Source organism: Lacerta agilis, chromosome 8, assembly GCF_009819535.1.
Source record: "Lacerta agilis isolate rLacAgi1 chromosome 8, rLacAgi1.pri, whole genome shotgun sequence".
NCBI lineage: Eukaryota > Metazoa > Chordata > Lepidosauria > Squamata > Lacertidae > Lacerta > Lacerta agilis.
In genome coordinates this window covers 69,257,181-69,317,771 of record NC_046319.1, presented here as the reverse complement: position 1 = coordinate 69,317,771, position 60,591 = coordinate 69,257,181, and the positions used below count along the sequence as shown (strand labels likewise).

Here is a 60,591-nt window from a genome sequence, read left to right as displayed (position 1 = left end):
GGGTTGCATGCCAAGAGCAGGTGAAGCCACCCCACACTTGAGCATGCACACTTTCAGATGATCAATTCGATAATTAGGGAAAGGGAAGGTTTCATCAACCACCACCGCGTTGGGCTTTTTCCACCTCCTACTTTCTCTATTTGCTGTCACCACCAAAAGCAAAGGATTCTTTTCAGGGGCAAGCAGAACAGATTGCTTCAGGAACCAAATCAGTCCCCTGAGAAGGTGGCCGGGGGGTGGGGTGGGTTGGTAGCTGGCTCTGTTCTACAGTGGTGAAAGGAAGGGTATGGAGAGATTTTAGCTCCATGATAGAGCACGCACTTGGCAGGCCAAAGGTCCTGGGATCGCCAGTTGAAATGGGCAGGGAACCTCTGGCCCGTGTTCCAGTCTTGTTCTTGCTAGGGGGTCCCATTTGTCTTTTCAGAATGGGGAGATGAGCACTGCAATGCTCAGTGGTGGGAGAGCACAGCAGGTCCATGCGTTTAAAAGTGCCAGAAAGATCTTGTGCAGGCAAAGGCGCGGCTTCCTCCTCCCGTCCAAGCTGCTTCGGATGTCATCTGTCACTAGAGGGAATCGCTTCACCCTGAACAACACGGTGGCCAGTTAAATAAAGACAGGAATGTATTTCCCCCCCTCCGAACTGTTGTGAAGAGGCACGGAGTGCAGCAAGGTGTGACAGCTTGTAGTTGAAACCGGTACTTCAAAAGGCTGCCCCTTTTAGATTTCTTAAGAGCTTTTTATTGCAACGCCAAAGTGACATCTGGAAAAGGACCCTGCTCACTATGCAGCAGCGGCTGCTAGTTCTATTTTTATGTTGTCCAACCTGCAGCTAAAAACAATAACGAAAACAGGCCCCTGTCCGAAAGATGCAGCTGCACAGCATTTGCTCTCCCATCTCTATATATGCATGCTTTATATTTTATCCCATTACAGTAGTCTGGTACAGAAAAACGGTTTCTTAAATGTTACGCCAGTCCTTTGAAGGAGTCAATCCTTGAACAGAAAGAAAGGTTTTAAAAATACTGCATTACATGTGATAACTGGCTTACAAATACGAGGAGGCCTGTGTTAAGAACCACAAAGGTTTGAGTATATGCTGTTAATGAAATTATCACCACCTGATTTCTGCATTTTGCTCCCTTCTGACTGTTTACAATCTCCCTCCCTGTCATGTAAATATATCTGTAACTCAGGATAATGCTTCATGCGCCTGATGAAGATGGACTGTAGTCCACGACGCCTTATGCTGCGATATATTTATTAGTCTTAAATATGCCGCAAGACTCTTAGCAGTGTTTGCTGCAGTAAACTTAAATGTGACCTTGTGCCTGTAGCCCTTTGAAGGGGCTGTGGAAGGCAGGAGTCCGAGCAAAGCGATTGCCTTCCTCAATAACCTAACAGTTACAGAACATGTTGTTCTTTCTTTCTTCAAAGCATGCAGGCTCCCTCACTAACATTGGCATACAAATGGTAAAACAAAGAGGCAAAAAAGACTGGAATATAAGATTCCATCTTGTCCAAAATCCTGTTTTCACAGTGGCCGAACAGATGCCTCTAGGAAGCCCGCAAGCAAGACCTGAGAGCAACAGCAACACTCCCCACTTGTGGTTCCTGTAGGGCTGTGTGCACACACCTGGTTCCAGCCCCAAATCAATTTGGGGGTTGGAGCTTCTGTTGCATCTTCCTCGCCCCCTATGCTGTGAAGGGCAGCAGGGCCAATCCCGCTGAGCTCTGCTCCCCAGCGTGTTCTCTGGGGCACGTGGTGAAGCAGACCCCTGCAGCCTGCAGTATTGCACCCTGCCTTCACCGCTGCTGAGCAGAAGCTTCAGTCCTGTTCAGTTTGACAAATGTACCTGTGTTCCCTTGCTGGGAGCAGGTGTGCACGGCTAAAAGGTCCTTCCTGCCCGACACCCTGCATCCTGACACTCCTGGATCACTCCAGTAGACCCTGGAAAATTGAGTTATCTAACTCAGCTGGGGATTTGGCATTATTTGGGGGCACAGGCTTAATTCCCAGGAAGGCCTACTATTCTCTTGACAGTGGAGGTTAGAAACATTGATAGCCTTATTCCCTGCGAGTGTATCTAACCTCCTTTTAAAGCCATTCGAGTCAGTGGCCATCGAGACATCTCGATGAATCCCCTAGTTTATAACTATGCATAGAGTGAAGAAGTACTTGGCTTTTGTCTGTCCTGAATCGTCCTTTTCCATGCAAACAGCGGGTGATTTATTAACGGAAATGTGGGAGGGTGGGGAGAAAACAAGTTGACCTATTCTGTCAAATGCCGGAGGAAGCGGTGTGTTGCTGGCGTGATGCCAATATGACGTGTGCCCGTGCACCATGGATGTCTGATAAGCTTCCAGGCAAATCTCGACTTGTGTTTACTTTGGGTTTATTGGCTTGCAAAGCAAACATGGCTCCATGTTCACTTTTATTTCGGGACGGAAGGGGCACGTGCCGGGCAGAAACAGAGCCAGCTTCTTCCTGCTCATCCAATTCTGCATTTGGCCACCAGCTCCAAATTCCTGTCGGCCATTCTGACTGGGGCGGATGGGAAGCCGGAGCCCCCAATCTGGAGGGCCACAGACTGCCCAAACCTCTCTTTTAAGTCCTTGCACAATGCCTTTTATTTCAAAAGTGGTGCTGTCTGGATTTTGGTTGAACTACATTTCCCACCAGCCCAGGCCAGAAAGGTCAAATAAGGGTAATGGGAGTTATAATCCACAAAGCCTGGAAGGGACACCCAATTGGCTACCCCTGGTTTTATCTGGAAGCGTTACTAGTGGATTTGAGGGGAGCCTATTTTGCAGAGGCCGAGAATATGAGGGTTGTCCTTGCCTTTCATGTTTGCTTGTTTTTTAAAAAAATCAAGGAAATAGATGCACACTCCCAAGAATGAGCATAGCTCACAAAGGCAACAGCCACAGAATGCAGAGTGTCCGTTGGAAAAGGAAAACGGAAAAACGAGTGGGTGTCGGGTAGAATGGTTGCCTTGAGCTCTTTCAGTTTATATAATCCCAGCGGAGGAGATGGCTGGGCAGCTGGCACAACCAAGGAGAAACAAGCCTTACTAGGAGGTGAGGCATTTTACTACAGGCCCCACTTGTTGCTTTAGTTTAGCCTCTGGACCTAGAGATATTACTCCCACACCTGTTTTCCCCTCCTTACTTGAGGTGTGTGGTGAACTTTCTGCCCTCCAGATGTGGCTGAACTACAGCTCCCACTGTCCCCAGCCATTGGTCATGTTTGCTCGGGTTGATGGGAGTTGTGGTTCAGCAACAACCCCAGGCGTTTGGCTGATTTGACATCTGATGCCCGTTTAAATGTATTATGGGAGTGGGGGGATTATTGGTTTGCCGTTTTTATTATGCATTTTGTTTTATTTTGCATTTGTGTGTGTGTGTGTGTGAACCCACGGGTGAAGGGCGGTATACAAATTTAAATGACAACATTTGGAGGGACACAAGGTTCCTGCGCCTGACACTTCAACACTGCTTACTGTTTTGGGGGTTTTTTTGTGTGTTGGTGGGGGTTGTTCTTGCTCATTCTGCTGAATGGGGTCCTAGGCCACAGACGGCACCACGGTCTGAGGTTTTACAACGTGATTTATTTATTTACAGTGTTTTACCCCACCACCACCACCACCACCACCTTTTAGCAGAAAAGACTTTCGGAGCAGCTTACAAAAACCAGTCCTAAGACAGGCCCTGCTTTCAGACTCACAATTTAAAAGGATACAGAACATGAGGAAAAGGCAATGGGAGGGAGGAGGGGAAAGCAAGTTCTAGTGAATTTTTTTTTTGAAATTGTGGCCAATGGCTGTGGCCCCCGCCAGATCAGATCCAGGAGCAAAGCTGGTGACAATGTCTAGGTCAGGAGAACACAGCATCTCCTGAGTCCTGCCACGCAGCTCTTCCCTTGGATAACTGGCTTGATAGCAGTGAGAATCCTCAGAGGAAGGGTGCTTGATGGAGATACTCTTCTCCCTTGCCAATATCAGTAATTACTGTTGTGAGCAATAAAAAGAAACACACTTCAAAAAACTCTCCCTCCTCTCACAAGATCCAGGAAAAAATGGTTTAAGAAAATAGTATCTGGTGTTTGCAAATGTTAAAAAAGTAGGTGCTCAGCCCCCAAAGCGTAAAAATATGCTATAAAAAGCCCCAACTACTTCAGTGGTTTGTTTGCCTCCTATATTTGTTCGTTTGTTTATCTATTTATTGGGCTTCCCCTGGGCATCAGGTTAGCCACTTTGAGAATGTGAAGTACTGGGATGAGATGGATCTGTGGCTTGACACAGAGGATCTTTTCTTATGATCTAATTTTTAAAATGCCTACCCACACTTTTTTTTACTACAAAGCTCCCCCACCCCCCAAACAACAGCTTACAATACATTAAAAAAAATGGACGGTAAGATAAACAAACAAGCATAAAACATAGTGGATTGAGGTTGAATCCTGACAAGACAGAAGTACTGTTTTTTGGGGGACAGTGAGCGGGCGGGTGTGGAGGACTCCCTGGTCCTGAATGGGGTAACTGTGCCCCCGAAGGACCAGGTGCACAGCCTGGGAGTCATTTTGGACTCACAGCTGTCCATGGAGGCGCAGGTCAATTCTGTGTCCAGGGCGGCTGTCTACCAGCTCCATCTGGTACGCAGGCTTAGACCCTACCTGCCTGCAGATTGTCTCGCCAAAGTGGTGCATACTCTGGTTATCTCCCGCTTGGACTACTGCAATGTGCTCTTCGTGGGGCTACCTTTGAAGGTGACCCGGAAACTGCAATTAATCCAGAATGCAGCAGCTAGACTGCTGACTGGGAGTGGCCGCCGGGACCACATAACACCGGTCCTGAGAGATCTACATTGGCTCCCAGTACATTTCCGAGCACAATTCAGTGTTGGTGCTGACCTTTAAAGCCCTAAACGGCCTTGGTCCTGTATACCTGAAGGAGCGTCTCCACCCCCATCATTCAGCCTGGACACTGAGATCCAGCGCCGAGGGCCTTCTGGCGGTTCCCTCACTGCAAGAAGCAAAACTACAGGGAACCAGGCAGAGGGCCGCCTTGGTAGTGGCGCCCACCCTGTGGAACGCCCTCCCATTAGAGGTCAAAGAGATAAGCAACTACTTGACATTCAGAAAATAACTGAAGGCAGCCCTGTTTAGGGAAGTTTTTAATCTGTGAGATTTTAATATTTGTTGGAAGCCGCCCAATACCATTCAAGAACCTAAGAAGGCCCATCTAGTCCAGCATCCCTTTCTCACTGCCAATGGAAGACAAATAAATAAAGGAGATGGGGCAAAACCATTCATATACTGTAGTTATTCTTTCCATGCAAATTATTTTTCTCCTTGGGAGGCTGAGCAATCGTCTGATGTCAAATTCAGATTGTGTAATTATAGTTGCTTGGAAGGTGTTGTGCAACAAACCCTCATCCCCCAAAGTCAAAGTGTGGGAACTGTATGGGATAAAGCTTGCTCTGATGCAACATCGCCAAACCTACACTGCCTAATCTCCATGCAAACAGCAGGATGACTGCTCAATAAGCAGGTAGCTTGGAAGTGTCACTGGTGCTGATACTCAATAGGCTCTGCTCTGTGTCCTTGTAGCATGCTTTGAGCCAACCCAACCTCCAAAGGTAAGGAGGCACGGAGCAAGGCCTCTAATGCCGAATGTACCTGGTTGGCAGAGTTGCCTTTCAGAGGCTGCCAACCTTTTTTGACCAGAAAGCCCATCCGTAATTCCAAGAAAGTGCTGTAGATGCGTTACAAAATGGCTGCCATGGGGTGTGTGTGTGTGTGAGAGAGAGACGTAGCACAAAATGGCTGCTGCGGGTGTGGGGGCACAAGTGCAAAATGGCTGCCACATCTGAAAGGGCAGGAAAAGAGGCACTAGCGCAAAATAGTGCCTGCATGCCTCTGCATAAATTGGGGGAGGGGGGGCCAATATCACCCACAAGGGCCCTGACTCAGAGAGATGCTCTTTGTGTCTTTCCTCTGGGCCCGTCTTAGGCAGTCACATTCAAAAAGTACAATGGCTGCACAAGCTGTTTCTGTGTGTATATGGCGTACTGGCTCCACGTTTGAGGAGACCCTCTGGGCAAAGTGCTCTGGCGGACACCCCTCTTCTGTTAATGGGCTCTGGCAGGCTTAGCTGATAGCACCATGTTGCAAGTCCAGGGGCATTGTAGGAAATTTAAATAGGCCTAGTTGCCTTGCCCTGCTTGGAGTTACTAGGCCAGAAAATTATTTTAAGGGAGGAGTCCAGAGCAGATATCAGCAACGTAGGGAGGCAGGTGCCAGTCTGTATATGCCTGTGCCTGTGTATGTAGCGGAGGAGTTCTATTTGTTCCCAAACAAAATTGTGCCATATGAATGCTGTATGCACAATGACCTCAAAGACAATGTCTGGGCAGCTCTCCCACAAACGAGTACTGTACATTTATTGCACATTTTAAAATTCCATCCTTTGGAAAGGCCCTGCGTTTGTCTACCACCATGAAATGAGTCAGGAGGCTTGTGTGTGTCTTGGAAAGGGGGCTTGTTTTGAAAAGCGCACCAAAAATGTTTAACTATTCCTAGGAGTACGTTAACTGCTTGGCAAGGGAACGACACCAGTAGCTGATCCAGCGCATACCGCAAAGTGCATGGCTGCATGCTGGAAGTGCAGTGATGTAGCATCTTAAGTTTGATTTGGAATGGCTGATCCTTAATGCTGAAAATGTTGCATTTGTGGACTTATTTATATAGTGCCATGAATTTGCGAATTCATGGCACTATATTACAGCCCTCTGCTTCTAGGAGCCTACAATTAAAGTTCACAACTGAGGAAGAGGGAAATAGGGAAGGGGCAATACTCAGTGGAAGAGCAACAGTGATCAGTCCCTGGCATCTCCAGGTACCAGGGCTGGGAGAGACCCTTGCCTGATGTTCTGCAAAGCCTCTACCAGCCAGTGTAGACCAGGGGTAGTCAATGTGGTGCCCTCCAGATGCTGGGAATATAACTTCCATCATCCTTGATCATTAATCATGCTGGCACAGCCTAATGAGCTTCATTTACATTACAACATCTGGAGGGCACCATGTTGGAGGGCACAGTTGGTAGAGCATAAATCTCTTAATCTCAGGGTTGTGGGTTCGAGCCCGATTCCTGGATTGCAGGGGGTTGGGCAAGATGACCTTGGTGGTCCTTTCCAGTTCTACGATTCTGTGATTCTATGAAGGGCAGTGGTTTCACTCTGTGTAAGGCAGCTTCCTAAAAGGAGGGGTTCACTGGGGAAAGAGGCATTTATTTCACTTAGTTACAGTGGGTTATGGAGACTAAGGAATTAATGTGTCACCCACACCCACCTCATTCCTGGCAGAGTAGGTTGGCTAATTGCTGGTGTCAAACCATTCTTGGAGACTCAGTTTCTGTGGAATAAAGTGCAAGGAGTTGCTTCTGCTTCTGAAACCTGGTCTGCTAACTATAACTAAATCTGAGATCTTGTTGATGCATTTTTAATGTTAAGCATTAACTATCCAGAAACAATAGTTTTACACCTTGCGCAGGCACACACTCTGTCTTTCTCCCAGTCTTGCAGCAGCCTCCATAATTGGGCAAATATCCAAAGCATAAGATTTGCTTTTTTTTTTTTTAATGGATTCTTCTCCCGAGCTGCGCAGCAAAGGCAGCATGGAATTCTGATTCCACCAAAGGAAGACATGCGCTGCCGTCCCACTGATTCCTTCAAGGTCAACGCGGCTCCCCAGGCCTGCCTGATCATTTCCCCCGCCCGCAACGTTTTGGGAGCGGAAGAACCCAGGAGTCCGGGTTGTCAGCCCTGGTCCGCTAGATCCCTAACTTTCTCTGGCCCTGGCCTCAGCCAGGAACCCAGCTTCCCAGATCCACTTCCTGATCCAGAAACGAACCCCACGAGAACCCAGCCTGCTTTGCCAGCCTAACTAGGCCGCTCCCTCCCTTTATTGGGGTGCGTGCGTGCGCGGAATAGAGCGGACCCAGGAGTCCCGGCTCGGCTCCCCGCACCCCCCGCCTCCTCTCTGCTCTGGCCCCTCCCCCTCCGGCTTGGCTTCGCTGCCGCGCTGCGCGGTGCTGGAGCCGCCGGGGGTGCGCGCAACGAAAGGGGCGGCCGCCGCCGCCGAGGAAGGAGGAGGGCGGGGAGGGACGGAGGGAGCGCGGGGCCTGCCTCTCCTTCCTCTTCCTCTGCGCGGCACCAGGGCCGCCGGCCGGGACCAGCGCTCGCCTCTCCATCCCGGCCGGGCGGGGAGGGGGGAGCCGCCCGCCCCGCTGGCCGCCTTGGGCTATGTTCGAGTAAGGAAAGCGCGGCGCGGGGGGACCGGGGTGCGTGGCCGGAGGGCGAGCGGGATCGGCGGCGAGCGATGCCGGCCGCGTCGGGAGCGGGGAGGAGAGCGAGGATCGCGCCGAGGGAGGACGGCTCTTGGCTGCAAGTGGGGGGCGGGGAAGTGGTGGGGGGGATCGGGGCTGCGGGGATCTCTCAAGCCGGGCTAGGAAAGGATGCGACCGTCTCCTCCTCCTCCGGGGCTTGTGCCCGCTCTCCCAGCGCTTCTGAAGCCGGACTGGCCACTTGTCAGCCGAGAGGAGGAGAAGGATGGATGCAGGCAGAGGGATGGACACAAAGGAGCTGCCGGGAGGGAGGGAGAGGGCGGGTGGCAATGGAGGGTTGTGTCTGCGTGGGACCCGGGAAACGGGTTTCTTTTTCTTTCTCCCTCTCTCTCTTTTCGCGGAGGTGCAGATCTTCCAAAACACCCGGCGGGGCGGAGGAGCAAAACCCTCGGCTCCTCTGCCTAATCTCCGGAAGGCGCTGGGAGAGAGGGCAGCGCTCGCTCACGCGTTTGCAAGCTCTTTTTGCAAAGTCTTGTAGGATGGGGGGAGAGGTTTCATATCGGACGCCCACCCCCCGCTGCACTCCGATCTCTCCCACCCATTCCCTTTGCTACAGGTGCGTGTTTATCAGCGTCTAGTTCTCTCACGGTGTGACATCAGTCTGTGTTCAGCAGTGGTTAGCAGCGTGGTCTTTGTAGCGCCATCGTCGGGGAAGCCTTTGTTCCGCGTGTCCCTCCACGCATTTACGTGTGCTTGTGTGTGCATATGGATGCAGCGAGGAGGGGGCTTGAAATCCCACCCCCCGCTGCATAAACTGATATTCTCCATCGCAATACTGGAAAGTGTACGGGTGCAGGGAGAGTGTCGCCCGTTGTTCTCTCCTTCATCTCCTTGGGGAAGGGGTCGATGAAGGTGAGACTTGGATTGACAGATGTGCGGAAGAGTGATGGGCAGCGGTAGCTTTTGGCCCATCTGGGAGTTAGAACATAATTCTCTGGCCTCTTCTGACTTCTTGGACTTGTGTGTTTGTGTATAAACGAATAATAATAATGCCTGTGCTAGCAGACATGCACATGCATGTGCCTTGTGATTAAATGGGGGAAAGTTGGAACCAGGATCTCCTGAGATTTCTTCTTTACTCTGGGGAGGTATTTGTCAGTGGCTTTTTAGTAAAAGCAACAGCCTTGTGTGAGGTTCTTTATGCTTGTGCTTTTAAGCTAAGGATCTTTTAATTTCAATATACTATTTTTTGGAGTACAGGAAAGTAAAGGGAATCCCTTGAGGTTGTTTTTGTGTGTGTGTGTTTTCTTCAAGCTTCTAATTTAAGTGTTTGTGGTTAAAGCAGTTTTACAAATTGGTTTTACAAAGTTCTGATTTTATTACTTCAATATTTTAAAGGCCAGTCTTATGATATTGAGAATATGGAGATTATAGGACCAGGGGGTAAGTAAGTAATAAAATATTACATTTGGCCCAAATACAAGTTTTTCAACTCATGCTGGAGTAACCAACATGGTGCTATCCAGATTTTTCTGGATTGCAACTTCCACCAGCCCTGCCCATTGGCATATGGAGACCACCATGGTGGTTATAGGTTAGAGTCTTCTGATGATCCAGACCACTGGGTGTCACAAGCAGAAAATAGGATTCCTGATGACCAGGTAGTAACAGGTTACTTAAGCAAGTGAGCCAAGTTTCGAGCCTCAAACCTATAAACAAATGTGGTATATAGCCAAATGGATCTAAGGAAAGTTCTTTTTTTTTAAAAAAAAACAACAACAACCTAATAAATAGGTTAGATCCTGAACATAAAGGCAGACTGATTGAGGTTCATTTCACCCATCACAGGAAAAAACAAGTCTCTTCATTTCTAGTGTGGATAGATAATATACCGGTACTTTCTGTACCATCTGAAGGTCATTTGGATGCCTGAAAACACACAGAACATGTACTCCTGATAGTCAAAAGACATTTACATTACAGGAAGGTCACAGTTGCCCCATGGATCTCATTGACATTAGCATGTTATCAGGGGGACTCCAGATGAAAACTTCTGAAGTATCTTTCCTTATATGAACCATGAGTTAAAACCACAGGGTTTAGCCCTGAATGCCTATGCAGCTATACAATTAGGTGTCTTTTACACATTCTCACAGCTCCGTGAAAACTTTATGAACAGCTCCTGTGCAGTCACATGGGCAGGAGGCTAATCACGCAGATCTTTCGCACAGAATCAGAAGTGCTCCCTTCCTGGTGCAGTTCTAATTCCATAGAAAAGACTTACATCAGGGATGGAGAAGTTGTGGCCCTAGACATGTTGCTGGACTCCAGGTCCCATCACCCTTGACAAATGGTCGCTCTGGCCAGGGCTGATGATAATTTGAGTCCAACAACAGAAGGAGGGCCGCACAGGTCCCCCCTTCGCTGACCTCTACAACCAGGCCTCTCACCCACGTCATTAGGTTATTTATGCATTCTCAGTGCATGGGAGCTGCTGGCGGTTAAAACGCTTTCAGGAGAGTGGGAGAATATAAAAAGGCTTGTCAGGGCAAGCCTGACCCCAACCCGCCTCCCCCAGGATGTTTGGCTACCCAAACAACTCCACAGCAACTTGGGGAAAGTGGGCCTAAGGATGCCTTCCTTATATGTGTGTGGCCCCACCATCCTTTCGCAAGTCACCTTCGGGTGTGTCTTTTGGATCACGTGCAGCCAGCACCACTGAAAACCTTGTTACCCTAATCAGCTGCTTGAGTTACTTGTGCATTTTGGATCAACCACAGTCTACACTGAGGGTGTTTCAAAAACACCCTGAAGTGTAGAGAATCCATGTGACAAATGCTTGAGCCTGGGGGAGGGGGGAGCCACAGCCGCCCCTGTGCCTTCCGATTCTGGAGGTCTGGAGCCCAGGCATTGGAAGTGGCTCACAGGAAACTCTTCTCTCTCCCCCCCCCACGATGCCTGACATCTGGGGCAGCATCCTGCCCATCTGGCACAATTATGGCTGCAAATGTGGTTCCTGCCTTGGCACAGGGCTCTGATCTGAATCCTCAGCCTCCCACCACCTGCGGGGATGAGCTGTTGCTCTCTGTCTGTCGACCCTTTCCGTGTCAGCCCTGCGGTTCCTGTGACAGCCGCCCCCATCTGCCTAAGGCCTGACCTCTTCCTCCCTCTGGACACCGGGGTCCGCATGGCACGTGGATGAGAGGCAAGGCGAGGGAACTAGGTTGCTCAATGCCATGCCAAGGTCGGCCCCAGAGAGAGCATTAGCATTTCATTAGAGCAGATGCTGTAGCCACACAGAGCATGGGAGAACAAGGAGCATGACATGCACAGTCCCCTCTGCCCTTTCTTTCTCAGCCCCAGCTCACACCCTTGCTCTTCTTCTGACAATAACCCTGCTCCTTTCCGCTGCTGTTTGGTGTGCTTCTGTAACCTCTTTTTCAGGCTATGTGCACACCATACATTTAAAGGACATCCCCCCCCTCGAGTCCTGGGAACTGCAGCATGCTGAAAGGAATTGTAGCTCTGTGAACAATAACTACAGTTCCCGGGGTTCTTTTTTAGGAGGGGAAATGTGCTTTAAATGTATGGCATGTATGCAGCAGCCCTTTTCATATTTTAATGCTTAAAAAAAATCCATATGGGGTATACCATAGTTGGCTCTTGTGCTTTATCAATAGGGAAATAGTGCATAAAAATCTGGGGCCAACCATGAGAGGCTTTGAGAGGGCTGATCTTGAGGCTTGACTAATTTTGGAGGGTGTTAATGACAGGTTGGGGTGACCTCTGTCAAGGATGAAGTAGGAAGAATTATTTCCGCAAGCCTCAAAGATCTGTAGTGTTAATTCTTTACAGGCCTAGGATCCACTCATTTTAACTATTTTGCAGCATAAAGGTAAAGGTACCCCTGCAGCATAGGGCCCAGTTATTATTTCTCTTCCATTTACGTTTCTCTCTTCTTTCCCACTTTATCGTGGCACAAAGCTGGCTACAGTTATTGTTGCTGTGGATGTTATTTAATTTACATACAGCTTAATGGCAAAGTAGGCATCTGAAGGCATTTATGAGTAAAAAAAAAAACCATGTCAGAAACATTAAACATTCCTGATTAAAATATGCAACCAAGCTAGCCCATTTAAAAAACATTGCAGTTAAATTGGGTGGGCCCTTCCTAGCAAGTATGGATGGCATCTGTCTGTCTCGGGAGACAATGGAAGAGTTTGCCTTTGGAGGTGAAGTCAAACCATTGGAGAGTTACAGCACCTGCTGTGGCTATAGAGACCGATACGGAAGAGACATGTTTTGTTGCAGCGGGGGCAGATGAAGGTGTTTGACTGCAAGTACACATACAGCAGTAGGCAGCAGCTGCAGTACCACAATCAGTGGAAGGCTGTGAGCTGTCCACCGTATTTTTAGTGTCAGCATTGGTAGGCCCTCTGGGGCTCTGGGCTAAGGTTGCCAGATGTTGCAATTGGCCTGTTGAGCCATATCTGTGCTTCATTCACAACAGTCTGTCTCGTCTCCCAGGGTATCCTGGGAATTGTACTTGTGTACATAAAGCTACCTGAGTTGGCAGTAGCAAATCCCATAGTTTTTATCTGTGTGCTGTCTGAAGAAGTAGGAGCACGATCTAGTCATAGAAACATAGGAGAAACTGCCTTACGCAGGACGGATGATTCTCAATCCTTAGAAATGCTGAGGATCAAACCTGGTACCTTCTGAATGCTGTGTGGATGCCCTAGCAATGAGCTGTGGCCCTGTCATTTGTCTCTAACCAAGGTTATGGCTGATAAACACCAACAACATCCTCCACCTGAATCAGCAGATCAAGAAAGGGCACCCTCCTTCAAAGCTGCCTCTTGTTGCTTGTCTTCCTCTCCTGCACAGCCCTAATCTTGAATGCTCCTCTTAATCCTCAGCCTCATAAGAACTCCAGATCTCACCCCAGCCCCCCTCTTTCCCTCTGCATACGAGCTCTCCTCTGTTTTGGTCTCTTCCCCCTGAGCTTCACATGAGGGGCAACGTAACATAAGCTTTCTTTCCTTTTCTCCTGGGTGAAAACAGTTAAACGAGTTATCCCTGTTCAAAGGCAGTGTCTTCTGTCCGCTCCCATAAAGCATAAGTGAATATCGATGAGGCAGCTATTTATTCTCAGCACCCAGGGGCAAAACAAAGAGGAGCCACACCGCCATTTAATCCCAGGAGGCAGCTGGCTAAGAGCCCTGGGGAATATTGTGGAAATAGCACTTGTAGGTTGCTAGTTTGCTAGTACTATTCTGGAAGGCTTGCTCCAGTGGCTGCAACTTGGATCCCCCCCTTCCTCTTATAACCAGTGAGGCCACCAATGAGTCTTCCCCTAGGGATGCCTCAGAATCAACACAGGCAGCTTTTTCTTTGTCCGGATAGAGTTGCAGGGCAGGGGTGAGGTTCATGGAGAACATAAAGAGTCCTGCTGAATCAGAGGAAAGGCCTGTCTAGCCCAGTCCTTCTGTTTCCATGGTGACCAACCCAGATGCCTATTTGTAGTCCACCAGCAGGACATAGGGACACAGGAAGCTGCCTTATTGGCCCGTCTAGCTCAGTGTCGTCTATGCTGATTGGCTGTGTCTCTCCAGGTTCCAAGCAGGGGTCTTCTCCATCCCTACCTGGAGATGTTTGGGATTGAACCTGGGGACATTATGAATGCAAAGCAGATGCTCTGCCTGCTGAGCTGCATGCCTCCCACGGTTGTTCCCTAGCAACTGATATTCTGAGGCATGCTGCTTCCAATGCTGGAGGTGATGTGTAACCATCGTGACTAGTAGCCTTGTAATCCACAAATTTGTCTTAACTGCTTTTTTTTAAAAAGATGTCCAAATTGGCAGCCATCTTTACATGATGTGTAGTTAGATGAGGAGGCAGGCTGGCATGTTTGTGTATCTTCTGCTGTCCTCGTCCCATAGACGCCATCAACCAATTGTTGAACCATTTCGCTCTGTAAAATGCAACCAGGGTTGCATACACACCATAAATTTAAAGGACACCGGAATCATGTGTCCCCCCCCCCCAATAATCCTGGGATCTGCAGTTTGTTTAGGGTGCTGGGAATTGTAGTTCTGTGGGGGATAAACTACAGTCCAAAGATTCTTTGGGGGAAGCCATGTGCTTTAAATCTGCTTCAGATATATGGTGTGTATGTTCACTGGGACTTATGTGCCCTCAGCTGGAAGTGGGTGCATTCTTTCCCTCCAGAGTCTGCAGCTGCGGGTCCTAGATAAGGCCAAGCAAAGGTCCATAGAGAAGAAAACAGGGTCAAATGGTACGATTGGCTGAGAGCCACAGCCCTCCCACATGCTACTCAGAACTTGGTGTTCTGAAGTGAAATTCAAGGACAAACAGGAATTGGGAAGAATGACTTGACTCTTCAGTGCATATTTTGACAGGTTCAGTTCATGCGGTTATTTTATTTGGGAATATCTTATAATGAAAAGTGGGTAAGATTTTTTTTTATATATAAACAATACTGATAGTAACAATTGTTATTAAGAAGAATGCATGTGAAAAGCAATGGGCAGGGTGGAATGTGCCACTTCTCACTTTCGGTGGGAGATGCCATTTTTTATATGGTAACCCCCTAATTATAGACAGGGCACCCATGGGCACAGTGACACCCATGGGGATTTTCCCTGTTGCCACAAAGTCTTTAAGCCCCAACCCCGTTGGTCATGAGTTGATGAGGGTGGCTACCATTTTTTCTCCCTTGAAAAGTAAACAGAGCTGACGAAGGAAGTTGGAAAAGTGATACTCTTTCCCATCTCCTTATTCAACTCGTATGTGCCTTTCAAGGCTCAGATTGATTCTATCAGATGTAATTTTTACTCAGACGATCCCTTGGAAGAGTGAAATGTGTTAGTGTATTCTTTCTCTGTCTCTCTCTCTCTGTCTCTCTCTCTCTCTCTCTTACTTTCTCTGGGGTTTCATCTGAGGTTTAGGGGAAGGAAGTGACGAAAACTCACTCAAAACCCCAAATCTGCCCAAAGGCCCAAAAAACTTTACAAGCTTGGCTCTAGAGCATTGAGGAACAAGTTAAAAAACATTGGTCCCAGTACAGATCCTTAGCATCTGGCTGGCTACTGTGGAAAACAGGTTGCTGGATAGACCTTTGATCTGATAGCAGCAGGGTTCTTGTGTTATTATATATTTCACACAAGACTGCTTTGGGCAGGGCACCCAGTACCATTATGGACCTAATCCTGTTGTCCTAGGTGGAACACTTAGGCATTAGCTTGGACACTTAGGTGTGACTGACTTGACTTAAAGCAAATCAAGGCAAATGAAATGATGCCACGTTATTAATACCAGTCATACTTTCAAGGAACTCTTGAGGTTTTAAACACCCGCGCTGTTTGGAATTAGATAGAATATCAGATTTGAAGGTTGTAGGGGGAGCATACAAACAGGAAGGGGGTGTAATGGGTATTTGTGGGTGGGTTGCCAGAGACCTGCCCATACCTGGAGCAGCTTTTAGGCCGGTCCTAGTACCGTAACTCCAGGGTCACTCATGTGGTAGCAGTGATTTAAAAGTTTCACTAAATCCTAAAGGCCACACCAGTCTAATTCAATAAAGCTTGATGCTGATGGGGGCATAGGATGGGCAATTGCGCATTGCAAAAAGGAAAAAAAGAAATGCTTCATCAGAAATTTTTCAAACTTATTTACATTTGTGCTTTTATGTCGTGCTTTTATCTTGTACTGCCCTGAGATCTTTTGATGAAGGGTGGTATATAAATTTAATAAACAAAATGAGCATGAAAGAGGTTTAGTGATTTGCACATGCAAGTTGACGTGTGTAAATGCAAATTTAGGATGATTTGCTGCAATCTAAATAGAAACACAATGCGCCTCCCCGTAGCGGAAAAGACTGTGACCGGGCGACCTACCGTATGTGTCTGCTACATCTTGCACAAGTGCTTGCTGCTGATGGGTGACATGGTCCTGCTCTCCCTTCTTAGGATTCTTTATGTTTAAACCAGACTCGGTTTAAATAGAAGGCTGCCCTCTGACAGCCCTTCAGGTAGCAGGGTTGCCCCTTGTAAAATCAGACACGTGGCATCGGACACGTTGATGGTGAGGCCCAATTTTAGAACAGTGAAAGGAATGGAAACTCAGTTCATGGAACCCAAGCTTCGTTTGAGAAGGGACTTGGCAGGATATACACATGTCGGGGGAAGGAGACCAGAGTTGACACCTCACCTCTTTGGGCAGAGAGCCAGGGGGCTTGGCTTTGTCTTAGCTTTGCCTCTTGTCTTGGTATCAAAAACGTCGTGCTCTTTTCTAGGAATCCACTATAGGCATAGAAACAAATACTGATTTTGGAGGTGGGGGGGACAGACTACAGGCTGGCCAGACAGAACTACACTCCCTGAAGAGGCTTGGGTGCCGCAGGAAGAGGATAGAGAAAGAGTTTGGGACGGCCATCCTCCGAAACACTGGCCTGTGTGTATGCTCCCCCCTGCAGCTGTTCAGTGTAAGGCAGCCACCTGCTGCAAGGGGCTGGCCAGGAAGGGCAGACGGAGGTGGGGTTTGTGTGCATGCGGGTGAGCGAGGGCCAAAATAACAGTGTGAGCTGCGTAGCCCAAACAGCTCTGCAGATCTTTTTATCTTGCTCTCATCTTCTTCGGATGCCCTCCTCTTTCTGCCTTTCTCCCCCCCCCCCCCCCGCGATTTCTTGTTCTCATGAATTTCCCTCCGCTCTCTTTCTTTCTTGCTCTCATTTGCACCAGGACACAGGGCAGATCCTTGGGTGGCCGGTAAGTTCCTTGCTAGATCGGGGCAGGTCTCTCTCTCGCGCTCTCTCTCTGTGTGTGCATGACGATAAACGTGGAAGTCCGAAGAAACACGTCTCCTGAAAACACCACACCTAGTATCCCGGTCTGTGGGAGCCTGGTGCTGCTTTATTCCCAGATTCCCAGCCCTTGCTGTTTGCATGTCCCACAGATTGTCACAGAATCTGACATCGCCTCCAGTCGCATGATACTGGTGCCTACCATTCCATGCAGTGCAGCGGACAGAGTCTGCGGCTTTGTCTGGGCAGGAACGGATTCAAATCGCCACTCGGCCTTGAAGCACAGATAGTGATCTTGATCTGGCTGCTTATCTGTTGGCCTGTCTCACCCACCTCAACGGGGTTTTTGAGAGCCTGAAATGGGAATGCTCCCATTGGGTGTGGGATACAAGCTCCATACCTTGGATCCCTTACGCTGGCCCTGTAGACAGTGAACCACAACTACCCCATCTGCAAAAGAAAGGTAATATTAGCCATTTGTGAATTTCTGATGGCTGGGAAAGGAAAGGAACCAGTTTGCCACAGCTTCCTTGCTACACGTAGACAAGTCTTATAGGCGGTCAAACAGACAAACCACTATCTGCCAGCCTGCCCCAAAATAAAAAACTTCAGATTTCCCAATTCTTCCCCATTTAGGAGGTGGAGTTTTGGTTACTCTTTCTTTATCCTTGTTTTATTCTTATTGCTTGCTAGATCAATGACTGAAGAGGTACCAGGGGGTCAACTTGTAGCCCTGCATGTGTTGTTGCTGGACTACAACTCTCATCTTCCTTGGCAATTTGTCTTGCTGGCCATAGCTGATGGGAGTTGGAGTCCAACAGCCCCTGGAAGTTCCCCATTCCTTTGGTACAGCTTATGGGGCGTCCACATGGGTCAGTCTCTTATTCTGTTTGGTTTTGTCTTGACCAGTTTCAGCTCTCTACTACTCCTTAATATAGCCCTAGCACGAATTAAACTCTTTTTAAAAATTAACTCTTTAAACATAGGTTGCGTTTGCCACTTGGCACATAATAAATAAGCCTCAGACTATTCTGACCACTCTGATTTCAAGGATGGTGGGGGGGGGGGGAAATGGAGTCCAGCACAAACCTATATGTGCATTTGCTTGGAAGTAATTCGCACTGTGCCCAATGAAACATTACCCCTACTTCAGCCTTTGCCAACCTTGAATGCCTTCCCAGTATTTTGGACTACAACTCCCATCAGCCCCAGCCAGCACACCAGGTTGGCAAAGTCTGCCCTTGTTACTGTTCAGGATTACATCCCTAAGTGAGATGGTGATGCACTTTAACCCCTTCCTTTTATTCACATATTCATAATTATTAAAGCTAGGGCTGTCAATGAAGGAAATAATTTTGTAAAAACATTTTGGGCAACTTAAACAGCCTGCTGATCAATGAGGCTTCATTGTTATTTAATCATAATTAATCTTTATTTAAAATGCAGGTGATTTTAATGCAGCTCCTTTTAACTACCAGCTCTCTTTTAGAAGAGTTCTTTCACTCAAGAGAAAATGCTTCTTCTATGTTGATGCTTTGATATAGTCATGCACCGTTGAAAAACAAATTGTCCCCCCCCCAACCCCAACCCCCGATTGTTTTATTCATGAGCAAATTTTGCAGATTTAACTAACGTATTTATCGGTTAAAGCTTTTATAATCGTTCAGTTAATATTTCTCCAATGAAGTGACAGCCCTAATTAAAACGTAAGAAAATTCATCTGCATGGGAATATTCCTTGATGTGATGCATGTTTTCCTGTGATCAGGGTGTCCTGGTTTCAAATCCTTGCTTAAGTCATGAGCTGTCAGAGCAGCCTTCGACAAGTTGTATTATGCCTTTGCTCACAAGGCTGTCATGGGAATAAATAGGATAATTGTTGTAAGGCACTCTATGCCAAACACTTAAAAGCACATAACTTCCCCCAAAGAACCCTGGGAGCTATAGTTTGTAAATGGCACTGGAATGTTAGCTCTGTGAGGGGTAAACTGTGGTTCCCGGATGCTTTAAATGCATGGCTTGGATGTTCCATAGCTTCACTGGTTCCGGTGCTCATAGGTGAGTGCTGTTGCTTATGTCGCTAAAACAGCACGGCCCATTCACAAGATGGAGGTATCAGGTTTGGGGGAACCCCACGGCTTGTAGAAATATGAAGCAATCTTCAAGCAGGGAGAACACCTAAATGCTGCTGATGGGGTTTCCAAAAACTTCCCAAGGGGAACTGAGCATGCTCCAAGGATACACGGTACATTAATGACCTGATTAGCAGTCAAATTGTGGGTTTTTTGTTTTTTTTTAAAAAGCAGAATGCCAATTGTAGGGGGCTGCACAGATCATGGGGAGGATTAGAGGTTTAAGCCCTTCTCTTCTAGATTCAGTCTTGATTTTGAAAAATCACTGCTTCCCTCTGTGCAACAATTTGCATAAGGAAAGACATTTTCTACTTGCTAATTCGAGGAGGGCATTTCTTTTTAACAAGACTGCAACTGAGAAGGCTTAAAATGCGCCTTGTGCCCTGTGGTGTTGATGGCTATGCATCCCTGTACATGCCTGGTTTTTGTTTTTTAAGTGCACGTCATAGTTGCTAATCATGGTTATAGAGCATGTGGCAAGGCAGATTCTTGGGGGGCATAACCCAGATTACCGAATGGAAGGGGTAATAGGGTGGAACAGGAGTAATCCATGCTACAGGCCTTTTTGGTTCGTTATAAAATAATTATCTTGGCATGTTCTGGAGGCTATTGGCAAATATACGTGTTCCCACCCTACATTTCAAAGGCTTTTCACAGGACCTGCTCACACACGGACATAGATGGGAGCCCAGTAGGAACAGTAACCAGGGGGGTGGGAATCCCTTTCCCCATGGCTTGTGGGCGGTATGGATGGGGAGCCAGTGTGGTGTAGTGGCTGGAGTGTCAGATTAAGACCTGGGTTCAAGTTCCCGCTCAGCCACGAAGCTCACTGGGCAACCTTGGGCCAGTCAGTCTTTCAGCCTAACCTACCTCACAGGGTTGTTGCGAAGATAAACTGGATGGGGGATAACTACGCACGCCGTGTGGGAAATCACTGTGGTAATAGGCATGGATAGTCATATACACAACTTTCTTTCACTCTTTCTTTTTTGGAGGGGAAGACCTGTACAAATTGAGTGTGGCCTTGTATTATTTTGTACAGCATGGATTTGGGAAGGAGGGTATCTGGTCCGCTATACAAAGTGGGTCCTTAGCTGAGGGTGGTTTGCCCACAAATCTGACTCCAGTTTGCTCTTCACTCCCCTTCTGAGTGTCTCTTAGAATCTCTGGCGTTTCCTCAGGTGACCTGAATCTGGGATTAGGATCCTGTTTCTTCTCATGAGCTGGGAGCTTTCCTGTTTACATTTCCTCTGCTCTAGTAATAGCTTCTGCTGGACAGGAAATGAAAAAACAAAACCAAGAAACCCAACTTTGAAACTTGTTAAGCTGCAGAGGGTGTTTCTGTGTCTTTAAAAGTTCAGTAGAACAGAGAATATGGATTTTCCTGTTGTAAGGTGCTCCAAGACGGGTGCTCATTGTGAGACAGGTGCTCTTCATGCATGGAAAGCTTCCCCCCCTTTTTTTGTAACACCCACCAGGTGTCTTTGGCATCAAAACACCAGCCTGTATTTTTTTGCTCATTTAATATTGGTTATATCCTTTCTGATGAGTAACCACAGTGCTTTTTTCTGGGGGGTACGCAGGGGTATGCGCTGAGTAACCACCACCACAGTGCGTTGCCAGCAATCTGCTTGCAATATCTCAATGACCTGTTTGCAAATGAAGGCTCCATCTCCCCAGTCTGGAAGCATCCATAGTCCTGCAGTGATGGAAGAAACTGAAAGGCAGCAGGTTGTTGTTTTTTGTATCCCAGCAAGATATGGCAGTTGATGCAGCCACCTTGATGATGATGCTAAGCAGCCCTGAGTCTGCTTAGAACTCCTCTGTATGCCATCTTGAGGTCCATGCAGGACAGGTGGGAAATAAATGCACTCAATGATGATTGTTGTTTAGTCGTGTTCGACTCTTCGTGACCCCATGGACCACAGCACGCCAGGCACTCCCATCTTCCACTGCCTCCCGCAGTTTGGTCAAACTCATGTTGGTAGCTTCGAGAACACTGTCCAACCATCTCATCCTCTGTTGTCCCCATCTCCTTGTGCCCTCAATCTTTCCCAACATCAGGGTCTTTTCCAGGGAGTCTTCTCTTCTCATGAGGTGGCCGAAGTATTGGAGCCTCAGCTTCAGGATCTGTCCTTCCTGATAAATACATTCAATTCTCAGCAGCTCTTAAAGACACAGGTCCTCTTAGGGGTTACATGCGAGCTGAATGTTGTTTGGAGGGTGAAAGCAAGATAGAGGGTTAGAAGGACCAAGGTGGGGAATGCTGCGGATTAAGGTGAACATGGCATAGAAATCACCTTGAATTTTGTTCCTGGGCAACTTGGGAACGGTAGCGTTTAAATTGGGGCCTCGGCTCACAATTGCCTCCCTGCTTCCTTCCAGCACAGGCACCACATCCCCACGTACAACCCCAAGCAGCTCCCCGTCCCTGAGGAAGCGCTTGTTGCAGTTGCCGCCACGATCTCCTCCAGAGTTGACCCCGGAAGCCATGGTGGAGAAAGGCTTAGAGAATGCGGCAGAGCGGACCCCTCAACCAGTGCACCCGCCCAGCACCCCACTGAACTACCCGCTCAGTGGGCGCAGCTTCATCCGTAATAACAAGGTAGAATGGGTGGGGGCATGTGTGGCGGGAGATGAGAGAAGATGAACCTGTTTGGGGAACTCTGCTCAGCTTCTGAGGCTCTTCTTAGGGTGCCAGCACTGAAGGGAGGTTTGGTTGGTGGAACAAGGGAGAAGGCCTTTTCAACTTGGGCACCCAGATTATGGAACGGCCACCCATGGGAGGTGCCCCCTTTCAGGCACTTAAGGTTTTTCTGTTTCCGCTGGCATTGTTTGGTTGACCCTTGTTAGGCTTACTTTTAAAATTATTAGGTTGGATTCAACTACCCTTTTCCACTAGCATAAACCAGTGCAAGGACTTCTGTTAGCACAAGGTGGCTTCCCCCTGCTCCTCTTGGCAGGGGGTTGGACTGGATGGCCCTTGTGGTCTCTTCCAACTCTATGATTCTATTCTATGATTCTCTTCCTACACCAGAAATTAAAACACTAAAGTTAATTACATCTTATATCTGTGTAATGAATACTTATGCAATTAAAATTAATGGGCATGCATAAAATTGAATATTGGCCCTTTCCTGATTGAAGCCCACCCCTCATTGGCCCCGTTTTGCCTCCCCACCCCCTTTGTGTTTTTGTCTGTCCTGGATCTGTCCTTGAACATGCTTGGATGGAGGATAGAGAGGGGTGGGCAACTGTGTGCAGGAATTGCCCTACTGCATAAAGGCAAACTTTACATTAGTTAATCTGCCCACTTTTGCCTGTGTCCCCGCTCACCACTGGCACGTGGCCCTTGAAATTTTGCATGGAAGGGAATGTGATGCTTGGGCTGAAAAAAAGTTCATCACCCCGGGTTAACATGTGGCTTACACTAACTCTCTCTCTTTTTTCTTTCTTTCAGAAAATGCAGAGCTGGTACAGTGTAAGTTGTTGTTTTTGTTCTTCCATTGGGGTGTACACAAGAATAGAACGCCTCCAGTTTTGGGCCATTAAGAAGCTATTAAAAGTGTACAGCAATATTGCCAACGTATGAAAAGGCAGGCCCTTCTGGTATCCATCCAAAAAGAGAGAGCTGGAAAGGGCACGCATCTTAGTTCACGGCCTTCATGCCACTTAAAGTTATTTGTGACTAAAGCTGCGCACACACTGTACTTTTAAGACACATGACTTCCTCCTAAGAATCCTGGGAACGGGAGTTTACCTCTTCAGAGAGCTGCAATTCCCAACACCCTTAACCCAACAATAGTTCCCAGGGTCCTTTGAGGGAAATTGTGTGCTTTTAAATGCATAGTGTATACATTTGTAAGACTGCAACCCTAAACACGGCGTTTATTAAGAAGTAAGCCCCATAGTGGGACCAGCCTCAGGATTGCACTGTTGGAGCCATATTTCCAGAAGTGAATATCAACACAAAAAGTTGTTGAACTTTTTTTTTTTGCTGATTTCCCAAAAATCCTCCCGGATGCTAATTCTGTCATTGGGAAATCTGTACGTATGGCAACCCTAATGAACTTTCTCCCTTGTGCTTGTTTACTGAGAGGTTTGCCCTATTAAGTTCAATGGAACTTACTCCCTAATATGTGTGATTAGGATTTCAGCCCAAAGCCTTTGGAGTAGTGTGGCCAGCATTTCGTGAGTTTGCTTTCATGGTTTTACTTCCTCCACACACCCACACCCCAAAATATTTTTTAAATATATTTATAAACCAGCAGCTCGTAAAAAATAATCATCATCAAGGCGCTGTACAATAAGATAATTGAAACGTCGTAAAACTATGCAATTACAAAATCGTAGAACACTCTACACATGGATCAGTACTGAGTCACATTAATCCTATGAAAAGTCCTTGGCGATACAAATACATTTCCAGTTGGTGATGAAATATCCGGATGGCAAGTGCTTGGTTTCAATAGGAACAGTGTTCTCTGTCCCTGGTGTCACTGCGCCAAAAGCCTTGGTTCACAAAGAAACTCTACGAATACTAAATCATATTAAGTAAATATTACCGTTAAGTAATGTTTACTTAACGACTATTGTAGTTCCTTGTCTTATGAAACTTTTACGGCCACGCTAAATGTGACACCGTTCACACAAATAGCAATCGAAAGATTATTTTTTTTTTAAAGTGTAAATAACAGGCATTGCATTGGTGGTGGTGGTGGGGAGAGGAATCTAGATTTGGGACCCCAGTGGGCTGTGTTGCAGTGAGGTTATTAAATTAGGTCCTAGCTGCCCCACATCTAAGCCATCCTTGTTGGATGTCTGCCCTAAAGCCCTGCCCTTTGTGCCCTGTTGTGGTTCCTATCTGAATCAGCATCTTGCATCCCTTCATCCCTGGAGCTCAAGGCAGTGCATGCAGTCTTTCCTCCCCCTTCCATTTGTATCCTGTCAACAACCCTGTGAGGTTGGTAGGCAGAGAGGTTGCTGTGACTGGCTCAAAATTCACCCCGTGACCCTTTATGGCTGAGTGGGGATTTGAACCTGAGGGAGGGAGAGGATATCCTGGAACCTAAAAGGCAGTGTAGGAAATAAATCAGCGCTTTAAACTGGGAGTGCAATTATATTCCCAAGCCATGTTTTAATCACGATAAGCACTTTTTCATAGGCTGCAGGCATGGGAATAATCTGAGTATGTAAAGAAACGAATGCTCCTTGCAGCTGGAAAACTAGCACAGCAGGGAAGAGGACTGGCTTAGAACCTTTCTGTATCATTGATATGGTAGATTTGTAGCTGTGGCATATTCCTCCCCCACTCAAATGTAGGGACATTAAAATGTAAGGTGTGCAAATGTAAGGTGTGCCTGCAGTAGTACAGCCCACACCCCATTCTGGTCCATGAGCAGATCTGGCTAGTCTCATTGAATGAAATGCACAAGCGCTTGAGGGGTGGCAAAGGGGAGGGGCAGTGCTTTTTTCCCCCTGGGGCTATGCATACCCCTAAACATTTTGTGAATCTAAGTTTGGCCTCATTGAGGGGCAGTATTTCAATATTAGTAGGAAAATGAGAGTACCCCTGAATTTAAAAAAAGCACTGGTGGGTGGTGGTGGGGGAACAAGGTTTAGCTAGACAAGACTGTGGGATGGGGCAATATTATGTCTCATCCCTCCCTCCCCCAATCTTATACGTAAGTTGCTTCTGCCCTTTTAAAATATTAAATATTTCCCTTTCTGCCTTGGCAGCAAGCATAGAACAAAGAGCAGCGGATGTGGAGGGCATGTTAGGGAATCACAGAATCCTAGAGTTGGAGGGGACCCTGTGGGTCATCTAGTCTAACCCCCTGCAATGCAGGAATATGCAGCTGCCCCATACGCTGATCGAACCCGTTTTGCCATCGCCGCTGCCGAGTTTCGTACATAATCTTTTAATCGGCGTCTTATTTTTTTTCTTATCACTCTTCCTACTTCTTTGGGTAAGCCGCCCTGGAAACGTTTCTAGGGGGCGAGATAAAAAAATAAAATCCTTCGAGCGAAGAAGGAAGGCTCAGCCTCGGAATCTTGTTTTCAGTACCAAGCCGACGGGAATCTAGTAATACATAGGGAATCTACGGGGAAAGACCAAGACGGTGTCTCTGCGCACGTGCAGAGCGTGATTCCCTCGCCGCTGAGTTTTATCTCTCCGTGCGTTTTGCAACCGGACAGGAATTCTTTAGAAGTGAAGCGGTGCGCCGGGGTTGAGGCGGGCCGGCGAAGGTCGCCTCCCCTTCGCCGGGGGCAGAGTCCCCCGCGTGGGCAGGAGATGGTTAACTGCAGCCTGACACCCAGCCCCCTTTTGTTTCCTGTAAGTGACACCCACGCACCCGCAGCCAATGGCTGGGCGGCGTAACAGGAGCTGCGGAGCTGTCTCTGGGGGAGGCCTCTCCGCTTCTTTGATGGGCTCCAGAAACTTTCCTCCGCCGCCGCCCTCCTTTCACTCTCCCCAGCTCCTCTGCGCCCCCACTTTTACTTCCTCCCCGGACCTTCTGCACATCCCGCTGCGAAAAAGGAAGCACGCCCCGACCTCCTCCCGAGCACTTTTCATGACCCTCGGGGCGCCTGCGAGAACCCCACCCCCCTTGCCCCAGCCTGCTCCCTCCCTCTCCTCTCCGATCTTCCTCTTTTGTGCTTCTGCTGTTTTAACCCCATCCTTCCGCTGACACTTTACCAGCCACGCCCCCCCCCCTTTTCCACTGTCAGCCCCGTTCTTGACCCATCCACCCCCGCTTTCTATGCTGATGATATCGCACCAATCCTGCACCTTGCCTTCTTCGCTGTGCTGGCCCTCTGCCCTTTCTCCACCCCGCGCGTCAACCTGTCCATTCTTGTGCCAGTGCTTTTGCTGAATTTTCTGAATCTAGCGCTGCTGCTGTCTTTCTTTGCGTGCGCACACAAACACACACACACACACCCTGCAACCCACGCTGATGCTGCCTGGAAACCTCCTTCGCCTGCTGCCCTTGCTCCCTGGGTTAAGACACTCCCTCTGGACAGAGTAAGTGAGATGCCTCGCTCTTCCTACTTCTCTTGACTTTTGCTTAGCACCCCACCAACTCTCTCCTTCCTCGGTTCTGCTTCTTTACCTCCAGGGTGTGTGTAGTCAAACCACTACACCACACTGGCTCTGTGTGTACACATGGCCAGCTTAAAATGCAGCCTGGTCTTGCCTTGCCCCTCTCTCCTCCTTCTATCTACAACATTAACCCCTAAACGGCTTGGCTGCAGTGCATTGCATTTCCTTCCAGAAGCTCTTCTGTAAGCTCTGGGGCCCTTTGTCCACTTCATCTTGCCCCCATCCCCTGAGGTTATCATCAGTTGCCACCCCCATCCAGACCCTCCACTCCAAGCAGCAGGTCTCTGCAGCATCAGATAGCAAGGCTGTGTACACACTCCTGTTTACTCTGCATCTAGTGTACTCCCACCCCAGGTTTGGGAAGTGGTGTGTGCATGAGGTTAGCCACAAGCCTTATCTATGCCCCCTTGTTTCTTACGAAATACTGCATTTTGATGCGTTCACCCCCTCCCCCAAACCAGCTTTGATCCAAATTGAGGAAAAGAATGACCTCGGCTGTGTTCTAAGCCGCTAATTACACAGCCCCAGTGTGGTTTAGTAGTTAAGAGTGCTGGACTTAAAATAGAGGAAAGAGCCAAGTTGAAATCCTCACTCAGCTGTGAGCCATCTATTCTCCCAACCTAACCTACCTCACTGGGTTGCTAGAATAAAATGGGGAGGCCTGTGTATACTGTTCGTAGCTCCTTGTAGGAAGAGTGGCATTCTTTTTTTAAGGTGGTGGTGGTGGGGGTTATAATACCTCACCCATCTGGCTGGGTTTCCCCAGCCACTCTGAGTGGCTTACAGCACATATTAAAAACAGTAAAACGTCAAAGATGGAAAAAAAAACTTCCTGATACAGGGCTGCCTTCAGAAGTCTTCTAAAAGCCAGATAGTTGTTTATTTCCTTGACATCTGATGGGAGGGCATTCCACAGGGCGGGCACCACCACTGAGAAGGCCCTCTGCCTGGTTCCCTGTAACTTCACTTCTTGCAGTGAGGGAACCGGCAGAAGGCCCTCGGAGCTGGACCTCAGTGTCCGGGCTGAATGATGGGGGGTGGACACGCTCCTTCGTGTATACTGGGCCGAAGCCGTTGATGGGAAAATAAATGTCACCCCATATATATGAGCTCCCAGCTGCTGTCTTCTCCCATGCCATAGGATGGCCCTGCTAAACCAGTAGCTCCTGCCTCCAGCTCCCTGCACGGTGCTGGAAGTGGGCATAGATATTTGCCTTCTGAGCTGGGTGCCTCTTGGGCCGAGGGTCCCGTGGGAGGGACAGGAAGGGAATGCTTCCATCCTGAAGGGCCTGGTTGTATTTGGCAGATGCTGAGCCCCACTTACAAGCAGCGCAACGAGGATTTTCGCAGGATCTTCAAGGGACTGCCTGAAACGGAGCGGCTTCTTGTAGGTGAGAGACAGGAGGAGATGGGCGGTGCAGGGAGGCTATGCCAGACGGAGGGATCCAAAGTGGGTGGTGAATGAGGTGTATCGGTTGGCCTACGTGTGACGGTTGATACTGTGGAGCTGGGGTGGGGAGCCTGTGGTGGCCCTCCAGGTGTTGTTGGACTCCCATCAGTCCCCATGGGGCCAAGCAAGATGGGAGGACAGCAGCTTCTCGAGGGCTTCCACAGGCTCTCTATCTCTGCTGCAGTAGATGATAGAGGAGATCAGAGTTGGTGACAGCCACAGCATGCATCTAAAGCACATGGCTTTCACCGTGGAATCCTAGGAACTGTCGTCTGCCCCTCATAGAGATACAGTCCCCAGTACCCTTAACAAGCAGCAGTTCCCAGGATTCTTGGGGGGGGGGGGAGCAACATGCTTTAAATGCATGATGAGAGCAAAGACTTATTTGAGAACTGGTTCGATGCTTCTTTGTGCAGAGTTACGATTTCTGGATAATTTTAAAGCACAGATAGGGCAGAATCCATTTGTCCCATTGTGTGCGGGGGGGGGGGGAGATGACTGGGTTGTTGTTGTTGTTGTTGTTGTTTTTAAGTGCAACTTGAAATACCTTTCACCCTTGCAATATTATTACCTGACTGGCATTTTTTTCTAAATTGTACAAAGATTGTGCGCTTCACTTCTCTTGGCCCAGAACTAGGGTGTAAACTCAAGCATGCCTGACATAATACACATTCAAAGGCAGTTAATCTCTGAAGGCTCTAGCCTTTGGCTGTGAGAGAGAGATCATTTTGTAGAACGTTTTCTTTTCTAATTTAACATTTGTCATGATTAGGATGTGAGAGAGGTTTCCTTGCAGTTTCTCGCATTCTAGGTTCTCGTCTTTCCTATCCTTCCTTTAAGTTCTCCTAGCTAAGGATTCCACTCCTGTCGAAATGTATAAAGGAATTATAGTAAGAATTTAGATTAGCCCTTACCCTCCCCGTCTGTAAGTATAGATCCAATTGGTCCCGTTCACAAGTTGGAAGAGAAATTCATTGTGACACCCCTGCCTTATTCGCAGCCTGGTCTCTCCTACATATCTTTTTTCTGCACTTCAGGCTTGCTGATTCCTATTTCTGGACACCTCATAAATTGCCTCTTTGTGCCAATCAGCACAAAAAAGCATACAAATGAGCTGAATGCCAGTTTAATGGTCTAGAGTAGACTTGCTCCCCAAGACACCGGGGAACTGTAGTTTTGAGGAAGATGCTGGGAGTTGCATATGTGTGTGTGTGTGTGTGTGTGTTTTAAAAATGCAACCCTTAGTCTAATTTCATGTGGGTAACAAGAAAGGGGAAAATGGGGAAAAGGAGAGAGGCAGGGAAAATGGCATCACACACACACACACACACACACAGAGAGAGAGAGAGAGAGAGAGAGAGAGAGAGAGAGAGAGAAGGGGGGAGGGAGGGAGAAAGGGAGGGGGAGAGAAGGGGCAGCATAAGGAAAGGGAAAGGAGAGTGATGGAGAGAACAAGAAAGGGGTTGCAGAAAGAAAAGGGGTGTTCCACCCAGTTTTTGCTCTAGCCCTAACCACTGCCAGAACACGGCCCCCAGCACATTAACCCTGAGGAAATGTGGCCCTTAGCAGAAAGGAAGTTCCCCACTCCTAGGTTAGAGAGTCCTTCACAAAACTATTGTCCTGCATCCACAGAACAATGGAACAGTTATTACCGGTAAATCAGTTAAAGACTCTGGTTTTGAAATGCCCTGTTTAGTCGCCTGCAGCCTTTCTGATGTCCTGTCTCTAGAATAAGTGCTCCTGTATCAACCTGACTGCTCCCGTATCAACCTGCCGGTAAATGGTAAATGGAGGTCAACTGTCCATGCGCTCCTCTGGGTGCGCCAACATCAGATGTGAGGCAGGGGAGTGACCACAGAGAGGTCGTTTCTGGCTGCTGAGCCTCACATGGGGAGCTCCCTTCGAAATGAGGCGATGTCTTCTTTGTTATTGTTCAGGCACCAGTTTTTTTTCTTCGCCTAGACCTTTTAGAGACGTGGGCCGTTTTAAACCAAGCTTTGCATCTGCTTTGTTAATGTAGCTTTTGTTGATGTGTCGCTGTGTTTCTATGTGATTGCAACCCACCCCAAAAGAAAACAGTAAGACTGAGCAATATATTCATTTTGGAAAATGAAATTAAAACAGAGCAGCAAAAGATGAGTGGCAGCGTAAACTGCCAGGATACGCGGAATTAGCTGGTATGACTAACAGAATAAGAAACTGAGATGATAAAAGGTTGAAGGAGGATTGGACGTTATACTTAGGCTGTATGAAAAACCATTATAGCAAGATAATTAACCTAGCAGGGTAAGAATAACTCAGTTATATCATGAGATATGGAGAGGGAGAGAGAGAAAATTGAGAAGAACAAGAAGACGTGGATAGGTGGGGAATAGATAGGAAACCATGGAAAGAAGGCAAGGGAAGTGTATGAAAAGATGTACTCTTATTATTATTTCTTTTTGAATGTAACAGTTTATGTATTAATGCTGAATTGTAACAAAAAAGCAAATAAAAAATAAAAATAGAGCAGCCTTGGGTTGGTGCCCAGCAGCTGTGGCCTTCACCACCCTCATCACCACCCTCATCAACAGAAACCTGCCGCTTTCCCCCCAAAACCCGACTCTGCCTTGCACCCAACCACTTGCTCTCAGCAGCTGACGTCTCCCCTCTCCTCAGATTACTCCTGTGCGTTGCAGCGTGACATCTTGCTTCAAGGGCGGCTCTACCTATCAGAGAACTGGATCTGCTTCTACAGCAACATCTTCCGATGGGAGACCACGGTGAGTGCCTTGGCAAGGTAGTCTGGGGGAGAGAGGGGTCAGGTACGCAGGCGAGCCCCTTTGCCTTCCCCCTTGCTGCCGCTGATCCCTGTTGTGTTGCTCGTCCGCAACAGATCTCCATCCAGCTGAAGGAGGTGAAGTGCATCAGGAAGGAGAAGACGGCCAAGCTGATCCCCAACGCGATTCAGATCTGCACAGAGACCGAGAAGGTGAGCCGGGGGGGGGGCCTTTGAGCTGACTCCCATGTTATGCACATTCCAGATCTGGACTGGGGAACCTGTGGCTCTCCAGATGCCAAGATCACGTCAAATATCTTTTCGAGTCTCCAACAGTGGCCAACAGGAAAGGACCAGTGGCCATTTCTGGTGAACCAGCTGGGATTCTTGCAAATAATTCTAGGCTAGGTAGGCCTTGGTGTGATTGAGCTGGGCATTCCTAGTGATCTTCGGATGAAGGACGGTGTAGAAATTTAGCAGACAATAATTTCTAAAATTCTTAAGCCAAGAATGCAGTGCTCTTGGATCACCGAATACAGATTTCTTGGGTTGCAACTGTTTGTAGATCTTCAGCATACATTCTTGCTTTGTAAACATTATAACAGGCTGTTATATTATTTATTTAAATAGTCACAGGCCACTCATCCACCAAAATACGGTGAGGCGGTATGCGGCATGCAAAACTTAAATAAGACCTCTATCTCCACACACACACCCTGGAGGTCAACTTTGACCGGTGGGCGGAGCCACCTACCTGTCAGTCGCTTGGCATCACCATGACATCAGATGGGTGGTAGCACCATCTACCTGTCAGTGTTTGCCCATGGGGGTGTTTGCTGGCCAGCCAATCCAATAATATTTCCCACCAGCTATTTCTGAAGATGCCGGGGGACCTTCTGTATCCAAAGCTTGCACTTTCCCACTGAGCTGTGTTCCCACCTAGTAAGGCGGAAGGCGGCTCACCCCTGTGCCAGCTGATATTCTGCTCCCTGTGTGATAGTTGCAGCTTGCTTTGCACAGTTCCGGTCATGGTATTCTCCCCAACATTACTGAGTTTCCAGTGGCCATTTTGAAGCTGTGCATGAGTGCATGAGGAAAACCTGGTGTCTGGAGCTGTGAAGGGGAGCTGTTAGGAAGTGCCCTGCCCTCGGCTTCCTCTTCCTCCTCCTCCTCCTCCTCCCTGCCTCCCTAAGGGCTTGGACTTTTGTTCTCAGTGTGACTCTCATGCCAGTGGATATGATCTTAATCGCATCTGTGTGCTCCGCTTCCTGCTAACCTTTGTGCCCCAGCAAACATAGAAGCACAAGGGCACAGGACGCGAGAGATGAGCCTTGTTGCCTCCTCCTGTTCAAAACAAGCTCACAGCTTGGGGCAAAGATGCATGAGTGAGCTTTGCCCTAGGCCTCACCTCCAGCCCACAGTTGCTGGTTTTCACCCTGACCCAAGAGTTCCTGTCCTCCTCACCCCACCTTTCAGCTAAAGTTTTATCAGTGTCTGGACAGGCTGTGCTCTGCAGAGATTAGTCTCTGCAGAATGTGCGGCCTTTTATTTTCCTAGGTATCTCCTATGTCCCCTGCTTCTGATACGTTATCTCAGCTAGAGGGGCAATGCCCCGCAAAAGAAAAAGGGAAAAGAACATCGGGTGACTCTCGGTGCATGCAAGAATTGGGTGTGCCTCTGAAACAGTTCATGTGAGCTACTTGCCCCTTAATAGCATTTAATTGCTTTTGTTGTACTTAACAGTAGAATCATAGAATTGTAGAGTTGGAAGGGACCCCTAAGGCAGTGTTTTTCAACCACTGTTCCGCGGCACACTAGTGTGCCGCGAGATGTTGCCTGGTGTGCCGTGGGAAAAAAAATGTTTATTTGATTCCTATTCAAGAGAATTACTTTATATATAGTCAATATAGGCACAGAGTTAATTTTTTTAACATTTTCTAATGGTGGTGTGCCTCGTGATTTTTTTCATGAAACAAGTGTGCCTTTGCCCAAAAAAGGTTGAAAAACACTGCCCTAAGGATCATCTGGTCGAACCTCCTGCTGCTATGCAGGAATCTCTGCTAAAGCATCACTGACAGATGGTCTGCTTAAAAACCTCCAAGGCAGGAAATTCCACGTTAAAAGAAGGGTAGACTCTCCCACTCCCACAGTCTCGTTCACTTCATGCGCTCTGTGGATCTCAAGATTCGAACTGTCCTTAGCAACTGTTGATTGACAGCTAGCAGGATGTAGTTGTTGCAGGCAATTAGTCCAGAGCCCAAGTGTGACTAGAAAGAGGGTGAACTTTGATAATGAGGAACATTGAGGTGAGACAAAGACCCCAATCCTGGTGGGCCATTTTGGCAGGTTTACGAACTCCCATAACCTGTCTGATCAAATGGTGTCACGTTGACTCATTCTCCCCCCCCCCCCCGCCATGTTGCATGGCAAACAGTATTGCAAAGGAAAATCCAAGCAAAGCGGAACTTTGAGGTTGATAGGTGATGATTCCAACACTTGCTTTCTACACTTTATCAGCCCCCCATACTGGGTTCCCCATGTTGTTGGGCTCCCAGAAGTGCCAGCCAGGATGGTCAGTGGCCACATATGATGAGAGTTGGTGACCAGCAACATCTGAATGACTGCAGGTTCCTCAGCCCTGCTGTGCAACGACAGCATGCACACAACCTGTAGGTAGAAGCTATGAATGTTCACCTTGATCCCACTGATCTTGGGGCACTGATCTCAGGCTCTCTTTTCACTTGCCATTCCCAGCATTTCTTCACCTCATTTGGGGCCCGTGACCGCTGCTTCATGCTGATCTTCCGCCTCTGGCAGAATACGCTCCTGGATAAGGTAAGAATGGACCCATTGCTCCTGCAGAAGCAACCTAGGATACGGTAGCTTGAAGCTCAGTCCTTGCTATATTTCAGCACTGGAGTTCCAGATCTTGCCTTTTTTTTTTTTGTATGTCTCTGTCTCTGTGTGAATGAAGCCTCTGCCCAGTTTCTGAAAATAGGAACCAGATGTTTAATGCTGGGTTCTAGACTGCAGGGGGGGGGTATGTGTTGCATGTATCAGTGTCAGGACTAAACAGATAAGCCTGGACTGATTTTGCTCTGTTCATCCGTGCTCTTCAACTGCAGTGCTTTTTCTCTTTTCTAATGCTGCGCTCTCCTCCCAGACGTTGTCCCCTCAAGAGCTCTGGCACATTGTCCACCAATGCTATGGCTCTGAACTCGGCCTCACCAGTGAGGATGATGATTACGTCTCTCCCATCGATGAGATCAATGGTTTGGGGTGAGTGTACACCGCCCTGCAGACACCATAATGCCCCCCCCCCACCCTGACTGCAGTGTAACTATAAGGATGCCAGGGGAGATAGGCTAAAATACAAGGTTACATTCTACTGAATCAGGCTAATCGGGTGCACCTAGCCCGGTGCTGGCTGCACAGATTGGCAGCTCCTCTTCAAAGTCTCAGGCAAGAACCCTTCTCCTAGTTCTGCTTGCTCCAAGCCTCTTACCTGGGGGTGCTTGTGCAGCAGTTTTGTCTCATCCCCCTTCCAAGAGGCCCTACCAAATTTGAATCAAGGTGTGGTCCGAGTGTTGCCCACATTCTCACTTGTAAGAGAAAGTCTCTTCCCTCTCCCCCAAGAAAATGTGTGTGCGAGAGAGAGAGAGCATTCACACACCATTAATGCAGAGGCCTGGAACCTGTGGCTCTCCAGGCTTTGCTGGACTGCAACTCCCTTCAGTAGAATAGGTTGCAGTCTGTGTTTGTGTGTGGTGTTCCCAACAGTTCCTCCAGTTTTCAAATGTGCCCATAGGCCCCCCAAAGTTGGCAAACCCAGGCTCAGGAATGCTGAGTTAGCCCCACCCAGTGGCTGAAGTTGCCACTAAATTGATTGTGGATATGGGTATTGTACATTCTGACTCCTTTTTTAGGCCAGCCTTTCATGTCCAGGGCTTCTTTTTAAAAAACCCCTCCTTGTCTCTACATTTCCCTGGCTCTTCTTTCCAACAGAAGCCCCAAAGAGACTGGGGATGTCATTGACCTGAGCGACTTAACTTCCCGCTGCAGCACAGACCTCAAGCTGGACACCAGCCCCCTCCTGGACAAAAGGGACACCAGTCAGAGCATCAACTCGCTGGCCAGCAGCAGTGACGGGACCACCTCGGTGAGGATGGCAGGGTTCAGATATGGGGGCTTTTGAAGTCTGTATGAGTCACCATTTGAACGTCTCTCCTCGTAGCTTTTTGCCAAAATCTGCCTTTGTGTTTCCCACCTATTGGTCTCTGGAGCAGCAGAGAATATTCTGGAATCTTCCCCCAGAATGCTCTGCAACATGCAAGGGTTCTGCTGTAGCCCAAGCAACGAAGGAATGGTTCCTTGAGGAAGCTTGAAATACAAGTAAAGGTGTAGGAAGAGGCAAGTGGAGGACCATGGAAAGTTTCCCCACTAATTAAAATAAAACATGTCCAGGAAATGAGTGCAAATTAAATCAGATCAAGGGATTTTATCTCACGTAATAAAACCATTCCTTCCCTGCTTGCTGCCAAAACAGATAAATGTTTCAAGATCTGGAGTATTTTTAGAAGTCCAGTTTTGCGAGATTGCTTTTTTCACGGCCAAAAAGACTCTCTCTCTCTCTGTATCTGTAATTGTTGTTTAGTCAAGCCCTACAGAGCTGGGAAATATCCAAGAATAACATCCAGAGGGAGCCCTCAAAACGAAGTTGACATACCTAAACACTTCCTGCTAAAATAGTTTTATGATTTTACTTTCCGATAATGTAAGACGTTTCAGGAAAATGACAGGCTTTTGAACTACTTCAGAACACATTCCCTCCCCTTAAAAGGAAACTGAACTAAGGATCTTGTTTCGAGAATGGCCAGCACTCTTGCTAGCTACAGTTTCTGGGATTCTTTAGCATGAAGCCGTGAGGCTAAGATTGGTTTAAGGCTGATGTGCTTGTCGTTTAGATATGCTCTGAGCCTTTAAGAAAAACGGCTCACGTGCTACCTAAAGTTTCCAAAGGAGGTAGCTTTGTTAGTCTGTCATAACAAACGGCAAAAAGAACTTTGTGGCACCTTAAAGACAACAGATTTATTGTGTCATGGGCTAGAGTCCATTTTATCAGGTGCCGCAATAAAACAGTCATTATATATGTGTGTGTGTGTGTGTGTGTGTGTGTGTACACACATACACATACAGAAACAGAAAAATGATTGTCAGGATTCCACAGGAGATACATGAGTTTTATTAGAGGTAGGGAAATGGAACCGTTAAAAAATTGTCACTGCTCAATGCAGCTGCTCAAGATTTAAGCTAGCCAGCCATACCCTTTTCCAAGGTATTCCATTCCATTTCCACTCCTCCTTGGTTTTCTGTTTTCACACTCTCCAGCATCAGTCACTGTTCTGCAGCACTGAGCAAGATCATTCCTCTTATAGCTGTGTCCCCCAACCCCTGATATCTCTTCATGGATAGTCCCATTTTGGGTACATAAGGATAGGTTACCAAAGAGCATGCTTGCTATTAGTATGTAAGATTCCATGATCTGCGTTAGATTTGCAGCTGTACAAAAATTTAGCTGTACTTAATTCCATTGCATGTCATCCTGACTTCTATTGCACGGAAGCTGTCAGAATACCACCAGGCATCAGCTGCTGCCCCCCCCCTTCCCAGATGTCAGGTGCTGATGCTCAATGCCAAATACGCACCAAATATTCCCATGTCTGGTGAACATTTGGGAAGCTTTTGCTCACTAACTGTGCCCATTCACTTCCTCCCAGCTGGCAGAGGACCCAGATGAGAACACTGACAGCCAAGTGGATGCCTCTTCCAGCCACACAGTGACCTCAGCAACAGAACCTCCCAGGGACGATTTGCCACAAGGGCCGCCAATGTCCCCCCTGGAGGGGGACCCACTCCCCAGTGAGGAGCTCCCTACGGACATGAGCAATTCTTCTTCCTCAACGCAAGATGAAGGTGAGGGCAGCCCCCACCTCCCCACTCTCTAACTGTTAAATGGGGTGGGGTGGGGGTGCAACCGTGTGTGTGTGTGTGTGTGTGTGTGTGTGTGTGAATTGTCGTATGCAGATATTATGCAAATTTGTGTTATGGGCCCCGTGCCCTGACTCTTTTAAGTACCTAGTGGTGCCCCTGTTGCGCTTGAACCAGGCAGAGGGCCTTCTCGGTAGTGGTGGAACACCCTCCCATAAGATGTCAAGGAAATAAACGTCTATCTAGAGTTTTAGAAGACATCTGAAGGCAGCCCTCTTTAGGAAAGTTTTTCATGTTTGATGTTTTATCGCATTATTCTTACTATTATTCTGTTGGGAGCCACCTAGAGTGGCTGGGGAAACCAGCCAGATGGGCAGTGTATAAATAATAATAATAATAATAATTTTATTATTGAACTCTTTTCTCCTTCTCCTCAAGCCGAGGTGGATGCTTTCTTTTCGGACCTGCCGGGGAGGTTGCTCATCAATACCGTTTATCATGTTGGAGCTGAAAGGCTGCAGCAGATGCTCTTCAGCGACTCCCAGTTCATACACGGATTCTTGGACCAGCGCAAGTTCACAGGTAAGGAGGACCCGGGGACGCCTCCAAGGCTACATCCTCCCTTGTTGTTCAGGAGCAGGGTTTCGGGCGGATGTTTCAAGCTGCAAAACAAAGGATGCTGCCAATTTTTGTCATTCTGCATCGCTTAGACCCAAATCCATTTTGCAACATTGTCTTTTCGCCCCGATCCCAATTTGCAGGAGGGAGGGCCGCAGCTCAGTGACAAAGAGCCTCTGTTTTGTACACAGAAGGTATCTGGATCAATCCTCAGCATCCTTAGATCAGTGTTTTTCAACCACTGTTCCGCGGCACACTAGTGTGCCGCGAGATGTTGCCTGGTGTGCCGTGGGGAAAAAAATGTTTATTTGATTCCTATTCAAGAGAATTACTTTATATATAGTCAATATAGGCACAGAGTTAATTTTTTTAACATTTTCTAATGGTGGTGTGCCTCGTGATTTTTTTCATGAAACAAGTGTGCCTTTGCCCAAAAAAGGTTGAAAAACACTGCCTTAGATAGTGCTGGGAAAAGTTCCGAATGGAATCCTTGGGAGCCACTTCCATGTCCTGACTGAGAATAATAATAATATAATAATTATTTATTATTTATACCCCGCCCATCTGTCTGGGTTTCCCCAGCCACTCTGGGCGGCTCCCGGCAGAATTAAAATCACAATAAAAGACCAGACGTTATAAACTTCCCTAAACAGGGCTGCCTTCAGATGTCTTTTAAAAGTTATGTAGTTCTTTATCTCCTTGACACCTGATGGGAGGGCTCTCCATAGGGCAGGTGCTACTACCGAGAAGGCCCTCTGCCTGGTTCCCTGTAACTTCACTTCTCGCAGCAGTGAGGGAACCACCAGAAGGTCCTCAGAGATGGACCTCAGTGTCCGGGCAGAACGATGGGGGTGGAGATGCTCCTTTAGGTATACTGGGCCGAGGCCGTTTAGGGCTTTAAATATCAGCACCAACATTGTAATTGTGCTCGGAAACGTACTGGGAGCCAATGTAGGTCTTTTAGGACCTTCAGGACAGGCAGCAGGTGATTCTTACTGCATGATTTCCCTGTTTAGGGAAGATTTTAATATTTAATGCTGTATTGTTTTTAACACTCAATTGGGAGCCACCCAGAGTGCCTGGGAAACTCAGCCAGATGGGGGGTATAAATAATAATAATAATAATAATAATAATAATAATAATAATAATAATAATTTGATCTTAAAACTTTCACATACTGTTTCCCTCCACCTACCCACTCCGTTTTTTTCAAAAGCACAATAACTAAGGAATTCCTTCTCCTGATATGTCCCCTTTTCTCCCGCAGACGTGGCGTTGACTTCGTGGACCGGCGACAACAAGTGCCACCAAAGCCGCGTCATCTCCTACACAATCCCCATCACCAACCCGTTGGGCCCCAAGGCTGCAGCTGTAGTGGAGACTCAGGTGTGGGTGTGCAAAGGCATCTTCTTCTTCTTCTTTTAAAAAAAGAAGACGGTGGGGGAGGGGAGTGTGCCCTTTTTATAGCGAGCTGACTGGATTTCAAAAAGCCTTTCAGCAATTGCTTCCTCAGAACCGTTGACTAAACAAAGAGCAGGGGGTGGGGTGGGGTTAGTAAGTACAGTGAACTTACACATTACATGCATTTGACTTACGCAATTTCAACCATGCGTGGTTGAAGGCAGCCTGGTTGAGGGGAAATATCGGAAGTCCCGGGCAAGGCCTGCTTGGCTTCTGGGAATTTCCTGCAAGATCTTGTAAGATCCAGAGAGCACGCCAAGTGGGCCTTGCCTTGGAAGGGAGGAAGGCTGAGAGCTCAAAAATTCTTTTTGTGCCAGGTCCACTTGGAGTTACCCGTCACAAAAAGAGCTTTTTAAAATTACTTTTAATTTATTTATTTGGTTTTCAGATTAAAATTTTACAGTCACATATCCAACATACAACATAAAAACAAGATTCCGAGGAATCTCTTGGACTTCCCTCCTCCCCTTTGTGGGTCCTATTGTTAATCATTTCCTCCTGTGTCTTTTGTAAAAATCCAAATAATTTTTCCTCTCCATCGTAATCAAAGTTCACCATTAAACCCCAAGTAATATTCCAATCCTCCTAACAATTTTAACTGTTTACAATGGCCTTTAAGATAAGTTATAAAATTTCCCCATTCCTTATTAAAAATACTGTATCCAAAAAGTTCCACAACCAGAATTGAAGCTCTGGGACTGGCAGGAGGCATGAGGATGCACAGAAAAGTGGCTGTGGCTGTTGCGCTACCTCACACCCCAGCTGCTAGGTGGTTAGGCTGAGCAGCGCAAACAAAGCTCCGCTGTGCCTCCGGTCTCTTCAAGGCTTCCTCCGCCTTCCTCTTCTGGCTCCAGGGAGGGTCTCCTCATGAGGACACTCCAGCTCTCTCCCACCATTTCCGGGTTTAAATTGAATTATATAATTCTTTTTACTGCACGTCTGCACGGTCCAGTCACGCGTAAGGGAGGGAATGAATATACGCATAACCCTTGGAACCGATCCCAGCCATATGGTGTGATTTTGTCTTGAGGGAAGTAAAATGCAAAAAGTACAGATAGTGAAATTCAAGATAAACAAAGTTAGCCTTTGCACCAGAGATGACGGGTGATAAAACAATCCCATTTAGCAATCTGAGTTAATTACCATCTATATCGGAAAGAAAGCCATTGCCTCTATTCAGACCAAAATGAGGACTCCTTGATAAATTGTAGCTCAGCAGTTTTGCACCAAAGCTTCCCATTCAAATTATTTGACTTGAGTGTGGCTAAGTCAAGATCAGCGGCAGACTGTCCAGATAAACTGAAATGTTCCCCTGCTGGTTGTGTAAATATTGTCATTTCTGAAGTCAGGTTTGTGGTGATCTTCGTGCAGGGCGGTCTGCGCCCTTTGTTTGTCATCACAGTCAGGGCCGGCCCAAGGCATTTTGGCACCTGAGGCAAGTCACAAAATGGCGTCCCCACCTCCTAGCCAGGAAAGAAGGGGCAAGTGAAGATGTACACAAGGAATAAGGAAGGAATAAAGATCCACGTATGGAACAAGGGTGGGAGGGCACCACCAATGCCTCCTTTTCACCAAAAGGCTGCTGTAGAGGCAACAACTGTTGTTGCCGCAGCAGCAACAGCGGGTGATGCACTCCTTGGATCTGCTTCCTCTGAGGATCCTGACACCTGAGGTGGTTGCCTCACCTTGCCTCATGGGCAAGTTCATCGATCATTACACACACACACGGAATCTTATGCTGTAATAATTTTTTTAAGCTTTGAAAGTGCTACAAGACTTTGCTAAGTTTGCTGCAAGCAAGTTAAGGTGGCTGCTCTTCTGTAAAATGTGTGCACGACTGTGGAACTCACAGGTCTCTCTTCTCCCTTGTCTTGCTTGACGGCCAGACTCTGTTCCGTACCAGCTCCAAGAGCGGGGGCTGCGTGGTCGACTCGGAAGTCATCACACAGGGGATCCCGTACCAGGACTACTTCTACACAGCGCATCGATACTGTATTACTGCCGTGGCCAAGAGCAAGGCCCGACTCAGGTACTGGTTCCTCCCCCCTTGTCCCCACAGCTTCAGGCCTGGTTTCCTCTCCTCGTGGCGTGTTGACCCAGTTTATCTCTCGAGGTAAAACCAGCGAGAATCCCTTGGCGCCATAAAACAGGGTTGGGAAACCTATGGTCCTCCAGGTGACGTTGGACTGCAGCTCTCAACATCCCCAACTAATAATAATAATAATAATAATAATAATAATAATAATTTATTATTTATACCCTGCCCATCTGGTTGAGTTTCCCCAGCCACTCTGGGCAGCTCCCAACAGAATATTAAAAACACGATACAACATCAAACATTAAAAATTTCCCTAAACAGGGCTGCCCAGATGTCTTCTAAAAGTCAGATAGTTGTTTATTTCCCTGACATCTGGTGGGAGGGCGTTCCACAGGGTGGGCGCCACTAGCGAAAAGGTCCTCTGCTTGGTTCCCTGTAACTTCGCTTCTCGCAGTGAGGGAACTGCCAGAAGGCCCTCAGAGCTGGACCTCAGTGTCCGGGCAGAACGATGAGAGTGTGGAGACGCTCCTTCAGGTATACTGGGCCAAGGCCATTTAGGGCTTTAAAGGTCAGCACCAACATTTTGAATTGTGCTCGGAAACGTACTGGGAGCTAATGTAGGTCTTTCAGGACCGGTGTTATGTGGTCTCGGCAGCCACTCCCAGTCACAATCCAGCTGCTGCATTCTGGATTAATTGTAGTTTCCTGGTCACCTTCAACAGTAGCCCCATGCAGAGCGCATTGCAGCAGTCCAAGTGGGAGATAACTAGAGCATGCACCACTCTGGCGAGACAGTCTGCGGGCAGGTATCAGCTGGTGTACCAGATGGAGCTGGTAGACAGCCGCCCTGGACACAGAATTAACCTGTGCCTCCATGGACAGCTGTGAGTCCAAAATGACTCCCAGGCTGCGCACCTGGTCCTTCAGGGGCACAGTTACCCCATTCAGGACCAGGGAGTCCTCCACACCTGCCTGCCCCCTGTCCTCCCAAAACAGTACAGTGGTACCTCAGTTTTCAAACAGCTTAGTGTGCAAACTTTTTTTGGAATCTAATCTGTTCCATTTTGAGTGTTACACTTCCTTTTTCAGGGCCACACTTCTGTTTTGAGTGCCGTTGCTCCTGCTTGCATGGGAGTAGGAGCTGGATCGAGGCTGCTCAGCTGGGGAGGTGCAGGCTCCGTCACACTTTCCATTGAGGGGTTCGCGGTTGGGGGCTCCTTTAAACTTCTCCCCTCAAGGGCCAAAGGAGCCCCCACCTCATTATCAGAGGCCCTGCACCACCTGAAGGCAGCCAGGTGGAATAGTTGCTGGGGTGGCAAAGGTGGAGGCAGCCTGGCAGCTGCATCTGGGAGCCCCTAAACTGCTGCTGAGGCACCTGTCAGGCTGTCTCCGCATTGCCACGTGATGCTCCTTTAAAATTCTCTATTGAGGTGAACGCAGCCACGCACCCCTCAGTGGAAAAGTGTGATGGAGCCTGCACCTCTCCAGCTGAGCAGCCCCAATCCAGCTCCTACTCCTGTGCAGGCAGGAGCGAGGTGGGGATCTCTCAGCTGGGAAGCAGAGGCTTTGTGCTCCCCAGCTGGCATTCAGAATTAAAACTGAAAGTATCCAGAAAACTACAAAGCCAGCAAACTTGCAACTCATGAAAAAGCAGCAACACAACAAATTGAAAAAGCAAACCAACTGCAAATGAATCAAAACCACAAGAAAACATAAAACAACACCGACCCTAACCCTAATTCTAACCCTTGTTGTTGTTGTTGTTGTTCAGTCGTTCAGTCGTGTCCGACTCTTCGTGACCCCATGGACCAGAGCACGCCAGGCACGCCTATCCTTCACTGCCTCTTGCAGTTTGGCCAAACTCATGTTAGTAGCTTCGAGAACACTGTCCAACCATCTCATCCTCTGTCGTCCCCTTCTCCTTGTGCCCTCCATCTTTCCCAACATCAGGGTCTTTTCTAGGGAGTCTTCTCTTCTCATGAGGTGGCCAAAGTACTGGAGCCTCAACTTCAGGATCTGTCCTTCTAGTGAGTACTCAGGGCTGATTTCTTTGAGAATGGATAGGTTTGATCTTCTTGCAGTCCATGGGACTCTCAAGAGTCTCCTCCAGCACCATAATTCAAAAGCATCAATTCTTCGGCGATCAGCCTTCTTGATGGTCCAGCTCTCACTTCCGTACATTACTACTGGGAAAACCATAGCTTTAACTATACGGACCTTTGTCGGCAAGGTGATGTCTCTGCTTTTTAAGATGCTGTCTAGGTTTGTCATTGCTTTTCTCCCAAGAAGCAGGCGTCTTCTAATTTCGTGACTGCTGTCACCATCTGCAGTGATCATGGAACCCAAGAAAGTGAAATCTCTCACTGCCTCCATTTCTTCCCCTTCTATTTGCCAGGAGGTGATGGGACCAGTGGCCATGATCTTAGTTTTTTTGATGTTGAGCTTCAGACCATATTTTGCGCTCTCCTCTTTCACCCTCATTAAAAGGTTCTTTAATTCCTCCTCACTTTCTGCCATCCAGGTAGTATCATCAGCATATCTGAGGTTGTTGATATTTTTTCCGGCAATCTTAATTCCGGTTTGGGATTCATCCAGTCCAGCCTTTCGCATGATGAATTCTGCATATAAGTTAAATAAGCAGGGAGACAATATACAGCCTTGTCGTACTCCTTTCCCAATTTTGAACCAATCAGTTGTTCCATATCCATATCTAACTGTAGCTTCTTGTCCCACATAGAGATTTCTCAGGAGACAAATGAGGTGATCCGGCACTCCCATTTCTTTAAGAACTTGCCATAGTTTGCTGTGGTCGACACAGTCAACGAAGGCACCACTGTACTTTGATCATACCAGCTTAGGCTGGTGGGGCAACACCTGAAGGGCTACATGTTTCCCATCCCTGCCATAGGAGCGTTTATCATGGAACCATATGGTCACAGAGTTGAAGGGAACCCCAGAGTAGTCTAACCCCCCTGTTCAGTGCAACAAAGAATATAATAACAGCATCCCTGGCAGATGGCCGTCTAGCCTCTGCTTGTAAATTTCCATAGGGTCTGTGGAGTGAGCTTTCACAGGCCACAGGCCGCTTCATCAGAAGTGTTTATTTCCTTTATCGCAGAGTCTCCTCTGAGATCCGGTACCGGAAGCAGCCATGGAACCTGGTGAAAACGCTCATTGAGAAAAACGCCTGGAGCGGCGTGGAAGAATACTTTCAGCACTTGGGTATGGAGTGCCCTTTTGTTTCCCACTCCAGAAACCTGAGCACAGAGCAGCGCTACCAGGGCCTCAGGGGCTGGGATTGCCCCCTGCTTTGTCCCATGTGGGGGATCATGGCGCCCCGTGGTTTCAGTGGCCTGGGGTCTGGGCTGCTTTATCTGTGGGCATGCTCTGGAGGAGAAAGCAGTGGTAGCTGGTGCTCATTGGAACTGCTAGGGTGGGAGGCAGGGAGCCCAATAGTAGGTGGCGCCAGAGTCAAGGACGGGCAGAGATCGCTAATGCTAGTTTTGTCCCCATCCTCCTTGCTGAATCCTACAAAGGCAAAACTGAGACGAAGGAGAAGGGACCTGACAGCCTGGGCTGATTGTTGTTGTTGTTACATCCCGTCCATCTGACTGGGTTGCCCCAGCCACTCTGGGTGGTTTCCAACAGATATGAAAACACAATAAAACATCAAACGGTTAAAACTTGCCTATAGAGGGTCGGCAGAGGGCTGTTGGAGGTGGGGGGGGCAGGACCAGCTTCCCCTGGGAGACTGCTATGGAGCTTTCAGCCTCCCCTCCCGCTCCCTCTGTTCCAGAGCTGGCGCTGGTACAGGCAGAGAAGGCCCTGCTGGAAGAGAGCTGCCATGGCAAGGAGCCGCGGGGACTCCTGTCCGGCCTGCGTCGCCGGAAGCGCACCCTAAGCTGGAGAGCCCCCCACGTTGAGCCCCCGCTCCCCACGTTGCCTGACGGCGAGGGGGCAGCCCGCACCATCCGTCCCTCAGGTAGGCCCCCCTTGCACGGAAGGCAGCGGGCCGGGGTCCATCCTGTCCCCGCGCCTTCCGCAGTGGGTTGTCTCCCTGGATCTGCAGGGCACGATGCTTGCAACAGCCCTTGACCTGTGGGCCTTCTCCTTTCTCTGCAGGCAGCCTGACCTCTCGGCTCTCAGAGCAGCTATCGGAACAAGGGCAAGGCCAGACCGTCTCCACCGTGATTCTCATCATCAGCTTGGTGTAAGGCAGCTGCTGGCTTGGGAAACGGGGAGTGGGAAGGGTTGGGGTTGGGGTTGATCTAGAGCCTCTTAGGAGCTGACGCGGCCCCAGGCACGTTTACTCAGAGGTGAGTCCCACTGTGTTCAGTGGGGCTCATCTCCTAGCAAAGCACCCGCACACCATACCTGAAAGTGCCCTAGCACCACTTTAATAGTCTTGACCCCGCAAGGTCCTGGGAACTGTAGTTTAAGTGCTGAGAGCTATTAGGAGACCCCTTGCAAGGCTATGATTCCCAGCACTCTCTACCAGCTAGGAAGCTGGCGGGGGGGGGGGGGGAGTCATGACTGCTGATGTGGCATAAGAGTGCTTTAAATGTGCAGTGTAGACGTGAGCTAGATTGGGAGGCAAAGTAAGAGCACAACCTGTTCTTGAGTAGGACAAGCATAGGAAATAGTAGTAGTAGTAGTAGTAGTAGTAGTAGTAGTAGTAGTAATAAATACAGTGGAACCTCGGCTGTCAAACGTAATCCATTCCAGAAGACCGTTCGACTTCTGAAACGTTTGACAGCCGAGGCATAAAGGGCTGGCTGCAAGCTCAATGGAGAAAATGGAGAAACATGCCTTGGAAGCTGCTTGACTTCCGAGGCACGTTCAAAAACCTAGGTTCCACTGTAATAGTAGTAGTAGTAGTAGTAGTAGCAGCTGTAGCAGCATGCCACCCATATGACAGGGTTGCTCCAGCAGCTCCCAACAAATTATAAAGCCACAGTGAAACATCAGACATTTAAAACTTCCTGGTACAGGGCTGCCTTCAGATGCCTTTGGAAAGTTGTGTAGCTTTTCATGTTTGAAATCTGACGGGAGGGCACCACTACTGAGAAGGCCCTCAGAGCTGGACCTCAGTGTCTGGGCTGAACAGTGGGAGTGGAGATGCTCCTTGAGGTATACTGGGCCGAGGCCGTTTAGGGCTTTAAAGGTCAGCACCAGCCCACAACCCATGGTTGCCATGTTTATTGCATCGTGCTCATCTAGCCCGATGTCTTGAAGTGTATGAAGCAAAGGTTTTCGCTCACCACTTTCTCTCTTTGTGCTGGGTAAGGGGCGGGGCCTGGTTCAGGGGGGACAGAGCACACACTTTGCATGCAGATGGGCCCCTGGGGCATCAGGAAGACACTGTGCCTGACAGGGGCGGAGCAAGGGGGGTGCGTTGGGGGCGCTTTGCCCCAGGTGCCACCCTGGAGGGGTGACACTCGGCGCCCCCCCATGACACCCAAGCCGAGCCTCGACACGCCTCCCTGGCCCGCCCCTCGCCTCTGCCCGCAGCCGGAAGCAGCAAAGTGCGCGCTGAGCAGGTTTGCGAGCAAGCTGCGGAGTGAGGCTGCCTCGCTCCGCGGCTTTCTGCCGCCGCCACTCCGTAGCGCGCATGTGCAGCGTCGCTACGTAGTGACGCATGCATCATACATAGTGACGCATGCGTTGTATGTAGCGATGCTGCGCATGCGCGCTACAGAGTGACACCCCGACCCCCGGTTTGCTGCTCCGGGTGGCCAAGCGGCTTCCTTCACTGCTGGTGCCTGAGATCCCAGAGAGCGGCAGCCAGTACTGGATGAGATCAACACATGATCTTCTCCTGGTTCCTGCGTCTCTTAAACCTTGCCCTCCCTTCCATTTCTGTGTGTTGTTCTGCCGTGAGAAAGATGCAAGAGCAGGGTCAGCGGCCTTGCTTGTTTAATAGTAATGGTGAGCATTTGGGGTAGGGGGGGAGAGACTCAGGATAGGATCCCCTGCTTGTTTTGGTTTTTTTTCTGGGCTTGAAGCACGAGCAAAGCGTCACACGTCTCTTTTCTTTCCTTCTTCTACCTCTGCCTCCGCACAGGATCTGTGTGAGGTATCGTATGCCAGTCTCACTCCCCCAACTGTGCTTCTGCCTTGGGCCCCCTTTGGACCTTGCCCCTAACCTGAACCCCATCCTGCACTGACCCTGCTGTTGACTCACAAACACCATCCCTTGCCTTGGATGCTGACAGATAACATCCCACCACCTCCCTGCTTATGCTCTTTGCCACCCTCCTCCCTGCCGCCACAACCATCTCCTCTGGCTCCCTGTCCCTGAGCCTGTTTGTCATCCTCCACTCATCTGTGCATTCCTTCCTCCACTCCTTTTGTCCTCCACTTTCTCCCTGCACCCTCCCCTGCTTGCCCTTTCCCCCTTACTGGTTGTCTTGTACTCAGGGCTTTTATCTGAATTAAAAGCAAAGGAAAAGGAAAATAATGATCCATAGACAGACAGCCTGAGTTCTTTACCCTGGCAAAGTTATACTGCTCCTTATCTTTGCCTGTGCCTGGCAGTTATGGCAAGGAACAAAGTGCTTTGTGACACACCCAAGTTGTGTCCCCCCCCCCCCCCCGACGGCTGGGTCGCCTCCTGCTTAGCCCTTTTTTTCCTCTCTTCTTTGTGGCTTCTGACCCCTTACCCCCCCATCTCTGCCTTCACTTGATCAAAGCTTAATCTGTGAGCCAGGCATTTTCAGAGAGAGAGAGAGAACAAAACAAGAGAAAATGTGAGGGGAAAATAATGTGAAAGAGGGAGAAAGAAAAGAGAGGCTGTGAAAGAAAAAGGATGTGAAAGAGAGAATGCAAAAGAAAGAAATCTGAAAGAGAAAAATGCAAAAGAGAGAAGGCGATAATGCAAGCAAATGTGAAAAAGAAAGCAAAAGAGAAAGAAAATAGTGTGAAAGAATGCGAAAGAGAGAATGTAAGAGAGAAAGTAAGGAAGTGAGAGATAACGCGAAAGAAATAAAATCGAACAAAGAATGCAAAAGAAAGCAAGAAAAAGAGAAAGAAGACTACTGGCATGCTGAATTTTGCATCCAATATAAAAAAGTGTAAAATCATGGATTACACAGGGATCAAGACTTGTATATTGCTGTCCTTCAGCTCAGGCTGAGTTCACATAGTGCATTTGCAACATGATCTGTACATTTTCGATATTATCGCCGCAGCCTCCACTTGATCACTTAAAAACTAACCTGGAGGGATCATCACAGACTATTGTCTCTTATCGCACCAGGCTGTTTTCCTAACAAGGGGGAGAGGGGGAGAATGCTTGCTACCACTTAAGCTAAATGGCGCAGACCCATGCCCTGTCTCAACCACCCTCACCAGCATCTGTGTTGAATCCCTGCATTTACTTTCTTTAAATACTGCGCTCTAATGAGCTACATGCTATTGATTTCCCAAAGAGAGATGTCAGATGCTGGCATCATCCATTCAGCGTAGCGTACGCTAATAGGCACTCATGCCTTGTATTTTTAATGCTCTGAGCGAGGAAGCTGTAAAGGGTTGTGCGTTCTTAGATCTAAATGTAACTGAGCAATATTGCAGGGTCTGAACTCGGGTCCTCTTGTTTGCAAAAAGGCTGAAGGAGCTGGGGAGGGGCCATAGCTCCGCGGTCGAGCCGGAAGCGCCTGGTACATGCATGGATAGCTCCAGAAAGTTAAAACACATGGAGAAGAGCCGTAGTTCCATGGCAGAGCACATGTACTTTACAAAACACGTGCTCAGTCAGGTTCCCAGGTTCTGCCTGTGCTATTGCAAGCAAAAAGCAGTAGGCGATGTGAAAAGTCCCTGCTTGAGACCTTGCCAGTCCGCAGACAATTTTAGGCAAGATGGACAAATAGCCTGGCCTGATATAAGGAGCAAGACTCTCCCCTTGCTCCTAACACCTTGTAAGTCAATAATAACTAGACAGGGGGACCCACAGGACAGGGGTGTTTTCTATGGCCTAGAAGACTTATGACTGAAGTGGAAAACCTGTTTTTGAGGGTATGTGTGTCACCTGGCTGAATGCCAACATGGTGCCCACCCCCCAGGATATTCTAATGCCCATTACCGCTGAACATTAACCAAGCTGGATGGAACTGTTGACTGCCTCTGACGGTATCTAACAAAGTAGTTCTGTTAGCTCAAGGATTTCTATTTGCACAGAACTTCCTCTCTTGCATCCCATGGATCCTCCCCAGATGTGCTCTGGAGGATTGGGGAAAACCTGAGAATAGATTTAGGGCATGCTCCTGGAGGGGAGGGCGATGGGAAGTTCCACTGTGCAGCCAGAAGCCCTTGCGCTCGCGGAACTGTTTTGTTGGATACTGCCCACCGAGCTGTTTCTGACGCTAGACCTTCTCAGAATAGACCCATCAGAATCAGTGAACGTGACTAGGCTAGGTCCATTGATTTCAGTGGTCTGCTCTTGAGTAAAACGCAGGGGCTCGTCCACACTTCCACTTGCCCTGCTTGACTCACGCTTTCTAGGCACGGGTCCAAGCGGTTTTCCCCGTGCCCCGCTCCTTTCCCAAGGGAAATCCACCCTTTGGTGCTAAATCAGAGCAAATGTCATTTTTTGCTTTGATTGAGTGCTAAAGAGCTGTTTTCCCTGGGGGGGGGGACAGTGGGACAAGAGGAAGTGGATAAGCCCATAGTTGAATATATATGTTATATAGACAAGTAGATAGATCCCCTTCATGTAGAAGAGTAGCATGTCAGAGAGAAGCTGGTTGATAATGCTTCTCTTTGACATTATAAATTTCTACTTGTTTTTTTTTTTTTTAATGTAGAGGCTGAAGTGGTTCGAACAAGGCACAGGTTCGCTGCTTTGGCAAGAGCTTGGCCCGAGTGGTCCCTTCTTCTTCCAAGCCATTTCTCTCTCTCTTTCTCTCTCCAGCCTTGTGGTCTTGGTTATCCTGAACATGATGCTATTCTACAGGCTCTGGTCTCTGGAGCACACAGCCCGGACCTTTGAATCATGGCAGGCCTATGCGCTCTCCAGTGGGTAAGGAACCAGGAGAGAAGTGTGAGAATGCGACCTTTTTCTGTTTTACCTTTATGTTCCGAAACGACGGATTCGGGCCCCGTAGTTTGTTAAAATTAAATGCATTGGCAACATGCAGTTAGAAGGGAGGTGAGAGGGGAAAGTGGGCTGCATTTAAGAATACAGAGGACTTGTGGAACTGGTCTGTGGGGTAGGAGCAATAGCACTGTGGAGGAGCACATAAGACATGGAGATGAGGGGGGCTTTGAAGACATTTCCCTGTTGATTGCAGCTAAGAGTACGCTCTCTCTCTCCTCCCTGGCAGAAAGCTACCACAGACAGCATCTGAATGGGCTGAGATCCTGGAGCTGCAGAAACGGTTTCACAGTGTGGAGGTTCAGAAGTGGAAGCAGATCCTCAAGGCCTCCGTGGAGCTTCTAGATGAGGTGAGGTCTGCAGCTTGGGGTGTCGTGAGGGCGCTAATGGGGAGCTAATGTGAGCACCCTTGTTTGTGTGGGAATGTTGTGGCTAGTAGGGGAGAATATATTGATTAAATTTTATCCTTCCTCACTCACGCTAGCAAGCTAGTAGCAGAGCACATTCCCTTGTACATTGCAGGAAGCTAATTGATGGATTCATGTTTGGGGAAGTTTTTAATTTGTGATATTTTAATATTTGTTGGAAGCCGCCCAGAGTGGCTGGGGGGACCCGGCCAGATGAGCGGGGTACAAATATAATTATTGTTGTTGTTGTTGTTGTTATTATTATTATTATTTGAGTTAAGTAATCCAGTGTGGCTTGTCCAGATTGGATTGTTCTTGGAAATTGCCCTTTAGTTTCCCTCTTAAAAACAATAAAGACACAACCGTCTTCCTTTAAAAGTACAGTGGTGCCTCGCAAGACGAAATTAATTCGTTCTGCGAGTGCTGTCGTATAGCGAAAATTTCGTCTTGCAAAGCACCAACGGGGGAAGAGCGGTTTGACGGGGGGAAAAACCGCGGAAATTTTTCGTCTTGCGAGGCAAGCCCATAGGAAAATTCGTCTTGCGAGACAGCCTTTCGCTAGCGAATGCCTTTCGTCTAGCGAGTTTTTCATCTAGCGAGGCATTCGTCTAGCGAGGTACCACTGTAATGATAAAGTTTACTTACGTTCAGTTCACAGTATGGTCCTGAAGGCAGGCTTTATCTTGTAATTACAGTTACAGAGAAAAGTGTGGGTTCATCCTCTGTGAAGGATGAGCCCATGCGCTGCTGGCTGAGAGCCCGCAGACAGCAAAAGGCAAGAGGGAGAGAAGGCGAAAAGGGGAAGGTGGCTGTGTGACCAGCCCTTTTGTAGGTTCTGCTTGGGTCATTCCCATCTACCTGGTCACACACACAGGGAGGATGCTCCAGACCGGGTGCAACAGGAAGTCCTCCTGGCTGGAGAAACATTCCCCTGTGTGTCCACTTTGGGCAAACAGGAAATGTTGTATTTGACTGCTTCAGTGATGTTACTGGAAGTTAATGGCAATAGCACCGTTTTTCCACGGAGGGTGTTGGGGGGGGGGTATCTAGTCCTAGTCACTTCTTTGGTTGGCAGATAGATCTGCACCACCAGCTCCCCTTCTTCTCCCCTGGGTAATGTTTGGGGGCCCTGTAGTCAGCAGGGGAATCTCTGGCAGTGGTGTTTTCTGCATGCTTGGAGCATTTAAAAAACACAAATCTTTTGCACATGATTGCATTGGCATGCACAAAGGACCAAGTCCTTTTCAGCGCAAACGGAGGAATATTTGTGCTGAGCTTCCTTTTCTCAGTCTTCACAAACCCCGGAGTTTCTTTGCGTTTGTCTTCCTCCTCCAGCATTAAGGAGATGTGAGGTGAAGGGGGGAGGATTCGAATCATGGTGCTGAGACAGAGTTGGTTTCCTAAACTTTGCCACCCGCAAGCCATTTTCCCAGTTGAAAACCCTCTCTTTGAAGCTGTTGTTTGCACCACAACAGATGGGGTTTGGGAAAGTGACCCTGTGGCTACCACAGGCCCTGACAATAAAACCACTCCTGGGCCTCATTGCTAATGATGACCACTCCTTACTCAACTGCCTCCAGGGAGGGCTAACGCTGTCCTTTTCCCTGCAGATGAAAATCTCCCTCGAGAAGCTGCACCAGGGCATCACGGTGGCCGAGCCCCCCTTGGAGCCGGAGTGAAACCCCCAGCGCTCCCTCTCTCCTAACTAAGGATGTTGCTCAGAAACTGCTGCTGGATCGGTGGCACCCACCTCCCATGGCCGGCATGCGTCCGAGGGGATGACATTCCACTCCTCGCCAGACCAACAGCTGGACCTTAGCCTCAAGAGTGCCACTTGCAGTGATGGATTCCACCGCCACCACTTTCCTGCTTCGGGGATCTTTCTCCTGGAGCATCTTCCTTCTCTCTTTTTCTCTCTGAGGGTCTCTGCAGTGACTTCATTTTATCCCCCCCCCCCCTTTAAGTGCTATTTATATTCCTCACAGGACCCCAGAGAGCTTTTGACTTCTGCTGCTCCAGCATCCTTTCTTTACCTTCTTTCCAGCTGTTGTTCGGAGTGTGTGTGACTGGGAACTTTAGAGGACAGGTGGCGGTGCCTATATCTCTTGTGTTGAGATTTCACTCAACAGCTGGGACAGCAAGGACCCGCTTTCCTCCTCCATGTTGAGGGCAATTGATCTGTGATTTCCTTCTCTTTCACACACACAAGTGGTTGAGAGATGGGAAACCAAGAGTCCGTATTGAATCCTTCCTTGCTCCCTCTCCTCCTGTTTCCATCCTTTGGCGAGCCCAATTATTTTATTAAAGGGATCTTCTCAACAACATTACCTCTGACAGAAGGGGGAAAGGGTAGGCATGGCCCTGAACATTATGTAGCCAGAAATCTGATTTACAGAAGTTGGAGAGCTTCTGAGACCCTTGAGGGGGTTCTGTGCACCTTGCCCACATGAGAGTTAACATAGAGCAGGGATGGCCCTCCAGATGTGGATGGACTAAAGCACCCATCATCTCTGACTGCTGGCCATGGGGGCTGGGGCTGATGGGAGTTGGAGTCCAACAATATCTGGAGGGCCACAGGTTCCCCATCCCTGACTTAAGAGCACGCCCAGGCAAAGGAGCCAAAGGCAGCTGGGGAAGCAGCTGGGTCAAATCCCATTTATCCCAGTAATCCCATTTATGCATTTCCATCACTGGTGTAGGGGTGGGCAGCAAGTCCAGGAGTATCCCAGTCTATGCCGAAAGCTTTCTGGCTTTGGGAGGTTTCTGCTGTGCCAGCTGCCCTAATCCGTTATTTGCCGCAACGAAAATGCCAAACTCAGCTTTTCTCTCTCTCTCTCTTTTTTTTTGAGAGGAGGGCAGTCTGAATGAGTGCAGCACAGTGGCCACAGAGTCGGGGCTCCTGCATTTTATTTTTTTATTTTTTACTCCCATGTGGGCAGCACCACGCTCCTAGACTCCACGACTCCTTTGCCTGATTCCTCCTAGGCCCGTCTCCCAGGCAACAAATGGGCTTTGCCAAGGCCTAGCTATACTGTCACTTTAAAATGAGGTTGCACTGCCAGTCAGAGCCCCAGGTGCCCTTCAAATACTGCCTGAGGGGGTTTCTAATCTTGAAATCCACCCCCTCCTGGGGAGGGGTGTGTGTCTGCCAGCCCTATGTTCTCTGCTCCCTACTCAAGACCTTGGAAGGCCCAGGTTTCTGACCTCCCCTTTTCTCCCTTCTTCCCCCTCACCAAGGTTGTGGTGAGGGGGCTCCCCCCCCCCCAGTTTTGTAGCTGTGTTCAGTGTTAACGATCCTTTGTGTTCAAGGTTCCACAGAGGTGCTGGGGCTTATTTATTAGGAAGCGGAATAAAGACCGTGGATCGGAATCTCTCTGTGTGTATATGGGGAGCGTTTTTAAAGTGTGTGATCTTCTACAGTGTCTCCTGTGAGCCAGTGTGGTGTAGTGGTTAAGTGCAATAGATTCGTAATCTGGTGAACCGGGTTCACGTCTCCGCTCCTCCACATCTGGGTGACCTTGGGCTAGTCACACTTCTTTCAGTCTCTCAGCCCCACTGACCTCACAGAGTGTATGTTGTGGGGGAGGAAGGGAAAGGAGAATGTTAGCCGCTTTGAGACTCCTTCGGGTAGTGAAAAAGCGGGATATCAAATCCAAACTCTTCTTCTTCTCCTTCTCCACCCCTGTGACTAGGGAGCTTGAGTGCCAAAGTCACAAAGGGCCAGGCCGGGCCTGATTCTTTGTAGCATTGGGGAGTTGCAGAGGTCCAGAAAGCAAGCGATCCCCTGCAGTAGCTGTAGCAGGAAGGCTGAAGGAAATCTGCTTTCGCGGTTAACATGAGGTTGGGGGGGGCAGTTATGTTTGCACTCGATTCCAATAGATCCTGGCAAAGGATAACAAAAACTGTTGTTCCATTGAGGAGGTGCGATGCGTCAGTGCGTCTGGCTATTAACCGGAAGGTTGGTGGTTTGAGCCCACTTAAGGACAGCTACGGGTAGCCTTTCAGAGGGTTGGATTAAATGACCCTTGGGTCCCCTTCCGATTCTATGCTTATTTTTTAGGACACATACAACCCATCTCACTCACAAGAAGCTTAAACAGCATGCCTAGTCCCTGTGCCACCGCCCCTTCTACTTTATCCTCGCAAGAATCCTTTGAGTTAGATTGTCCCAAGATCACCTAGGGAGCTTCATGGCCGAGGGGGTCCTGAATGATGCTGCTGTAGGAGCAATGCCTCCCAAGGCTTGATGACTTCATAGCCCTGCACTAGCGCCTTCTCCATTCCACTCCTTCCTGGGAGTTCAGCTCGGCTTCTTCCCAGAAGGGCTGTATTGTTTTTTCCTTCAGGTGTTCTGGACCATGCATGGGAAGACTGCCCACTGTGAGGAGCCTGTCATGTGAGGCTCCTCCTTACCCCCCCCCCCGCCCCCCTTGGCTGCATCCAATGCTAGTCACACCCAGAGCTGACAGGCTAAAATGAATGGACATGACAAACGTAGGTCCATTGAGTAAAACTGAGTTGGGTATAGCTCTTTGACAGTATTCTTGGAGAAGCTTCCCTAAAAGATGGCATCCTTCCCCCATCCCTACCCAGGCAATAATAAGTTGCAGGGGTGTGTTTTCTGGACCATGTATCAGGTCATACTATATATTTTGTTGTTGTTTAGTTGTGTCCGACTCTTCGTGACCCCGTGAACCAGAGCATGCTAGGCACTCCTGTTTCCACTGCCTCCCACAGTTTGGTCAGGCTCATGTTGGTAGCTTTGAGAACACTGTCCAACCATCTCGTCCTCATCCCCTTCTCCTTGTGCCCTCCATCTTTCCCAACATCAGAGTCTTTTCCAGGGAGTCTTCTCTTCTCATAAGGTGGCCAAAGTATTGGAGCCTCAGCTTCAGGATCTGTCCTTCCAGTGAGCACTCAGGGCTGATTTCCTTAAGAATGGATAGGTTTGATCATCTTCTTTATGGTCCAGCTCTCGCTTACACACACACACACACACACACACACCAACACACCATCCCACCTCACAATTAAAGATTCTCTAGGTGGCTTGGAGAAACACACACACGTTATTTTTGTTTTAACCATGAATTATTTAAATGACATCTTCCCATCCCAAAAAAGGAATCCAGACCACAGCAGTTAAACGACGATAAAAATAACACACAAGACCTCATCCGGCTGTGAAAGACAATCATTAATAGCCTGGACAAGTAAAATGGTCTTGGCTTGACATCTGAAGCTCCTCAGAAGGGAACCTTGAGGAGAGCGTGACAAGGTCAGGTTGGCACCACAGGGCAATTTCCCCAGTTGCCACCAGCCTAAGATTGCCTCAGGAGTGCCAGAAACACTGGCAAGTGGTTCTTTCGGCAGGAGACAGAGGTGGGACCCAAGAGACCAAGAGGGATGCTCTAGAGTAGAACATGCCCACAAATCCTCTACCAGCTCAGGACCTACCGGGCAGATCTCTGGGTGATCTGTAGTAGACTGGCAAGGATTTCAGACTCCTTATGGTTCATAGTAGAAACAGCAAAAATTCTCTACCCTAACCTGCCATAATTATATTGCTGAAATGGAGGAAACTCGGAATAACCAGGAGTGGATTTTTGTGTGGAACGACTAGGAGCTCAGTTCACTTCTGGGCTCAGAATTCTTTCGTTCCCCTTTTGCACGAGGCTATGATTGATGGATCTGAGGGGTTGTAGTAAAAAGCTAAGTACAGTACACAAGCCTGTCTGCCCACCTGCGCTCTACGGCTTGCGGAATCTAGTTTGTTTTCCTTAAGAACCCAGAAGCTCACCTACCAGTCAGATACAAGTGATGGGAGTCAGGTGGAGCAGAGTGAATTTCCTGTTGTGTGTCATGAACTGGTGGGAGGATGGGGAGGAGGAAGATCCCGGCGAGGGGTGTAGCCAGAATTTGGACACACTGGGGCAAGCAGGGGATGGGGAAGGAAGTACTCATAGGGAGATGGGATGGCGAAGGCATGGAGGTCAATGCGCAGGATCTAGAACAGCAGAACCCACCCCCAGAGCCAAAGAGGCCCCTGTCTCCACAAACATGGCGGGCTCCGAGGCATAGGGAGCAGCGGGCATTGTGCTCCAGAAGGCTGAGGCAGCCAAAGGCCCACAGCCCAACTCTCCAGCTGGCCAGGTGGGGCTCACTAGCTCTGGGAGGAGGGGGGCGATTCCTCAGCCGGATTGGGCCCAGAACAGGTGAGCTCCACATGCCTGCAATCTGCATGAAAAATACAAAAGGGAAGCAGAGCTCAGGTGCTGTGTCTGCTCAGCTGCCCAGGTTGATGGACCTTGACTTGGATGTTCCTGGACCCCTATGGGACAGTGCTTTGGGTTTGATCGACTCTGGGCTGTATCCTGACTGCTGGACTTCAGACTTAGCTACTTGGATTGATCCTGGACTTGGATTTCAGACTTAGCTACTTGGATTGATCCTGCTGCCAGGTAGGCCAGGGGTTCAGGACACCGTATTCCCCACAGCCCACCGAGCTACATATACAAATACAAATCTACTCACACAGCTCTGAAACTGTGAGCCAGTGTGGCATAATGGTTAGAGTGTTGGACTGAGTTAAAATCCCCCCCCCAGCCATGAAGCTAATTGGGCCAGCCACTATTTCCTAGCCTATCCTACCTCACAGGGTTGTTGAGGATGAAATGGGAAGAACACCATGTACATCACCTTGAGCTCCTTGGAAGAAAAGGTAGTATATAAACAACCACAACAACAACCATTGCAACCACCACCACCACCACAAAAGCTTCAAAGAAAACTAATAAAAGACAGCCCTACTGACAATCCTAGTTTACAGGTAAGGAGCACTGCTGGAGAAGTGATTAGTACAAGGTCAGCCATAACAGGTTTAATTTTGTTTTACTTCAATATTTATTTATTTCAAAACTGCTGGAGTTCACTTCACCATGCCTGTGTCTCCTTTCCCCTTTCTTTGACCGACATCAGAAAATGAAAGAGGGAATTGTTTGAAGAGATACATAATTAAATGCTCCTTTTGTGCTTCGTAGGCTTCTCGCTCCCCACAGGCTCTGTGCACCTCCTTCCAACATCCCCCAGCAGCAGAACGGTAAATTTTTTAGTAGCAGTAGCTTTCTTCGGCTTTCTTTGCAGAGGGAGGATAAGAACATGGTGGCTCTCCTCTCCTTGCCTTTCAGGATCTGTTTCTGCTGCTGCCGCTGTGGGTTTTTTTTTGAGGGTGCAAGATTGGCCACCAACTGAGGGTGGAGCCAAGGCTCTTCTGGGTCCAGCAAGCCAAGGGGGCAAGTCCAAAGAAGGTGCTCAGAGGGGAGAGGCAGGCAAGGAAGGTTATCTCATTGTTAGCGGCTGTGACACAGATATCTGCTGCTGCCAGAAACACCCTGCAAGCCTCTTGTAATTTCAGCACTGAGCTGCCTGCATCTTCATAGTTCTGAGCGACATCATTTTAGGGAGGAGGAGTAGGGGAGGAAATAAGAACACAAAAAAGCCCTGCTGGGTCAGACCAAAAGCCTATCTAGTCCAGCATGCAAAATGGCCAGCCAGGCACAGGAGAAGCCCACAAGCAACACCTGAGGGCTTGCATGTCCTGAGGCAGGGCTGGGGAACCTCAGAACTGGGGGCCGAATGGGACCCTCCAGGACTCTTTCTGGCCCTCGTCACTATCCCCTGCCCACACCCCCTCTTCCCAAGCCGCACCCGTTGCTGACCCTGCTGTGCATCCTCTTTGAGTGCTTGTCAGGAGTGGGTGTCGGGAACAGGTCAGCAATAAATCACATGGCGTCAGTGAAGTTAACTATTCAAGAAAACAAGGTCGACTTGGGAGCCTTGTTAGCACAGCAACTCGTCCCAGTAGATTTTGCCCCTGTGAGTCATTTCCACAGTTGCCTAAGTCTCCTTCTCTCCCAGGTCCTTCCCAAGCAATCTGAGACTCTGCTGCCGTGCCTGTCTCCCTCTTCATACCACTTCTGGTTCTGGGAGACCAGGAGGGAGGAGAGCTGATTTCTTCACCAGCCTGGCTCATCTCTGCCTCTGGGCCTCCCTCCTCTCCTGCCTCCGCTTCTGACTCTGATTCTGGACTGCTCTCTGCCACAGGCTCCCTGCTCACTAAGCCCTGTGACCTCTTCAGCTTCTGGCATCACCTCTTCTTCCCAGTCCTCTCCCTCTGATCATTCATGGTCGTCCCACCACCATCCCCCTGGCTCTGAGCCTTCTTTCCTTGGGGGTTCCTCAGCTGTGCCTTGCACCATTCCTCTGCATCTAGCCAGTTCCCGACAGTGCTTGGCTGAAATGTGTCCTTGAGCTCTGACAATGCCTCTCCCTTGCCAGGATGGAAGATGGAGAGAGGCATGCCCAGGCACAGAACCCAAGGACAGCTGGGTGATTGAAAGACAGTCTACAGCATATGCCAAGGATCACATCCATTGCTCTGTCCGCTTTCCTCTCTGACCCCGTCTACCACTGGGATATGACACCTGGAGGGTTGCCCTGGAGAGCACGCAGCCCTGTGCTCATAGTTGCTGTGAGCGTTTTGCTGACCCTCGGGATCCCTTCCAACTCTGTGATTCTATGAATAACAACAGAAACACGGGTGCAGGTGAGGCACTCTAGCAGTAGTGTGAGGATTGGTTTCTATGGGTTCACACTGCTGTGTGTTGCTGTATACCGCTGAAGGCACAGCAGTGTTTAGGTAGGAACAACTGGACGGTCCTTTATGCCACAGACATCGCTTGGATCAGAGGAAGAAGAAGAAGAAGAAGAAGAAGAAGAAGAAGAAGAAGAAGAAGAAGAAGAAGAAGAAGAAGAAGAAGAAGAATTGCATTATTTATACCCCGCCCATCTGGCTGGGCTTACAGCACATATTAAAAACAGTAAGACGTCAAACATTAAAAACTTCCTGATACAGGGCCGCCTCCTGATGTCTTCTAAAAGTTGTGTAGTTCTTTATCTCATTGACATCTGATGGGAGGGCGTTCCACAGGGAGGGTGCCACTGTCGAGGAGGCCCTCTGCCTGGTTCCCTGTAACTTCATTCCTCGCGGGATTCTCTTCTCAAATGGTAGCAGAACTCCCAGAAATTGGGTCTATCAAGTAAGCTCACGGTACAGCCTACTCTGATGGGCAGTGTGGCTCAAGTCTTCCTGCATTGCAGAGGGTTGGACTAGATGACCCTTGGGACTCTACAGTTCTATGATTCCCTCACAGTGTGTTAGGCTCACACGCCTTTCCCCACCAACCTTAACGGCTCAGCTGAGACAGCATCTCTGAAGGGCAAAGGGACAAGGAACCATGCTGGAGTCAGAGAGGCCCTTGAAAGCTTTGCTTGCTGCTCACAATGGGGCAGAGGAGAGTGGATGCTGACCCCCGGGGCACCGGAGTGGAACGGGAGTGATCTCCATCATCGGACTCCCAGGCAGGCAAGTGCATGTGTCCATTAGCCTTGTATAAGTGAATGATGCAGGAGCCTGTTATGGGAACTGGGAGATAAGGCTGAAATCACAGAATCTCTCAGAGCCTGGGAGATGGGGAATGTTAGGGTGAGGCATTGTGGGAGGCAGGTAGATGATAAGAGGAAAGGGAGAGAGGGTTTGTGACTGATGATGAATATACAAGACTGCACCTCTGCAGTGCTCATTAAATCAGTCCCGAGTAACTGCCGCCTGCTGGTTTCATGCGTGCATTCACAGATTAGAATTTGAACCGCTCATTAGCTTGCATTAAACACAGGGAGCTGCCTTAACCCCAGATCAGACCAGTGTTAGAAACTCAGATATACAAGCTAGGTGCCAAACGGCTCCTTAAACCAGGGTTGCAGTTGCCAAAACGGAATGTCTAGTTGCCATTCTGATGCCAAACCCCGCTGGAAAGTTGTATTTTTTGGTTCCTGCACCTCCAGACGGAGGAGATGTCCGGTGACATCCTGGCACTTGGGCATCTTCACTTGGTCGCACGCGGCTGATAGCTAGGTGCAAAATGTGCCTGGCGAATTTCAAACACTGGCTCATATTATTTGTCCCGTCTAGACTGGTGCTGCCTACTCTGACTGGCAGCGTGGCTTTCCAGGGTCTCGGGCAGAGAAAGGCATTTCACATCACCAGCTTCCCCAACCCGTTCAAGTGGAGACCTGAGTACTTGCTCCAGGGACCTCAACATACAAACAGTGTGTTTCACAAGTAAGCCACTTCTGAAGCCATCGTGGCTGGTAGACATCAGGAATCTGATCATAATTGCAATCCCCTATTCAAGCTATCTAGGTTTCACTACATCTGTTGGGGTGAATGCTATAGACAGATCAGCTATGTGTTATGTCAGGGGTTGCCAACCGTTTTTTTTAGGCCCAGGGAAACACCTGGATTTTAAGCATCATAGG

At 48.6% G+C, this 60,591-nt stretch overlaps 1 protein-coding gene across 7 annotated transcripts; it reads left to right on the top strand.

Moving 5' to 3' along the window:
• Positions 1 to 2,965: 2,965 nt before the first annotated feature.
• GRAMD1A (GRAM domain containing 1A) lies at positions 2,966 to 53,587 on the top strand. 7 transcript variants are annotated; one of them, XM_033158147.1, is made up of 20 exons: positions 2,966 to 3,078; positions 21,683 to 21,902; positions 22,758 to 22,778; positions 27,709 to 27,793; positions 30,511 to 30,614; positions 30,728 to 30,823; positions 33,365 to 33,445; positions 33,774 to 33,889; positions 34,616 to 34,769; positions 36,388 to 36,583; positions 37,037 to 37,180; positions 38,485 to 38,603; positions 40,565 to 40,707; positions 43,835 to 43,938; positions 44,513 to 44,698; positions 44,839 to 44,926; positions 46,781 to 46,792; positions 49,625 to 49,732; positions 50,037 to 50,157; positions 51,825 to 53,587. In XM_033158147.1, the coding sequence occupies exons 2-20, from the start codon at positions 21,789 to 21,791 to the stop codon at positions 51,891 to 51,893; spliced, it is 2,061 nt and encodes a 686-aa protein (XP_033014038.1). In that variant the 5' UTR covers positions 2,966 to 3,078; positions 21,683 to 21,788; the 3' UTR covers positions 51,894 to 53,587. The 7 variants fall into 7 exon arrangements, with proteins under 7 accessions (XP_033014038.1, XP_033014037.1, XP_033014035.1 ...); XM_033158146.1 differs by lacking the exon at positions 2,966 to 3,078 and adding an exon at positions 8,135 to 8,309; XM_033158144.1 differs by lacking the exon at positions 2,966 to 3,078 and adding an exon at positions 17,050 to 17,131.
• The last annotated feature ends 7,004 nt before the right edge of the window (positions 53,588 to 60,591 follow it).

Excerpts from the sequence above, each read along its gene's own strand:
- GRAMD1A (XM_033158144.1), top strand. The coding sequence starts at position 17,058 with ATGAATTTCCCTCCGCTCTCTTTCTTTCTTGCTCTCATTTGCACCAGG. Across the intron at positions 37,181-38,484 it reads GGACCAGCGCAAGTTCACAG|ACGTGGCGTTGACTTCGTGG; the intron begins GTAAGGAGGACC and ends TTTCTCCCGCAG. Across the intron at positions 43,939-44,512 it reads AGAATACTTTCAGCACTTGG|AGCTGGCGCTGGTACAGGCA; the intron begins GTATGGAGTGCC and ends CCTCTGTTCCAG.